Source organism: Oncorhynchus clarkii, chromosome 16, assembly GCF_045791955.1.
Source record: "Oncorhynchus clarkii lewisi isolate Uvic-CL-2024 chromosome 16, UVic_Ocla_1.0, whole genome shotgun sequence".
NCBI classification, from domain to species: Eukaryota; Metazoa; Chordata; class Actinopteri; order Salmoniformes; family Salmonidae; genus Oncorhynchus; species Oncorhynchus clarkii.
Genome location: NC_092162.1, coordinates 30542244 through 30614332, shown reverse-complemented (window position 1 = coordinate 30614332; position 72089 = coordinate 30542244). Strand labels below are relative to the sequence as shown.

The following is a 72089-nucleotide window of genomic DNA, read 5'->3' as shown; positions in this document are numbered from 1 at the left end:
AACCTGTCTCCTCCTCTTTATCTACACTGATTTAAGTGGATTTAACTAGTGACATCCATAAGGGATTATAGCTTTAACCTGGATTCACCTGGTCAGCATATGTCATGGAAAGAGCAGGTGTTCTTAATGTTTCATACACTCAGTGTAACTCATGGCACTGACATGTACCACTGCATATACATTCAGAGAGTTTGGTATTTTTCCTGGAGGGCCACAATGTGTAGTAATCTTTGGCCAAACCAGGCACACTAGAGTCTATGGAGCGATATGATGTTGAATCTGAAATTCAGTTTATGTTGGCACTAATATCACTCCATAACATTCTAGGTATATGTCTTGGTTAATGCCTGGTTGGAAAAAATGAAAAAGACTGTAGCTCCTAAAGACATGATGGGCCACCACTTGGGTAGAAGCACTATATGGTCCTATAGCCTACTTTGTCACGTAAACAAGTTTAGGATGCCAAATGTTACCAAACATCCTACGCTTCCACTAGTCCCAGTCAAACTTATCTTGACCTTTATCAACCCTTCTGCATATTCCCTTTAGCTTTCATTTCAATTTCATTTTATTGTACTTTGTTTGGGACGACACAAGACACTTTAAAAATAAAATGGTGTATATTTTTGGTCTAGTGTTCAATTTTCTTCTCTATTGCTCAATACTGTATGCTATGCGCACACAGTTGTCTGTTGTAGATCTGGAACCACTGACAGAGTAGGGGGAGTATCTGTGGCCACATGATAAAACACTAGTCTGGCATCAGTAGTCTGAAAATAGGAGGAAACCAGTTGGACATATACATCAACATATGGCAGTTGACATTAATATTGTCAAAAACTCATCCTAGATGTCTCACACTTTTTGAATGAACTTGTGCCTTTGGCCAGGATCCAATTTTCCCACGGAGCTGGTGTGTAAAGGACCATATAAAATCATCTGAATGAGGCTTATTCATATTTCAGTGGGATTATAGCATAGTTGAATTCCATTTTTTTCCAATGAGTTTAAGAAATTAATGGAAAGCCATGTACTGATTGTATTTGTATGTTATGAATCGCTACTTGAATATGTACAAAAACAGTTAGTTGATTTAGTGTGTCAGTTTGGTGGAGGTCCAAAATTAATGTAAAATCCAGACAGTTGAGGAATGACACGCAGTATGACATGAGCGATACCAAAAACATAGCTACTGCAGTCAGTTTACAACCAGAGATTTTATTTTTTAAATTAGTTTATTGCTTAAACACAAATTTTAACACAGCATAAACCAATACTGATCAAATTAGAAATCAAAGCAGTGGTAGGTTTTATGGGGAAAACATTCAATAAAATCACATACACATGGTTAGCAGATGTTAAAACTTCTTGCTCCTGCTTGAGACGCAGATGTCTCAAGTAGACACCTGGAAATGCAAATGCGCTACGCTAAATGCTAAATGTACTCGTTAAAACTCAAACCTTTATCAAAATTCACATGCAGGGTACACAATTAAATTGTGAACCTAGCCAACAAGTCAGATTTTTAAAATGCTTTTCGGCGAAAGCATGAGAAGCTATTATCTGATAGCATGCAACACCCTAAAATGCCTGAATGCTATGTAAACAAAGATATAGCTTAGCCGGCGCTACCCAAAACGCAGAAATAAAATAGAAAACATTCATTACCTTTGACGAGCTTCTTTCTTGGCACTCCTATATGCCCCATAAACATCACTATTGGGTCTTTTTTTCGTTTAAATCGGTCCATATATACCCAAAATAGCTTTCTATGGAAGCTGTGTCATTCAGAAAAAAACATTGTTTTTAAACGCTGCGTCATTTTTTAAAATTAAAAAAGTCGACGATAAACTTTCACAAAACACTTCGAAATACTTTTGTAATCCAACTTTAGGTATTAGTAAACGTTTATAATCTATCAAAATGATTACAGGGCGATGTATATTCAATAGCTCCTCGTTTTCAAATCAATGGCTGCCAATGTGCACATTCAAAACATCCTGGTGGAGACCGGAAGAAACGGAATCCAGTTAGTTGGATTTACCAAGAAAAAACTCCTTTGAAAATGACGACATTGTGTGGAATCTGTAGGAATTGCATGCAGGTCGATAATTAATTTTGTGCCCTTTTAACAACCCATGAAAGTGACGCATGGAAATAATTTTTAGCTTTCAGAGAGCAGTTTTTCTTGCTCTTTTCAATGAAACACACGATCTGTTATAGTCACAGCCGTGATTTAACCAGTTTTAGAAACTGTTTTCTATCTACACATACTAATCATATGCATATACTATATTCCTGGCATGAGTAGCAGGACGCTGAAAAGTTGCGCGATTTTTAACAGAATGTTGGAAAAAGGAAGGGGTAGACTTAAGAGGTTATTAATTAATGCGAGTGTAGCGAAATGCTTGTGCTTCTAGTTCTGACCTTGCAGTAATATCTAACAAGTAATTTAACAATTTCACAACAACTACCTTATACGCACACAAGTGTAAAGGAATTAATAAGAATATGTACATATAAATATATGGATGTGCGATGGCCAAACGTCATAGGCAAGATGCAGTAGATGGTATAGAGTACAGTATATACATATGAGATGAGTAATGTAGGGTATGTAGTGGCTTGGGTGGTTGTTGTCCTTGATGGTCTTTTTTGCCTTCCTGTGACATCGGGTGGTGTAAGTGTCCTGGAGGGCAGGTAGTTTTCCCCCGGTGATGCGTTGTGCAGTTTCTGTATCAGGCGGTGATTCAGCCTGATGCTCCCTCTGCTGTTTCCTGAAGTCCACGATCATCTCCTTTGTTTTGTTGCCGTTGAGCGTGAGGTTATTTTTCCTGACACCACACTCCCAAGGGTGTAGCATAAGAACAGCTTCATTGGCACAATGGACAATAACCTTGCACAATGTTCTAATCTAACATTCTAATCTATATCTGCTTAATTTGTAAATTATGTCAGTGTTGGAGCCCCTGGCTATCCATAAATGAAAAAAAACAAGAATATGATGCCGTCTGGTTTGCTTAATTTAATTAATTTGAAATTATTTATAGGTTAATAAGTATATTTTATTCAATTACATTTTTAATACTTAAGTATATTTAAAACCAAATACTTTTAGACTATTACTCTAGTATAAGTAAAGATACCTTAATAGAAAATGACTCAGTCATGTATGACAATAGGGTACTTTTTCCACCACTGCACTGGTTCTGTGTATAAGCGATTTAGTAATAACTTTTACCCAAAGCAACTTTGCTACAATCATGCTTGCTTCGTCCCGCAAAGTATTGTTCCTAAAGATACTGAATATGCCGCTGTTCAGTGGAAATGTTATTTTCGTTTGAGTTGTTTGATAAAGGACGCAAGACTACTTACGGAAGCTTCTGCAACGAGTCGTCTGTATAAACAATTGTTCGTTGTGGGACGAAGCAATGGCCATGCACTTACACATTTTACATATGGGTGCTCCCGGGAATCGAACCCATAATGCTTGCGTTGCAAGCGCCATGCTGTACCAACTGAGCTACAGGACCGCAGGCCACAATAGCCAACACGTTAGCTAACGTGCTAGCCAGGGCTACAGTTTGCATCCATGACATACTTGTGTCATACAGTTAATTCAGGTTTAGCTCATGTCATTTGTATTAACTGTCTCTCTGAAGTTTATTTTGCTGCCACCACCGTGAACCACGTGTATTTCTGCGTGCGCCACCACCTTTTCTCATTTCAAATATGACTCTTTGCCTCTGACTCAACAACACATGGCATGTTTCTGTCCTCATTTATTCAAAACTGGTTCGTAGTCGCCCTCAAGCGTTCTTCTCAAATTACTGCATTTTTTTTTATTTTTTATGATTTAACCTTATTTAAATAGGAAAGTCAGTTAAGAATACATTCTTATTTACAATGTTATGTATTGCTCATCATTGGTGTCGGCTGTTGTTTACTTATTTATTTGTTGTCATCACATTATTGTACAAAAAAACGGAAACGTAGCTAATACACCAGTATTTATTGTTTCGAGTGGTCTTTTTAGTGGTATGGGGATCCAGTATTGCGTCGCTGATTGCATTGATTGACAGATCATACCTGAAGTTGTTTTATTACGTCAAAGTGCATTCACATTATGACGTTGGCTGAGTTACCTATAAAATGCGATAGTTTATCTCTTTGGTAATCACTTGGTAAAGTTTTACATGATGGGAACATAGGCTCCAGCCATAGACTTTAACCATGGAGGATAATAAGGCAAGCCTATGAATTGCTAACAGAGAAGCCCCATGCAGTGGTGCAGGAACCGCTGCACCGTCTTTTTTTATGCTGCGGCAGGAAACACAGGGTTTACAGGACATGCCGATAGGGGTGCCGCGCTGGGTGGCGGTGTGGGCTAACGTTAATGTGCCGCTAATATTATCATTTTTAATATTGTAAAAAAATGTATGCATTATAATAACCTATGGGACTTGTTATACATCAAACCGTGCTGGGTTAGGCTGGGTTTCTGTACATCACTTTGAGATATCAGCTGATGTACGAAGGGATATATAAATTGATTTGATTTGAAATATGATCCTTGCAAAGATAAGAGCAGTAGGCTATTTATCATAATTCTACCTAAACTATAATAATAATAATAGGTGACTCCATAACGCATTAATTACGAATCTTGATATCAGGCAATAGGATCTGTGTGTATTTATAGCGAAAACCTGTTCTGTAATTGTTTTAAATATATTGGCCATTATAAACTGGGTGTTTTGAGCCTTGAATGCTGATTGGCTGAAAGCTATGGTATATCAGAGCGTATACCACGGGTATGACAAAACATTTATTTTTACTTTTCTAATTAAGTTGGTAACCAGTTTATAATAACTGTGCAAGGTGTCATGTGTAAGAACAGCTCTTAGCTGTGGTATATTGTCCATATCCATGAGCATTTAAAGAATGGTCTAATTTCTTCCAGAGTTTAAACGAAGATGATCCACATGATCATCAAAGTTTGGAAGGTCAAGTCCAGAAAATGAAGAATGATATCCTGGGTTTAAACTATCCAGAAGATAGTGAAGTGAAGGATCCCCTGCCTCAGATCGAGCTGAAGGCTGTGACAAGGAGAAAAGTTAAGATGAGAGACTAGACTGAGGAGAGAAATGGAAATCTGGGGTCTTACCTGTCCACACTTTAAACCTGTCCAATACGCCATATAACATGTTGTGAGGTTGGAGGATAAATTGTCCTTACAACAGACTTCCATCTCTTAATATTCAATCACCAATTGTTTCCTGTAGCTCTTCTCAACGGCCTGTATAGCAACGGCAACATACAGTATGTCATTGACTGTATTTTCTTTTTTAGACCAAGAGGAGGACCTGTGCCAACAGGTCCACAGTTGAACAGAGCACTGATACTGATGCAGCTGAGAGAGATTTTGTTGATAATCAGAATGATGAAGATGAGGAAGAGGTGAAGAAGGATCCACAACCTCAGATGGAGCAGGATGCCGTGAAGAGAAATACAGTCAAGGTAAGGGAATAGATTGAGCAGAGATGTGGATATTTGTGATATCTTTCATATCTATAACCGAGGAAGGTACATTTCCCATGCAATACCCTTTTATCTCCTAATAGTAAATCTAGGGCTGACCCCATTTGGTCTACAGTTTGGTCGATAGGCTGTTGGTTGACTGGGATTTCTTAAGTCGAGCAGTCGCAAAAGTGATTTTTCTTCATTGTCCACATGGACACTGTCTGATTCGCGCCTGTCTCAGTTGACTAATCCATTGCCGAGGCCACAGGGATGGCACAGTCCATCACGCTAAAACGTGATACTTAAATTGTATATGGTTATCTTATGTTAAAATAATGGTGCAACACTAATAAATCAAATATTATTTTATAACAAATGCGCTATCTCCTGCATTGGATACGGTCGCTGTCCGTGGTTCTGAAACATAATATTCAGTGCTCCGTAGAATTGCTGCCCTTTCCTATGTTGCTGTCATGTTCTGACCATCGTTCGTGTGTGTTTTCCTTGTTTTAGTGTTGGTCAGGACGTGAGCTGGGTGGGCATTCTATGTTGGATGTCTTGGTTGTCTATTTCTATGTCTGGCCTGATATGGTTCTCAATCAGAGGCAGGTGTTAGTCATTGTCTCTGATTGGGAACCATATTTAGGTAGCCTGGGTTTCACTGTGTGTTCGTGGGTGATTGTCCTTTGTGTCCGTATTCTGTGTTTATGTGCACGAGTATTAGGCTGTTTCGGTTTTCGTTACGTTTATTGTTTTGTAGTGTTTGTATTTAGATTAATGTTGTTTCAGTTTAATAAACATGGATCGCAATCTACACGCCGCATTTTGGTCCGACTCTCCTTCACATACAGAAAACCGTGACAGAATCACCCAACACAACAGGACCAAGCGGCGTGGTAACAGGCAACAACAGCAGCAGGAGCAGCGTGACAAGAATTTCTGGACTTGGGAGGAAATCCTCAACGGGAGAGGACCCTGGGCTAAACCAGGGGAGTGTAGCCGCCCCAAGGTGCAGCAAGAGAGGGAATGGACTAGGGAGGACGAACTGGACGGTGAAGGACCCTGGGCTCAGCCTGGAGAATATCGCCGCCCCAAAGAAGAACTGGAGGCGGCGAAAGCTGAGAGGCGCAGGTATGAGGAGGCAGCACGGCGAAGCGGATGGAAGCCCGAGAGTCAGCCCCAAACATTTCTTGGGGGGGGGGCTAACAGGGAGTATGGCTACGCCAGGTAGGAGACCTGGGCAAACTCCCTGTGCTTTTACCGGGGGGTTAGAGAGACCGGGCAGGCACCGTGTTATGCTGTGGTGCGCACAGTGTCTCCAGTGCGGGTGCATAGCCCGGTGCGGTATATTCCAGCTCCGCGTATCGGCCGGGCTAGAGTGAGCGTCGAGCCAAGTGCCATGAAGCCGGCTCTACGCATCTGGTCCCCAGTGCGTCTCCTTGGGCCGGCTTACATGGCACCAGCCTTGCGCACGGTGTCCCCGGTTCGCCTGCATAGCCCAGTGCGGGCTATTCCACCTCGCCGCACTGGCAGGGCGACCGGGACCATTCAACCGGGTAAGGTTGGGCAGGCTCGGTGCTCAAGAGCTCCAGTGCGCCTGCACGGTCCGGTCTACCCAGTACCACCTCCACACCCCAGTCCTCCGGTAGCAGCTCCCCGCACCAGGCTTCCTGTGCGTGTCCTTGGCCCAGTACCACCAGTGCCAGCACCACGCATCAGGCCTACAGTGCGCCTCGCCTGTCCAGCGCTGCCAGAGCCTTCCTCTTCAGCGCTGCCAGAGTCTCCCGCCTGTTTAGCGCTGCCAGAGCATTCCGCCTCTACAGCGCTGCCGGAGTCTCCTGCCTGTTCAGAACTGCCAGTCTGCAAGGAGCTGCCAGTCTGCAAGGAGCTGCCAGTCTGCATAGATCTGCCAGTCTGCAAGGAACTGCCAGTTTGCAAGGAGCTGCCAGTCTGCATGGAGTTGCCAGTTTGCAAGGAGCCGCCAGAGCTGCCAGTCTGCAGGATGCCGCCAAAGCTGCCAGTCTGCATGGAGCCGCCAGAGATGCCAGTCTGCATGGAGCCGCCAGAGCTGCCAGTCTGCATGGAGCCGCCAGAGCTGCCAGTCTGCATGGAGCCGCCGGAGCCGCCAGAGCCGCCAGTCTGCATGGAGCAGCCAGGGCCGCCAGTCAGCATGGAGCAGCCAGGGCCGCCAGTCAGCATGGAGCAGCCAGGGCCGCCAGTCAGCATGGAGCAGCCAGAGCAGCCAGTCAGCATGGAGCAGCCAGAACTGCCAGTCAACCAAACTCTTCCAGATCTGCCAGTCAACCAGACTCTTCCAGATCTGCCAGTCAACCAGACTCTTCCAGATCTACCATATCAGGCCAGACATAGAAATAGACAAACAAGACATCCAACATAGTATGCCCACCCAGCTCACGTCCTGACCAACACTAAAACAAGGAAAACACACACGAACGATGGTCAGAACGTGACAGTTGCTATGTGCATAATAACAATGTTAACCAGCATATTGGGATTGAGAACAATGCTGCAGAGGCAGCAGCAGCAGCAGAGACAGGGAAACAGCCCTTTCCTTAGCCTAATTGTCTAAGAAATTTGAGGAGAGAGGAAAACCCAACTAAATCAGGTCTATAATCAATAGCCTAATTGTTAAATGTGCCTGGCTTTGTAAATCATCCATATATATATTACCAGTCAAAAGGGTTCTTCAAAGTAGTCACCCTTTGCCTTGATGACAGCTTTGCACACTCTTGGCATTCTCTCAACCAGCTTCATGAGGTAGTCACCTGGAATGCATTTCATAAATTAACATGTGTGCCTTGTTAAAAATTAAGTAAAGGAATTTCTTTCCTTCTTAATGCATTTGAGCCAATCAGTTGTTTTGTGACATGGTAGGGTTGGTATACAGAAGATAGCCCTATTTGGTAAAAGACCAAGTCCATATTATGGCAAGAACAGCTCAAATAAGCAAAGATAAACAACAGTCCGTCATTACTTTAAGACATGAAGGTCAGTCAATCCGGAAAATTTCAAGAACTTTGAACTTTTCATCGTGCAAAAACCATCAAGTCCAAAAACCATGATGAAACTGGCTCTCATGAGGACAGTAAAGGAAAAGGAAAGGAAGGAAAGGAAGACAGAGTTAACTCGGCTGCAGAGGATAAGTTCATTAGAGTTAACTGCACCTCACATTGCAGCCCAAATAAATGCTTCACAGAGTTCAAGTCACAGACACATCTCAACATCAGCTGTTCAGAGGAGACTGCGTGAATCAGGCCTTCATGGCCAAATTGCTGCGATGAAAGCACTACTAAAGGACACCAATAAGAAGAAGAGACTTGCTTGGGCCAAGAAACATGAGCAGTGGACATTAGACTGGTGGAAATCTGTCCTTTGGTCTGATAAGTCCAAATTCCAACAATGTCTTTGTGAGAGTAGGCGTACAGATGATCTCCGCATGTGTGGTTCCGACCATGAAGCATGGAGGAGGTGTGATAATGTGGGGGCACTTTGTTGGTGACACTGTCTGTGATTTAGGATAGAAAACACTCTAACGTTTCCAGAACTGTAAAGAAGAAGTTTCCAGAACTGTAAGGAAGAAACTAAATGGCTGAAATGATATTGCGTCTTCAGCATGGACAGCACAATAAACACTTGCTGTTATGTGTTGCCTTTTCGCTGCAGTAGGGAGGAGAGCGAGACAACGTGCGCCTGTCACACAGGCACTCGCTGTCATTTCTTTTAATACAGTGTCACCATCGGGCTCTTTCTTGAGTCATTTGTGTGTCTTAATTATACAGTGTGCTTAAAGCATCAGACAAGCTCAGTGCCTATGTAGGTGATTGTATTCAAACACATAGGGTGTGTCTGATATGGAAAAATACATTTTAACATTAGAACAGGATGAATCTCGGTCGACAAAGATTTTTTTTTGTCGGGGACAGCCCTACAATCAGTCTTACCCTTGCTCTACTCAAAGGGCTGTATTGGAATGGCTTCATACAGTATCTACATGTATATCATTGACTGTATTGTCTTTTTAGACGAAGAGGACCAAGAGAAACAAAGTGGAGCAGATTGCTGATACAGATGCAGGTCATAAATTAAACTCTAATTTCACTGAATGTAATCCTTTTGCATGTAAATGTAATTTAGTATGGACATCTATTGAGCAGAGGACTAATAGCAGAGTGCACATGTTATACTTTCTTGGCTACTTAACTTCACAAAGTACACAAAGTTGGCTAATACATACTTGCTTCAGAAGGTTACATGTTTCCTGACTTCTTTACCTTGGTGAATGCTGCTTTGGACACAGGTCCCTCTACATCTGTGGAATTTTCTGGGATGACAGTTCAGGAGACATCTCACCAGGGACAATCTAATGAAAAGATCCTAAGTGAGTGTGTCTCCAGGGCCTGTCAGACCAGGGCTCTTGACCTCCCGCCAATCAATCAGGATTCTTTCAACTCGATTATCATCCGGTTTCTGGAAAAACTGACTGAGGAGTATGTCCAAACTTCTATTGTAGTATTTGAATGCAGTGTCATCTGGATGATTTTATAAATTGTATGTGTGTTGGTGTGGTTTTTGGTGCTAAAAACATCTAATTATCTCCTATAGGCAATGGAGGCAGTTAAGCATTGGCAGGATGGACCCTGTAAGTCCCTTAACCTTGAACATATTCATAGATATATTAATAGATGTTTCAAGAAAATTAGATACAAGCCTTTTATCTATCTACAGTATCATCCACATCATCCACATTGTCACAAACAGTTACATTCAAAGAGCTTTTTAGTAGCCTACTGCTTTTCATGCTTTCCAATGTATACCACTTTCATGATTCTCATAAACATATGTGAGATTGTTGGTATCTCTTCGAGGAGCTTTGTTTCAGAGCCCGGCTATGAGTAATCTACCTACACTGTTTCGGTCCTACAGGTGATGAGGGCATTGCTTGCAGAGATGTGCCTGGAGATTGTGCGGTTTGTATCTGAGGCCATCCTGGAGGTCATCATCCCTGCAATTTTCCGTTTTGAACGGATATACAGCCATGTGTCTCCTGTATCCGGCAAGTCTCTGACAGAATCAGAGAGATCCTCTAGCACAAACCTGAAGGTTCGCAAGAGAGGCAGCAGCAAATACTCAAGGTCTTGCAATATGGAATGCTGTATTGTTTGCTTTGTATTCTCAAAGGTCTCAGACAGTGTTGCCAAATACTCAGGGAGATGGTGAGTCTATATCATCTGAGTCACTCAGGGACTTTTTTGGGATCACTGAGGACAGTCTCCTCACTGGTGTCCAGGATTCCTTCAAAGAGTCGCTGAACAATGTCCTCTGTATCCAAAGAGAGGGCCAGGTAGACACTCAAAGTCTATCCCGGGTTATTGTCGGAGAAGTGTCAAAGAAGGTCAATTCCATAATCTCTGTGGCCATCCAAACTCCCGTCTCTGGGCGAATGTCCCCTGTCATTTTTGCCAGTGGTGGTGTCTCCAGCACCAAGGTGGTTGAGGAGATGGTGTCTGGAGTTTCCAACATACTTCAGATGTATATTAATGGGAAGAGTGTTGAGCAGAGTGTTGTTCTCAGAGAGGATGGTGTTGAGGTGGATATGACACATTTAACAGGACAGGTCATGACAGCCCTCAGTGGCACTGTTTTGAACTTCAGCAATAAGGAGGAAAATGAACCCGACAAGAGGGAACTGCTTTGTGTTGTTGCTGACCATATGAAGATGCTTGAATCTTATAAAAGTTCTGAGGAGATGCTAAAACAAGGAGAGAGCAACCTCAATATCAATGGTGCCAAATCTAGTCTTCGTCTGTCAACACAAAGTATGGACAGACTACTCACTGAGGAGTTTCAGACCAAGGCCACTGAATCGATCCGGGAGATCGTTAAAAGATTCAGGGGTTGTACATCATGTTGTTCTGGCACTACATCCTCTAGTCCAACTCCTAGGATAGGTGAGATCGGAGACCTTATGATCGACCCTGAGGCCTCTGAGTTGGTAAGTACCTTTGTTTGAGACATGGACAATCTTACCTAGTCTATCAGGGCATCCTGCTCTCCTGCACAGAGTGAGCAGATCCTTCTCAAATCAAATCAAATCAATGGTTTTTATTCTTGAAAACCATCAGAGTAAGATCTGGTCTTACACTGTTGGTTGTTACTATGACATGAAAAATACGCTGAAGAGGATTCTTACCTGTCCAGAAAAAGGGGATCTCTCAAGTACATTTGTGGAGAGCACAAAAGATTCTTTCACAATGGTTCCAACTTTGTGCCTGGACGTCGGTCATTCCAGTAATGGTGAGGCTGACACATCGGACTCCATTTCTTGTAAACCACTTTTAATAACCCCCTCATCTATGAATGAACAAAAAGGACAAAGTGAGACCCCAAAACCTCTCTTGGCTCTCAAAAAGTATTTGCAAGACCAAGTCCTCCTTGACACCACAAAAGCGATTGCCAGTCAGGTTCTAGTCTTGTATAAGACTGAGGTGATGGAGAAGTTCTCATCTTCTGTTGGAGAGTGTGATTCTGAAGAGTCTCTGGAGGCCATTCTATTTGTGGATGGCATCATGTCTGACTTGAATGATTTCACCAGTTCTTGTTCCGCCTCACCATCTGAGTTGTTAGACAGTGAACAATGTCTCTCCCATCTCACTTTTCCACTTGGTCTGCAGGACAGCACCACCAACAGTGAATATACACAGACAGAGTCTTCCAGTTATAAATATGAAGAAACTCTCCAGTGTGTCTTTCCAGACAAAGGCTAGAAAGGCAGTGAGTGAAACTCTGAGATCTGTCAACAACTTTACAAACAGCTTACTGGGAGACTCTGAAGCATCTAAATTGCTGGACACTTTTGTAACAGATGTGGAGACTATTGTTCAGTCCATGCAGGCACATGACTCTGAAAATGTCAGAATTTCAAAAGTGAGCACCCTTTCTGCTGCTCGTATTATATATCATAGATTTCGAGAAATGCTGAGGCGGTTTCTCACTCCCTGCCAAGACTCTGTAAAGGTCATCGATGGTGTTACACCAATACATGATGAGACTCTCAAACAGGCTCCTAGTGAAAGTTTAGATTCTCAGGTGACTTGTAATAGGGATTCTCTTGAAATCCAAGCGGACCTTCAAACCTGTACCAAGGAGGTCATTAGTCAGATCCTCACTGTGTATCACTCTGAGGAATCCATGGAGGAATGCCACTCTAGCCTAAAAGGAGATACAGAAGACCTGTCCAAGTTTTTGGATGCCGTTGTTTCTCAGATTGACGTCCTTGCCGCCTCCAAATCATATTTATCTGTTGATGACTATGCTGTCAATACACAGGACAATTTGCATGGTGAGATCAACAATGATGAGGAGGAAGCATCCTCTAGAAGTCTTAAATCCACAGCCTTTGTCAAACTAAAGCCTCACATATGGCTGGTGGGATCCTTCAATCAGGGTTGATTGGAATTGTAAATATCAGCCTTGATGGTAGAAGTGCAGACATTTGTGCAGAGTCCAGTAACGATGGTGATGATAGAGATGTCAAAATCCTTCAGAAGAGTGGAACTCCACCTTTGTTCACCTCTTCTCTGCACAACAATTCTGCAGCATCCAACATCGTCATAAGCATCACTAAAGACCTTAATAGCTTCACCCAGATGACTAAAATGTCTGATGCTTCAGTGTCTGGCCAGTTAGAGAGATCCCTGTCAGCTTCAACCCTTCCTGTCAGTGTTCACAATGGGGCCAATGTGAAAGGAAAGATAATTTGCCCAGCAACAACCGGTCCTCCTAGACAATGTGGTTGAGGCCCCCAAACATGCCAAATCCATATGCAGAACAGCTAATTCTACACAAATGACTTACAGTGAACATGAAGGCAGCCAGACCAGCATGGTAAATTATTCCAAAGCTTTAATTAGTCAGACTCTGATGACAATCCAGAGGAGAGTGTCTATGTCAGAGAGGATGAGCACCTCAGAGAAAGGCCTCTTGACTCGTTCCATCGTGGGCTCCATGTTGGAGGATGTTGAAATGGTGAGAACTGATGGACACGAGATACACCGGCCATCTTCCTCAAAGTGCTCCCTGTCCATCACCTCTGCTATGACGAGAGGGTCCCAGAGTGATTTTACAAATTCTCTTCCAGGCACTCCAGTCCCCAATGAGTGGCCTGTTGTAAGCTATTGTCCTATCATTAGGAGTTTGGTCATTGATATGAGTGACTCCTCAACTCATTCACAAGGGTCAACAAATTACACAAGGCAAACCATCTCTGCCATAGTTGACACTGTTATGGAGGTCATTCCAAGAGAAGATACGGAACACATAGCCACTGCAGATGATGTCACTTCTTTTACAAGAAGACTTGCGAGACTCTTCAGAACTTCTCACATGAGCTCACTGACAAAGTTTATGAGCTCATAAAAAGTCACAACACCCCCCAGGCTCTTTTTGTGCCAGCTGGCAAGAGCGTGTCTGACTCTATTCTTTTGAAGCTGAAGACAGGATTGAATGCTTCTGAAGAATCCAGGGAGTTTCCATTTGACCTTGTGTACTCCTTTACTACGGAGTCAATAAAACGTCTGCTACAGCAGATTGTCTTCTGGCTTCCTCCACCATCACAAGGATCCGATTTCTGCCAAACTATCATCTCTGATGGTTCTCTGCAGGAAACAAGTCGCCTTTCCCGAGCTCTTCTGCCATCTCCATTAGTTCCTCACAGGTTTACTGTGACACAAAGAGCCTTTTCACCAATATAATGGTCAATCAGGTCATGTATACCTGTTCTGTGGCCTCCAATTCATCAGAAGAATTATCAGAGTTGATGAACATAATCAATGGGTTGTCCCCAACTGATGCTGGAACACTTGACTCTGACAGACCGGCTCTCATGACCACTAGCCGTCAGTCTAGTGCCAAATCATTGCCTAGACCCTCTCTGTCTTGCAGCAGCACACACAACGGTGGAACTGTGGATATTCAAGTTTTAGGAGAGGTGGAATCCAAGATGGAAAACAAAGATCTGGAGATGTCAAGTGTCTCTGTGCATCCATCAACTCCATCAGCCATGGACTCTGATACACATGCATCATTTGACTCCACTAGCAATGACTACACCTCTTTGGTACTTTTACTGATTGTTAGATTGCTGTCAATGATCACCCCTATCACATTACTGGAATCCTCTAACATTGGTGAAACATCAAGAGTTCTCACAAAGTGGATCCTGTCTGAGTTCTGTGGCACCTCAGGCCTTGAAGCAACTCAAGCCTACCCCCAGAATTTGAAAATCAAAAAGATTTTCAATGCTGTCTACAAGGGGCTTCTTCAAGAATTCGGGTCAGAGAAGATGCTCCAGGTTGCAATGAAGTCAACGGATTATGCATTTGACGATGCCCTGGTCAAATCATTAACTAGGGAACTACTAACTAAATTAAATGAGGCTAGCTCTTCACCTCCCTCCATGACCCAGTTGTCATCACACAATGCACTTGGCAGTGACGAGGTAGGTAATTCTGGGCTTCCAACAACTGGTAGAAAGGAGAAGAAGAGAGGAAGATTCAGCTCTCTCTGTGGACTCAACCCAAAGGTACATATGTCATCAAAATACAAATTATAAAGATTATTTTTATTCATTACGTACAGTATGATGGTAAACGCTGATACCTTTTGTGTGCAATTTCTCCTACTGTATAAATGACTTTTTGTTACCCAGTGTACAAAAAAGGTCAACAAGAAGAAACACTGCACTCCAACACCTTCCCAGAACCAGACCCCTGCCGTCAGTAAAACAGGTAAGTCAATACACTCAAATGTGTACTGAACAAAAATATAAATGCAACATGCAACAATTTCAAAGATTTTATTGAGTTACAATTAGTTAATTGAAATACGTTCATTAGGCCCTTATCTATGGATTTCACATGACTGGGAATACAGATATGCATCTGTTCGTCACAGATACCTTAAAAAAGGTAAGGGCATGGATCAGAAAACCAGTCAGTGTCTGGTGTGAACACCATTTGCCTCATGCAGCGTGACACTTCTCCTTCGCATAGAGTAGATCAGGCTGTTGATTGTGGCCTATTGAATGTTGTCCCACTCCTCTTCAATAGCTGTGCGAAGTTGTTGAATATTGGTGGGAACTGGAACACGCTGTTGAACACGTCAATCCAGAGCATCACAAACATGCTAAATGGGTGACATGTCTGGTGAGTATGCAGGCCTTTCGACATGGGGCCATGCACATGAGGCGATGGCGGTGGATGAATGGCACGACAATGGGCCTAAGGATCTCGTGACGGTATCTCTGTGCATTCAAATTGCCATTGATAAAATGCAATTGTGTTCGTTGTCCGTAGCTTATGCCTGCCCACACCATAACCCTACAGCCAACACGACGCCATATACGTGGTCTGTGGTTGTGAGGCCGGTTGGACATACTGCCAAATTCTCTAAAACGACATTGATGGCGGCTTATGGTTAAGAAATAAACATTCAATTCTCTGGCCACAGCTCTGGTGGACATTCCTGCAGTCAGCATGCCAATTGCACGCTCCCTCAAAACAAGTCAACCAGCGTTTTTCCTTGCTCCTATTTTTCTCAGTCTCTGTCTCTGAGACATCTGTGGCATTGTGTGGTGTGACAAAACTGCACATTTTAGCGTGGCCTTTTATTGTCTCCAGCACGAGTTTGACCTTTGTAATGATCATGCTTTTTAACCCACAAGAGTCTAAGCCCTGTCTGGCCCGAGGGGTTTGTATTGGCCTTACAAACGCATTGAATAACAGATTCACTACATGGAACTGAAGTGTCTGTCTTAAATCTGAGAGATATAAGTTGCCGAATATATATGATATATATTTATATGTATATATATTTTTTGCATGTTTTTATCCACTTCTTTTTGGCACTAAACAGTCTAAGCCCTTGGGGGGCCTATGTAACACTTCTGCGTTAAATAGGCGGATTGAGACTGCTAGGCTACCTGCCGCCCTACATTTGTAAATTATGTAGAATATTACAATTTAAATAATAATAATGCAATACAAATTTTTCACACTAACTAGGGTAAGTTAAAGAAAATGTTATGTTTACATGTTTTTTCCCCAGCAATTGTCGATGATCAAGAATCCTGCCTAACAGAGAGTGTATGCTCCACCAAGAAGAAACTAAGGAAGCGTTCGCTCATTTCCAGGTTGTTTTCAGCTATAGGCAAAGCCTTGTCCAGTCCCTTTACTTCCTGCTATAAAAAGAAGAGCACCTAATCTATATTTCAAAATAAATATTTGAAATGAACATAATTGCATTAATTCTTCATGTAATTCTTCATGTTGTTCTTCACTTTATTTTAAGAATGTGAAATGTCAGAATAATAGTAGAGTGATTTATTTAAGCTTTTATTTATTTCATCACGTCAGAAGTTTACATACACTCAATTAGTAGTTGGTAGCATTGCCTTTAAATTGTTTAACTTGGGTCAAACGTTTCGGGTGGCCTTCCACAAGCTTCCCACAATACGTTGACTGAATTTTGGCCCATTCCTCCTGACAGAGCTGGTGTAACTGAGTCAGGCTTGTAGGCCTCCTTGCTCGCACACGCTTTTTCAGTTCTGCCCACAAATATTCTATAGGATTGAGGTCAGGGCTTTGTGATGGCCACTCCAATACCTTGACTTTGTTGTCCTTAAGTCATTTTGCCACAACTTTGGAAGTATGCTTGGGTTTATTGTCCATTTGGAAGACCCACTTGCGACCAAGCTTTAACTTCCTGACTGATGTGTTGAGATGTTGCTTCAATATATCCACATCATTTTTGTGGATATCAAATAAAACTATAAATAATCTTATCTAAGTCCTTTACAATTTTAGGGGGTGAGACATAAACCGACCTGGATAACCCTTCAGCTTTGGATAATAAAACCCGACCGTATAACTAAATATCTCTCATCAACCAGAGGTTCAATTTCTTCTTTGTTTTCTCAATGGGGTTAATTAAAGTTCAATTCACTCCTGTTTTCATCCTTGCATATAACAATTTCAAGATAAGTAACTGTCACTATTGTTGTAGTAAGGAGACCAAAGCGCAGCGTGATGTGAATACATACTTTTAATGTAAGACGAATGAACACGAAACAAACAAAATAACGTGACCGCTATCAACACTGAGTGCAAACATGCAACATCACATAGACAATCACCCACAAATGACCCAAGGAATATGGCTGCCTAAATATGGTTCCCAATCAGAGACAACGATAAACAGCTGCCTCTAATTGAGAACCAATCTAGGCAAACATAGACATACAAAACACCTAGACTAGTAAACAAGCCCATAAAGGTATCTTCAAGCAGAACTGGATAGGCCTTTTGGATAGGCTTGTCCAAGGTAAGGACATGCATCAAGCTATAGCCTACTTTTAATGTTTTACTTCCGAACTCAAGTTACTCCAGTCAAGTGATTAATCGTAAGAGTTAGTTGTTTTGACTGTCAAAACAAATAACTTTGATGGAATATTCCTAATTACAATTGCAATTATTCATCACAAATTCACAATATTACTTGTATTTCAATGATTCATCCAGGCCCAAGACATAAAGTCTCCTGAAAGCTGTGTAGCAATCATTCCATTGCTGACCCATAGGATGGTTATCACGTACATGATTGGCTTAATCTAGAATCATGGATACCTTTCATGTGAGTACTCACACACCAGATTTGTTTTACATACCTCAGAAGGAAGATACCTCAATATCTGGAAGCACTGTCTCATGTACAATTGTTAATGCTATCTCTGAAATGTCTAACAAAATGTTGACTTGATCGTTTCATCAAGACCTCATCACAAGTTGGAACTAGGTGTCAATATTGGGACAATGCAGCCATAAATAACATGGACCAATATTTTCATGGAGGTAAGCACTACACTTCTGATGGGTTTAAAGATGGTATTACATTATCTAATAGTGAGAAAGGAAAGGACAATCCCCATTTTGCCATGAACGTTTCATTGCTGAACAACCATAGATATTTTTCCTCTAATTTGGCTCCTGTTGCTCCAACAGTGAGCAAGACATGCCAGCAGAGCTCACTGGAGCAGGGAGACATGCCGTCATCCTTTTGGCACCTGACAAAGTACACTTTTTTTCTTCTAAATAACACTATAGTAACATCTTCTGCACAAAGTTACATTCCTAATAAGATTGGTGTTAAGTGAGAAAGAATCCTAAAGATGGTCCAATGGGCATGGTCTGAAGCCTCTCGTCATCTCAGTATGTTGAACCACCTGATTTATTGCAGGCTTGAGATTCAGATCCTGCTGAACGATGTTAAGCAGTCGATTAACCACATGCAGGGGATGCTGAACACCATGCAGGGGCAGTGTATTGAGTTGCAGACTGCCATGTCTAAGGTAGTGTCAGATGAGTCTCAGGTACAGAAGAATAAGTCTATGATGGTATGGTGATAATGATTGAGATGGTGATTATAATAATGATGACATTCCAAACACAATAAATGTGAAAATGAACAAAGATACAAAATATTGCTAAAGTGAAGAAAATCAGCTCAAAATTTTAGGAGGAAATGCCCCTGCAGCAGGGAGGCTTACGGTATTATAATATATTGTAGATAACATTAATATAATTTGTGTATTTACAGTATCAGTATGCATACAAATGAAAGTATATGCTAGGGATTGAAAAACACTGAGTAAACAAAACATTAAGAACACCTTCCTATTGAGTTCCCTCCCTTGGTGGTGGACCATTGTTGATACTCAGAGAAAAGTGTTGAGCGTGAAAATCCCAACAGCATGGCAGTTCTTGACACAAACTTCTACCATACTCTGTTTAAAGGGACTTAAATATTTGGTCTAGCCCATTCACCCTCTGAATGACACACATACACAATCCATGTCTCAATTGTCTCAAGCCTTACAATATTTTTTTAACCTGTCTCCTCCTCTTTATCTTTACTGATTTAAGTGGATTTAACTAGTGACATCCATAAGGGATTATAGCATTCACCTGGATTCACCTGGTCAGCATATGTCATGGAAAGAGCAGGTGTTCTTAATGTTTTATACACTCAGTGTAACTCATTGGCACTGAAATAAGTTATTTTCAACCATTAACTGGGGCCTTGTTGAGGCCTTATCTAGGTAAGTAATTGCTGATTGATAATAAAGTATTATTTTGATGTATGGAAAAAATATGGTATGCAATTCCTATGTAGAGAAGGTTCTCTATGGTAGTTGTTCAATATGACTTGAACTTTTACAGCTTTTACAGGGGACTCTTGTAAAATGGATGTTTAATCTCAGTGTGCCTCCCTGTTTAAATAAAATGTAAAAAACATCAACACAAACACAGGATATGGGGTACACATGGTATCACATCATTACATACTAGGCCCTACTGCACCTGCATTCTAGCACCATTCCAGCTTCTGGAATTGACTCAACATGTTTGAGGGGTGTGGGGGGTCAATACATGTGGCTGTCAAATGTATGATTCTGATACAGTTCATTGTGTGTGTGTGTGTGTGTGGGAGGGGGGGGGGGGCGTCCATGTTTGTGTCTGTACTCTGAGGTGTGTTTGAATATGAATGAGCAGCAGTGTTCTGATCTGTCCTATCCCGTCCTTGCAGAGTGATCTTCCTTGGCCTCATCACATGTCTCAGTGGCTCCTCCTTAGAAGGGAGGGGGACACCACCACGGGACAGCCCATACACTCATCGCTAGAGATCGAACTTCAGACTCCCTCCAAAACCACTGAACCCCTCAACACACCGAAAAAGTTTACGATGCACACCCTTAGAGGGAGCCGGAACAGGATAACTCCCTCCAAACTCACAAAGACATAGAGGAGGAGGAACTATCCAACACCCAGGGAGAGACCTCAGTCAAATACAGTCAGAAAGAGGAGGTGGAAGAGGCGTTAGATAGAGGAGGAGGTTAACCCAGAGGCCATTCCTCCTATTCATGTGAGCAAGAAAGAGCAGAAGGCTTCTGATTAGCCAAATGGCAGGCAGAGGGAGAGGTCATTGTGATTCACACCCACAGAGAGAAAGACAACACACACAAGCTCTTGGTTGAGATGAACCACACAGAGGTAGAGGCAGAGGGCTTTCAGGGCTAGCCAGTCAGCCTGCCTGCTCTAATCCTCAAGTCAATTGTATTTAAATTCATGTTAATTAAAGATTTTTATTCAATAATTGAAAAGTTCCATTTACTTAATGATCATTTTTCACTGTCTTCAACCCTCAAGAACCAGGGTGAGTCTGGGTCACCCTTTTACTGGGCAAACAAAACTTGCATATCATCATAGACTAGGCCGAAACGTTAATCTTTTAACCTTGCTTGAATAAAACAATGCATTTTTTTTATAGTGAGCAAGAGTTGGGCTTTTTCCTTTTCTATGATGATTCAAATTTTTGGTTGCACCTCAACACAACGTTGGTTGAGCGCCCTCCGTTTTTTTGTTGTGAAATAATACATATTTTTTTAAATGGACAAAGTAAATTATTCAAAGCATTAAATTGTGATGTTTCCCACTTATTTACACAACCTACTCCACACTTGCAAAGTGAAAGTTTATAGAAAAGTTCTGAAATTATGTAGTAAACAGAAGAAAAGCAGAATTTAATTACATTAAAATGCAAATAATTTAATGGTCTATGGTTCAATCCCTTTTCTGCAGGTGTTATGAATAATTAATATTGTTCCTCCTCTTCCTTGTGGCAAGCGCAGCAGCACACTGCCCTCCAAAGCCTGCAAAATAATCGCAGGACTGCCCCTTTCCTAGCTCTGCATGGAACATCCAGTGTTACGTCCTTGGTGACGTGTGGGGTGACATCCGGGATGAACACAGCAACATCCTCTGGAAAGGGAAAAAAGAGGAACAGAATGTAAACAAATGCAAACCGTAGCTTCTTAACACTGGCCAGTTGAAAGGTTCTACTAAGATGTCATGACAAACGGTACCTGTCAGAGTGCTCTCTAAGTGTTACTCACCTGCTTGGATGTCAGCTGGCAGAGTGGCAAAGACGGCCATCGTGAGAGTCCTTTCTTCAGGTGTGACGTCCACAACCTCCAAGAGGGAAGAGATGGGCTCTGCCTCTGTTTTAGGGGTGATGTCCACCACATTCAGGTTGGGAGTAGCGGGGTTTGCCTCTGTGTTAGTGGTGATGTCTTGAACCTCCAGGTGGGAAGAACCCGGATCTGCCTCTGTGTTAGTGGTGATGTCCTCAACCTCCAGGAGGGAAGATATCTGGGTCTGCCTCTGTGTTAGGGGTGATGTCCTCAACCTCCAGGAGGGAAGATGCCGGGTCTGCCTCTATGTTAAGGGTGATGTCCTCAACCTCCAGGTGGGAAGAACCCAGATCTGCCTCTGTGTTAGTGGTGATGTCTTGATCCTCCAGGTGGGAAAAACCCGGATCTGCCTCTGTGTTAGTGGTGATGTCCTCAACCTCCAGGAGGGAAGATATCCGGGTCTGCCTCTGTGTTAGTGGTGATGTCCTCAACCTCCAGGAGGGAAGATATCCGGGTCTGCCTCTATGTTAAGGGTGATGTCCTCAACCTCCAGGTGGGAAGAACCCAGATCTGCCTCTGTGTTAGTGGTGATGTCTTGAACCTCCAGGTGGGAAGAACCCGGATCTGCCTCTGTGTTAGTGGTGATGTCCTCAACCTCCAGGAGGGAAGATATCCGGGTCTGCCTCTGTGTTAGGGGTGATGTCCTCAACCTCCAGGTGGGAAGAAGCTGAGTCTGCCTCTGTGTTAGGGGTGATGTCCTCAACCTCCAGGTGGGAAGAAGCTGGGTCTGCCTCTGTGTTAGGGGGGATGTCCTCAACCTCCAGGTGGGAGGAGGCGTGATCTGCCTCTGTGTTAGGGGTGATGTCTACAACCTCTAGGTGGGAAGATGCCGGGTCTGCCTCTGTGTTGTGGGTGATGTCCTCAACCTCCAGGTGGGAAGAAGCCGGGTCTGTATTATGGGTGACAACAACAATCCTGATGAGTTCTACTACTACAAGGCACCAAGATGTCATCAGAACAGGCATCTGTCAGAGTGTTCTCTATCATTGCTACTCACCTGCTTGGATGTCAGCTGGTAGTGTGGTGGAAATGGCCACCGCGAGAACAGGGAGGACTGGTAGGGTGGCTGCAGGGGGCTGGATGCAGCTCTGCACCTCGTACGCCACAAAGGCACAGACAGAGCTCATATAAAAAGGGCTCTACAGGTCATCGGTGGAGAAGGACTGACTGATTCTCCCAAGGATCGACCGCACAGAGTCAAAAACAGCAGCCCGGGAGAAAGGGATGTGAGGGGAAGGGTCCTTTAACATGCAGGAGAGCTTCTCCACTACGGCCGCCACCATGCCCACGGCCATCCCACTTATAAGGATTGGGTGCTCTGAATGGCCTTCCTCTGGCTGAAGCCACAGGGCCAGGAGGAGCCTGGGCACCACCTCCACCACCACCTCAGATGGGCTGAGCAGGTTACTACGGGGCTCATTGGACTGCTCGCCCAGAATGCTCCTCACAGCTCTCTCCATGATGCTGTGGACCTTAGGATCGCTGAAATCAACAAAAAGGAGAAGACAAAGCTAAACGATGTGCAATGTATTCACAGTGAACACTGTCTTAGTCTGTTTCTGCGTAGTTCCAGAAGTGTAGAAAACTGGATCAAGTCATATGCAAGGCAGTACATGGAACTCACGTGTCAGCTGGCAAGGTGGGGTGCATGGAGCGGCGGAGCTTGCAGAAAGCCTCGTGCTCTATGTCCATAATTTTTAGGCAAGTGTTTACTTCCCAGGCCTGCAGTATGGGAGGTCCCATTCATGTAATTTCACAACAGATCTATTCTGCTGTGCTAACTCGTTGTTGAAAGGCTAGAAAAGAGCTCACTAACTTGTAGTATGTCTCTAACTCTCATTCTCTTACCAGCCAAGCGAGGTCGTTTCCTTCCTCCAGGGTTTCTTCCACACCCTTCAAATAAAACACAGAGCAATTCAACTTTCCTGGCTTCTGATTTTTCTGTTGTTTATTTTACCCACACCTCCTGGAGTGCTGCTGGTGGCAGGGAATGGCAGTGAAGGTGAGTGCTGACGTGGTACTCACCTCTCCCTAAGGGATTTTTTGCCCTGAGACACCAGCCAGATACTCATGTGCTCCGTGGTGACATGGGGCGGGACCTGGCCTTGACTCTGGAGCAGCAGATAGTGAACCATGAGCTTCTTCTGCAAGATGAGGTAAGGTGCTTTCAGAACGGCCTCTCGCAACATTTCACAACTGCTCATGCCTCACAATTTGCAAGTGATATTAAGAACCTTCTCTAAACTGTCTTGAAATACAACTCTCTTTCTGTTGTTTATGTTTTTGTGGGATGAATCTTACCTGTTTATTGTAATATGTTTCCTCCCAGCAGGCCTGCAGAGTCTGAAAATAAAGGCTGCTTCTACAGAATTCCTTTGAAGATAATGAAAATAATGATGCTTTGTTATGCACATTATGCACAGGCATTTACAGTATGCTAAAATGAATTTCTCCTAAGATTACCTTTGTGGGACCATAAGTGAACTCCGGAATGCACCAAACCATATCCATGGTAAGATGAGGAAGAAATGCAGCGCTTTAGATATACGGGATGCTCTAGAGATAACAGGAACGACTTAAAGTCGTGAATGATCAATGACTGTGGAGTCGTCCAATATGCTGCACTTAGAATTGAGTTGCAGGCGATGTTTGGCGCAAAATAGAATGTTTACATTCTATTGCCATGGAGAAATGGAATGTGTAGAACCTGTATAAATGGGTATGCTTCTATGTCTTTATTTCGTGAAAGATTAAACTCTGTATTATGTCATAATGTGTATATGAGGACGTAGGAGCCCGTCCCAATTCATGACGCGATTATCCAGGTGCATGTTGCTTAGACCAACTAACCCAACCTTGGTTTACAAGTTAAATACATTGTTTATATATGCCTATACAAATATATCGACCACATCCTTTTAAAGCAATGATTGTCAATTTAAAATGTGGTTGTTGTGTTATCCTGTTGTGCGCCTTGAGAGTCAGTCCCCTTAAGCACATTATTCCAATATTTCTGAGCTCTGAATTGACACAATGAACACTTTTGCAAAGATATTCGGTTAAAAATAAGAGTATGAATGACAATAAACGTATGACTTGGATTGTATGCATAATAGTGTAGTAAACAATATCTGTCAGCGTGGGAACTTTTGGTGTTAGGAAAGTATCCGTTTTAAGTCTCCATGGCACGTATCACTTCGTTGTCTTGTTGGTAGTAGTAAAAATGCATGACAGTTCGCATCGTAATGGTCTAACAGGTGTTTTTCATTTTGTTTCTCACATTAAACAGACATTTGAGAACGGAATTCCTTACAGTTGTACCTACGACCTCAACACCCAATCTACTCACACGCGCAAATACTCACATTCAGGCTCATGTCCTTCTCTCCCCTTACCTTCGTTGGCCTCTATTTTTTACATTTGTCAGAGAAAATGACAATTTTCGTGGTATTGCTTTGTGCACTGACTTTCCTGAACTCTGGAGAAAACGAACATTGCGCTGGGTGAGTACATCTGACAATGTGCTCTCCCGTCCATTAGACATTTTGTCTGCAGGAACTCGCTCTTTTTCACTCGGTCCACTCATCCAAGTGCTGAAGTATTTGTGGCATTATGTGAACAGTACGAATTTGTGTCACTAACAAAGTCTAATGGTTTTAAATTACTGTTTTGTATTGTCTGCAAACACACTTGTAGAATTCGCTTGTGGTAGGTCTCTTAAAAAAGAGAAGCCGAGCAAGGTTATTAAACCGAGGTGCCTCTTATTCTTCTTTTGTTGATATCAGGTAACGCGCAACCTAACCCTGGCCCTGAAAGTCTGAAGCTATATGTAAACAGTTGGAATTTCTTGCTTTGAATATTGATGTTTCAAAGGGTCTCTCTATAACTGTGATTGGCTGTCATAGACCCCCCTGTGCTCTCGGTGATGCATTTTCTTATTTGACGCACCTTATGTCTAAACTTCTTTACATTGAAATTATCTTGATTGGTGATCTCAACTGGTGTTGGTTAAAGCCAGTGTCTGATGATTTAAAAATGTTTTGTAATTCTATGAATCTTACCCAGTTGATTAACTCACGCACTCGCCCAAATCTTAAATGCCCAGATCAATCTACCTTGATTTATTTGATATTGACAAATGTTCCAAATAAATATTCTGCGGTTGGTGTTTTTTGTAATGATTTAAGTGACCATTGTGCTGTTGTTGCTGTTAGAAATACTAAGGTTCCTAAAACAAACCCACGTTTTATTCGTAAGAGAAATTTGAAGTGTTTTAATGAGCAGGCTTTCTTTCATGATTTGTTTTATTTTGACTGGAGCAGATTGAGTTTATCCCTGATGTGAAAACTGCCTGGAAATTCTTTCATTATGTTTTTTTTCCAAATACTAAACAAACATGCCCCATTCCGCAGGTTCGGGGTTAAAGGGCGGGTTAATCCATGGTTTTCTTCTGAGCTGTCTTGTATTATTCACAACCGTAATCTAGTCTGGGCTAAAGCAAGGAAATCATGTTCTGATGCTGATTGGCTTATTTTTAGGCAGTTACGAAACAAGTGTTATTTTCTTCTCAGGAAGACCAAGTCTGAATATTTTATGTCTGTTACCACTGATAACCTGAATGACCTTAGAAAGTTTTGGAAGGCTAGTAAGTCTATGTCTGGTAACAGTAATGTTTTTAAGGACTCTGTTGCTGTATATGACAAAACTGAAATGCTGAATTGTTTCAATGAGCACTTTGTATCATCTGGTAGGCTGTTTGATTCAGTGTCCTCTGTCTCTGTACAACCCTGTGTGGATGAACCAGTGAGAGCTGGTCAAACTTTTAGCTTTTTGCCATTCTCAGTGCAGGTGGTACGTAAAGCCCTGAAATCCTTAGATAAATCCAGGTCCTGATCTTTTGGATCCCTGCTTTTTAAATCTGGCAGCTGATTTCATAGCTGAACCACTGTTCAAACTAACCCCGGAATGTAATGAAATTCCAAAGATCTGGAAATCAGCATTTGTCCTACCACTTTTAAAATGGAGAGATCCAACTCTTTTAAATAATTATAGGCCAATTTTAAAGCTGTCACACCTGGTGAAAAAACTTAAAACCCTTGTGAGTGAACAGCTAGAAGCGTTTTTATTTACTATCTCAATTACAGCACAATTACAGCAGCCATTAAGGTTTTAAATGATATCACTGAAGCCCTTGACAAAAAACAGCACTGTGTCTCACTTTTTATTGATCTCTCCAAGGCTTTTGATACAGTTGATCATGCTATACTAAGGCAGAGATTGTCGAGTGCAGGTCTTTCAGAGCATGCAGTTGCATAATTTGCTAACTATCTGTCTGATAGAACTCAGTGCACTCAATTTGATGGGCTTATGTCTGTCCAAGGCTCTGTACTTGGTCCTCTCTTATTCACTATTTATATAAATGATTTAGACAAAAATGTCCAAAATGCACAAAATTATGCTGATGACACTGTTATTTACTGTTGTGCCTCGTCTCTTACAAAAGCTTTCCAGAACTTGCAAACTGCTTTTTATACTGTTCAACATACCTTGTGTCAATTGAAGCTTATCCTCAATACTGACAAAACTAAACGAATGGTGTTTTCTAATGAAAGAAATAGACCTCTGAACCTTTCGCCTATTACTACCTGTCAGGGCAAGGAGATTGAGGTTGTAACCTCATAAATATCTTGGAATTTTAATTGATGACGGCCTCTCTTTTAAATTGCATATTCAACAACTTACAAAAAAATTGAAGCTGAAATTTGGATTTTATTTTAGGAATAAGGCCTGTTTTTCTTTTGAAGCCAGGAGGCTAGTACCAGCTACATTTATGCCTTTACTAGACTATGGGGATATTTTATATATGAATGCTTCCGCTCAGTGTTTGAGATCAATTGATACCCTTTACCATGGCACTTTGAGATTTATTTTAAACTGCAAAACCCTTACGCACCACTGCACTTTGTATACCAGGGTTGGCTGGCCTTCTCTAGTCACTCGTAGGCTCAGTCACTGGTATACTTTTATTTACAAAGCCATTTTGGATTTACTACTTTTTTATTTGGGCATTTTTATTGTTCAGACATGTGGTGGGTACTCTATTCGTTCGCTGGACTTTCTCCTGCTAACTGTTCCAAATGTCCAAACTGAATTTGGTAAAAGTGTCACGAGTCCGACTGAGGGTGGCTTCCCTTCCCGGTCGGGTGGCGCTCGGCGGTCGTCGTCACCGGCCTAATAGCTGCCACTGATTGTCTTTCCTCCCCCTCCTTGTATGTTTATTGTTAGCACCTGTTCGTGAATCATTAGTTGGGCTTTATTAGACAGCTGGCCACCTGTTTCTTTGTGCGGGATTAATTATTGTGACCTTCGGTTATGTAGTAGAAGAACGTGTTTGTCCTGGTCGTGTATTCTGTTGGACTATTTTCATCCCCCGTGTTTGGGGCTGTTTGGTTGTGAGACAACAAAGTGGCATTGTTTAAAGTGACTAGTGATGCATTTATTACATCCAATTTTTTATTATTAAAGTGGCTAGAGATTGAGTCAGTATGTTGGAAGCAGCCACTCAATGTTAGTGATGGCTGGTTAACAGTCTGATGGCCTTGAGCTAGAAGCTGTTTTTCAGTCTCTCGGTCCCAGCTTTGATGCACCTGTATTGACCTCACCTTCTGGATGATAGCAGGGTGAACAGGCAGTGGCTCGGGTGGTTGCTCCCTCTGCTGTTTCCTGAAGTCCACGATCATCTCCTTTGTTTTGTTGACGTTGAGCGTGGGGTTATTTTCCTGACACCACACTCCCGAGGGTGTAGCATAGCAGCTTCATTGGCACAATGGACAATAACCTTGTACAATGTTCTAATCTAACATTCCGATCTATATCTGTGTCACGATTCTTCAAAGTCGAACCCAGAAGCAGACCAGGACAAGGAGAGTAGGAAAAAGGTGAGTATTTATTTACAAGTGAATGGGTAGATATATCCAGGTGGTGTAGCGGTGATGAGTTGATGGGAGTAAATAGGTGGATCCAATGGGGAAGCGGAATCTTCTGATGACCAGGCGGGAATGGGGTAAATGATCCGGGTGAGTAACTGAAGACAGAACAAATAGAGGTAAGTTCAAGGCAAGCAATACGTAACAAACAACAAAACAACTTCTATCCAACTTGAGGCTGATACTCTGGCACAACATACTGTTCATGGCTAACGATCCGGCAGGGAATGGATGTCAGGTCCGGGCTTATAAAGAGGAGAGATGGTGATCAGGACCATGTGTGCAGATAGCTGATGGGATACAGGTGCGGGTAATCAGAAACCCCAACTGGCTACATTGCCCGGCAACCAGACAGGGTGCGTTCCAGGACGCCGGAAAAACTCTCCAGGACAGAACATAGGCAAAAACAGACTCAGGAAACGGGATTCGTGACAATCTGCTTAATTTGTCATTTATGTTAGTGTTGGAGCCCCTGGCTATCCATAAATGAAAAAAAAACAAGAATATGGTGCCATCTGGTTTGCTTATTAATATAAGGAATTTGAAATGATTTATAGGTTTATAAGTATATTTTATCCAATTACATTTTTGATACTTAACTATATTTAAAACCAAATACTTTTAGACTATTACTCTAGTATATTACTGGGTGACTTTAACTTGAGTAAAAGTAAAGATACCTTAATAGAAAATGACATGTATGTCATGTATGACAATTGGGTACTTCTTCCACCACTGCACCGGTTCTGTATATAAGCCATTTAGTAATAACTTTTACCCAAAGCGACTGAGCTACGATCATGCTTGCTTTGTCCCGCAAAGTATTGTTACAATCTGAGTTGTAAAATGTAATAATTTTGCTGGGAGAGACATTGAGTGACTGCTTTTGTTCCCCTTACAATCATTGGTCCTTTCGGATGTGACCCTGGTATTTTCCATGGGTGTGGGCAAATATGGTTGAATTTCTACTCTATGGTAGTATTGAGAGAACTTTAAATGTACATTTATTTACCAGGGAAGTTGACTGAGAACACATTCTCATTTACAGCAACGACCTGGGGAATAGTTACAGGAGGAGGAGATAAATGAGCCAAATGTAAACTGGGTATGATTAGGTGGCTATGATGGTATGAAGGCCAGGTTGGCAATTTAGCCACGACACCAGGATTAACACCCCTACTCTTACGATAAGTGCCATGGGATCTTTAGTGACCACAGAAAGTCAGGACCCCAGTTGAACGTCCTATCTGAAAGACGGCACCATACACAGGCCAAAGTCCCCCATCACTGCCCTGGGGCATTGGGATATTTTTTAGCCCAAAGGAAAGGGTGCTTCCTATTGGCCCTCCAACACCACTTTCAGCATCATCTGGTCTCCAATCCAGGGACTGACCAGGACCATCCCTGCTTAGCTTCAGAAGCATGTCAGCAGTGAGATGCAAAGTGGTATGCTGCTGGCTTTTTGTTAGTGTACAATGAATATACATGCCAAATGACAGCTTGACTGTGCTAGATTCAAAACATTTAAAAGTGTCTAATGTTTGGTGATTTCAATGAAATCATTATTTAAATGTATGCAGTGTTGTGACACATACAGAGTTGAAGACGGAAGTTTAAATACAACTAATATATTTAAACTCAGTATTTCACAATTCCTAGTAAAATTTCCCTGTCTTAGTTAAGTTAGGATCACCACTTTATTTTAAGAATACGAAATGTCAGAATAGTAGTAGAGAGAATTATTTATTTCAGCTTTTACTTCTTTCATCACATTGCCAGTGGGTCAGAAGTTAAACTCAATTTGTATTTGGTAGCATCGCCTTTAAATTGTTTAACTTGGGTCAAACGGTTAGCCTTCCACAAGCTTCCCACAATAATTTGGGTGAATTTTGGCCCATTCCTTCTGACAGAGCTGGAGAAACTGAGTCAGGTTTGTAGGCCTCCTTGTTCGCACACGCTTTTTCAGTTCTGTCCACACATTTTCTATAGGATTGAGGTCAGGGGTTTGTGATGGCCACTCCAATACCTTGATTTTGTTGTCCTTAAGCCATTTTGCCACAACTTTGGAAGTGTGCTTGGGGTCATTGTCCATTTGGAAGACCCATTTGCGACTAAGCTTTAACTTCCTGACTGATGTCTAGAGATGTTGCTTCAATATATCCACATGATTTTCCTTTCCTCGTGATGCCATCTATTTTGTGAAGTGCACCAGTCCTTTTGCAGCAAAGCACCCCCACAACATGATGCTGCCACCCCCGTGCTTCACGGTTGGGATGGTGTTCTTCGGCTTGCAAGCCTCCCCCTTTTCCACCAAACATAACGATGGTTATTATGGCCAAACAATTCTATTTTTGTTTAATCAGACCAGAGGACATTTCTCCAAAAAGTATGATATTTTTTATCATGTACAGTTGCAAACCATAGTCTGGCTGTTTTGGGCGGTTTTGGAGCAGTGGCTTCTTCCTTGCTGAGCGGCCTTTCAGGTTATGTCGATATAGGACTCGTTTAACTGTGGATATAGAAACTGTTGTACCTGTTTCCTCCAGCATCTTCACAAGGTCCTTTGCTGTTGTTCTGGGATTGATTTGCACTTTTCGCACCAAAGTAAATTCATCTCTAGGAGACAGAGTGCGTCTCCTTCCTGAGCGGTATGATGGCTGCGTGTTCCCATGGTGTTTATATTTGCATACTATTGTTTGTGCAGATGAACGTGGTACCTTCAGGCATTTGGAAATTGCTCCCAAGGATGAACCAGACTTGTGGAGGTCTACAATTTTTTTTCTGAGGTCTAGGCTGATTTCTTTTGATTTTCCCATGATGTCAAGCAAAGATGCACCGAGTTTGAACGTAGGCCTTGAAATACATCCTCAGGTACACCTCTAATTGACTCAACTGATGTCAATGAGCCTATCATAAGCTTCTAAAGCCATGACATAATTTTCTGGAATTTTCCAAGCTGTTTAACAAAAGGCTAAGCTTGTGTTTGAATATATTTATTTAATTTAATTTGCGATTTTCATGAATAGGAAAAGTTTCCAGGGGTATTTATGTCCTCTGCGTTATGCTAATGCGTTTGAGGCTATGATTACGCTCCCGGATACGGGATTGCTCGTCCCGTTTTAAACAAGATATTTTGTCACGAAAAGATGCTCGACTATGCATATAATTGACAGCTTTGGAAAGAAAACACTCTGACGTTTCCAAAACTGCAAAGATATTGTCTGTGAGTGCCACAGAACTGATGTTACAGGTGAAACCCAGATAAAAATCCAACCAGGAAGTGCCGCATTTTTTGAAACCGCCTCAAGCCAATGACTCCTTATATAGCTGTGAATGAGCTACGAATGAGCTTACGTTTTCCACGTATTCCCCAAGGTGTCTACAGCATTGTGACGTCTTTTTAGGCATTTCCATTGAAGAATGGCAGTAAGGGACCATAAATAGCATGTGGTCACATGGTGTCTCCCGCAGAAAATCTTGCGTAAAATACTGAGGTAGCCATTTTTCCAATCGCTTCTCATGAGAAACCAATTGCCTCGACGGATATATTATCGAATATATATGTTAAAAACACCTTGAGGATGGATCCTAAACAACGTTTGCCCTGTTTCTGTCGATATTATGTAGCTAATTTTGAAAAAAGTTTGGCGTTGTAGTAGTAGCATTTTCCGGTCGATTTCTCAGCCAAGCATGATGAAGAAACGGGAGCTATTTCGCCTACAAAAATAATATTTTTGGAAAAAAGGAACATTTGCTATCTAACTGGGAGTCTCCTGAGTGAAAGCATCCGAAGTTCTTCAAAGGTAAATGATTTAATTTGGTTGCTTTTCTTATTTCCGTGAAAATGTTGCCTGCTGCCAGCAGAGCTAGCATAGCAATATGCCATGATAAACTTACACAAATGCTTGTCCAGCGTTGGCTGTAACGCATATTTTGAAAATCTGAGATGACAGTGTTGTTAATGAGAATCCTCACTGAGGGAAAACTTTGGGCTTTTAAATTAGGGCTATTTTCTGTTGTCCTGATGCCGGAGTTACAAATACAGACAATTGTAAAATGGGTCTATTTGCGGAGAATCTCAGTCAGTTCCATAGCCTTGGTGGTATAGTGGTGAGCGCAGCAGTCTTACAAACTGCAGTCCAGGATTCGGTTCCCAGCCGAGGTGTTAACTAAAAAAGTTTTGGGTTGTAATTAAACTAATTGTATTGCAGAGAAAGTTATAGTCACTAGTATTGGTATAAGATATAAACTGAACGTTTTAAATAGTTTGTTTGGTTCAAATTGAAAGACTAATTCATTCAACTTAAAATAAGGACGGAGCGAATTTTGATGCAAGACGATGTCAGTTCACTAAATTATCTGTTTGAATAATGTATTGGGAATAGAGTCATAATTATAATGCTAAATCAAAGATGAGACAGTTACTTAAATCAAATGAATTCTAAATAATAACGAAGAGACAATTACGATAGATTTGTGCCCATCAAAGTGTTCTTATAAATTTAGCGAATTGAGAGATGAGAGATGTTGATTGATGTTGTACATTCTAATTCAGGATTCAACAGATGTGATAAATTAGGTTTGGTTTATCGAACCCATACTACTGTTGCTGCAGACAGCCAACAATTATTTACAATTCATTGAAAGTCGTTGCGGCTCGGCTCTAGGTTGAGCGCTTGTTGATGACATCACTCGCAAGGCACTTTTGCCGCCACGGAAATGATGTCGTGACTGGGGGTTTCGGAGAAAATTTTTGTGTCATTTAGAAGGAAAATGCGTGCATTATTGTTTGGAGTCACTTTTCAGAAGTTGATGAAAATTTCCAAAAACATTTCTAAAAGTTGTTGTGAGTCGTCAGGGTAGTCAGGAAAGATGCTAAAAACTAGCAGCAGATTCGCTAGGTTGAATTTGGTTATTTGAGCTTTTCCCCTGATACGTAGACATCTGTAACAGGGGCAAGTTGGGTTTTTCTTGTAGAACAGGCAGATGGTGTTTTGTTTTATTGAGATGTAAACGTGAGTCTCTGAGTAATTATGTCATCTGAAGCATTATAGTAGTGAGTTTTTGTATAGTTAGTTTTTTGCTGATAAAAGTGGTTTGTTTATTTGGTTACTGTTTATTGTTTATTTTAGGAGTTGATTTAACTTAATGAAACATTGTATTCTGGTGTGTTTAAGTAGGATTCCTTCTTCCAGGACGGATGGAAGTTATCTAAAATATGTAAGTTGAAGGAGCCATGGGAGAATGCGTGTACATTTTTATTAAATATCTGGGATTAAATTACGGATTTCTTACACTGAGAAATGTACAACATTTGCGGCAGAGGGAAAAAGTAATACATTGGATAATAATGTTATCTGGTTAATTATATCTAAAGGTAGCATGTTCATTTAAGTAAACATATACATTGACGTTGTTTAAAGGCACAGTCAACTTAGTGTATGTAAACTTCTGACCCACTGGAATTGTGATACAGTGAATTATAAGTGAAATAATCTGTCTGTAAACAATTGTTGGAAAAATTACTTGTGTCATGCACAAAGTAGATGTCCTAACCAATTTGCCAAAACTATAGTTTGTTAACAAGAAATTTGTGGATTGGTTGAAAAACGAGTTTTAATAACTCCAACCTAAGTATATGTAAACTTCCGACTTCAACCGTACATGATCTTTGATCAGCTTCAATTAAATCAATATTTAAGTATGACTGTTTGAAGAAATAAGTCGCTCTCACTGGGTTAGAATTTCCACCACATTAGAGAGAAAGCTCTAGAGTCCAACTTGAAGCTATCATTACTTTCAACATCCTAATTACTATCGGGGACGGCAGGTAGCCTAGTGTTTTACGCGTTTGGCCAGTATTTCAAAAGGATGCTGGATCGAATCCCCTGGCTGATAAGGTAAAAATCTGATGTTCTGCCCCTGAACAAGGCAGTTAACCCATTGTTCCCCGGTATGGTGTCATTGTAAATAAGAATGTATTCTTAACTGACTTTCCTAGTTAAATAGAGGTTACATTTAAACCCCTCTTATTGTGTGTGAAAGTTCTCGGTCCCTTACTTTAAAACAAAACTTTAAAGATGCCAATAAAGAATGCAAATAAACTTACCGATAGAAAAGAGCAGGACTTGGTAATAGGGAGAGAGTCTGACCCCCATGTCCTACAGTAAAGGGAGAAATAAAGAGAACATTCAGGCTAATGTCAGCCAACAGATGATTCGTTGAAGTCATTATCAGTGACAGGCTGTGATATAAGCCACCTTCTCTTTTAAATTTAAAAAAAAAATGTTTATTTTAATTTTATTCGTTTTGAATGATTTATTACAAAAAACACAAGAAAAGGGTAACATTAAAGTATTAGAACATGAACGACAAACAATACAGCATCAAGACACTTAAACATATATCAGTTTTTCCGCAACAGAGCCATCCGTATGTGTGAGGGTGCGTGTGCATGATAGTGATATAAAATATATGTCATAGTTTCCTTTTTCACGATCACAATCTTGTGAAAGCCGAACCCTCCAAGATCCTCCCACAGTTCCCCAATAGCTGTCCCTCAACCATTTGAGACCCCTCCCACAGCCGCCCCAGAGCAAAAAATAAAAATACAATTAATTCCATTCCCCACCCCCAAAAATCCCCCAATGCACCAACAACCAAAAATAAGGAACTAAAGAGAAAAAAAGACAGAAGAAAACAGCAAACAACAATGCAAAAAAAGAATAAAACTAAATAAAAATACATTTAAAACAAAGGAAATCAAGGACAACTGAAATCATAACAGCAATGCCTACTTTATATGTTTGTGTGCATGTCTGGCACTATTACATGTATGTGTGTGTTCTTGTATGTGTTTATTTGAATGAGAGTGTGTGTATATGCATGTGTACAAACACCTGCACGGCATCAGCCCCAGGCAAACCAGCATTAGTTGTAAAAACACTGCCACCTAGTGTCATTCAAATGTACTTTTATGTTTTATTTTGACTTTTTTTCCCTTTATCTTTTGACCATCATTCTCTCTCTCACACAGCAACTCCACTCCCACTTGTCTCCAATTCCACATACCAACCCGCAGCTTCCCTCAGCCCATACCATCTACCTCTGCTGGCCATCCACTTCGTGTTTCTACGCAACATTTATCTTTTAACTATGCTATGATGTCTAACGTACAATTTCAATCTCTCTAATCAAATAGAATCTATAGATTGCGTGTTGAGGATAAATACTTTCACTAAGAGTATTACTATATTATTAATTGACTGACCCATCTCTCCAGATCTCCTAACAGTACTATTTCTAGGGTAAATGTTTTAGATCAATTCTATGCATTTTCAGCCATTCCTGAACCTGAGACCAGAAACGGGCTACCTGAGGGCAATACCAAAATAAATGGCCCATTGATTCTGTATCCTCACAACAAAATCTGCAGAGATTCGATGACTTCATTCACCAAATATTCAACATTTTGTTGGTGGCAAGAATTCTATATAATAATTTTAGCTGAAAAGCACAAAGTCTTGAATGTTGTGTTGTTTTATATATCAACTCATACTGTATCCTGTACCATGGAATCGGTACATCAAACATCTCTTCCCAACCATTTTTCAATCTGTATGGCACAGTTGTCAACATCCTGGTCCTCAAATGAAACTGGTATAAGTTCCTTTTTATGCTATTTTTATTCCTCTGCCAGTTTTGATCCCATATTGGGCAGACAGACCAGTTCCCTACCTCCGCCCACTGCCACCCGCCTTCTCCATTTTTGGGGCAATGCTGTAATCAATTGGTTGTACTCTTGGATTGAGCAGACCTTCCCGTACAATTCTGATAACACCATGAAAGGACATAACTCTACCATTACAATTAACAATATCATTTAAAAACAAAATACCCCTTTCAAACATCTTTCCCATAAAAACAGGTATTTTATCAACCAGCACATTTGAGTTCAGCCATAATATTTGTTGTAATACAGTGCCTTGCGAAAGTATTCGGCCCCCTTGAACTTTGCGACCTTTTGCCACATTTCAGGCTTCAAACATAAAGATATAAAACTGTATTTTTTTGTGAAGAATCAACAACAAGTGGGACACAATCATGAAGTGGAACGACATTTATTGGATACTTTTTTAACAAATCCAAAACTGAAAAATTGGGCGTGCAAAATTATTCAGCCCCCTTAAGTTAATACTTTGTAGCGCCACCTTTTGCTGCGATTACAGCTGTAAGTCGCTTGGGGTATGTCTCTATCAGTTTTCCACATCGAGAGACTGAAATTTTTTCCCATTCCTCCTTGCAAAACAGCTCGAGCTCAGTGAGGTTGGATGGAGAGAATTTGTGAACAGCAGTTTTCAGTTCTTTCAACAGATTCTCGATTGGATTCAGGTCTGGACTTTGACTTGGCCATCCTAACACCTGGATATGTTTATTTTTGAACCATTCCATTGTAGATTTTGCTTTATGTTTTGGATCATTGTCTTGTTGGAAGACAAATCTCCGTCCCAGTCTCAGGTCTTTTGCAGACTCCATCAGGTTTTCTTCCAGAATGGTCTTGTATTTGGCTCCATCCATCTTCCCATCAATTTTAACCATCTTCCCTGTCCCTGCTGAAGAAAATCAGGCCCAAACCATGATGCTGCCATCACCATATTTGACAGTGGGGATGGTGTGTTGCTGTGTTGCTTTTACGCCAAACATAACGTTTTGCATTGTTGCCAAAAAGTTCCATTTTGGTTTCATCTGACCAGAGCACCTTCTTCCACATGTTTGGTGTGTCTCCCAGGTGGCTTGTGGCAAACTTTAAACGACACTTTTTATGGATATCTTTAAGAAATGGCTTTCTTCTTGCCACTCTTCCATAAAGGCCAGATTTGTGCAATATACGACTGATTGTTGTCCTATGGACAGAGTCTCCCACCTCAGCTGTAGATCTCTGCAGTTCATCCAAAGTGATCATGGGCCTCTTGGCTGCATCTCTGATCAGTCTTCTCCTTGTATGAGCTGAAAGTTTAGAGGGAAGGCCAGGTCTTGGTAGATTTGCAGTGGTCTGATACTCCTTCCATTTCAATATTATTGCTTGCACAGTGCTCCTTGGGATGTTTAAAGCTTGGGAAATCTTTTTGTATCCAAATCCGGCTTTAAACTTCTTCACAACAGTATCTCGGACCTGCCTGGTGTGTTCCTTGTTCTTCATGATGTCTCTTTTAACGGACCTCTGAGACTATCACAGTGCAGGTGCATTTATACGGAGACTTGATTACACACAGGTGGATTGTATTTATCATCATTAGTCATTTAGGTCAACATTGGATCATTCAGAGATCCTCACTGAACTTCTGGAGAGAGTTTGCTGCACTGAAAGTAAAGGGGCTGAATAATTTTGCACGCCCAATTTTTCAGTTTTTGATTTGTTAAAAAAGTTTGAAATATCCAATAAATGTCGTTCCACTTCATGATTGTGTCCCACTTGTTGTTGATTCTTCACAAAAAAATACAGTTTTATATCTTTATGTTTGAAGCCTGAAATGTGGCAAAAGGTCGCAAAGTTCAAGGGGGGCGAATACTTTCGCAAGGCACTGTATTTATTCTATCTTTTCTGGAGGATGAAATTGAAATTGTAGCCAGCTCTGCAATGCTTGTTAGATAAAGACAGATACTTTGAAAAAAGTATAATTTTCAATTAATCGAAAATGAGACATGGCAATCTGCACAAAGGCAAAAAGGTCATTTTTAAACAATGGAAGAGCTTTTCTTATTAATCTACTTGAGAAACATTTAGGGTTCAATTAAAACTTTTGAATGAGTGAATCTTTTAGAGAGAGGTTTAGTTATTTTATATTTAATAATCTCAACCCACCCAATTCATTATATAGATAGGCTTGTTTTATTGTGCCTGGTTTAGCGTCCCAGATAAAGCTAAATATTTTTTGCTCATATGATTTGAAAAACGAATCATCAGGAGTAGGCAGCACCATAAGTAAGTGAGTAAATTGAGATATGACTAAGGAGTTAATCAGGGCAATTTTTTCAATTAATAGACAGGCATTTACCTCTCCATGGTTGCAGGATCTTGTCTATTTTTACAAGTTTTCTATTGAAATTCATTGTGGAGAGCTTATTTATATATTTTGTGATATGAATACCGAGTACGTCTACTTCACCATCAGCCCATTTTATAGGTAAGCTGCAAGGTAATGTAAAAGTTGTATTTTTTAAGGATCCAATACATAATATTGTACATTTGACTTAATTAGGTTTTAGTCCAGAGAGTCCAGAAAAGTTATCTACATCTTCAATGAGACATTGCAGGGGTCTAGCGTATGGACTTAACATAAAACTTGAGTCATAGGCATACATGGACACCTTTGTTTTTAAGCCTTGGATTTCTAATCCTCTAATGTTGTTATTGGATCTGATGTTGATAGCTAGCATTTCGATGGCCATAACGTATAGATATGTTGACAGCGGACACCCTTGTTTAACTCCTCTTGACAATTCAAAACTCTAAGAAGTAGGTGTAATTTACTATTATACACCTGGGGTTGCTATACATTATTTTTTACCCATTTTATAAGAGCATTACCAAAACTGAAAGAATCCAGGCATTTAAAAATAAAATCCAGTCTTACTTTATCAAATGCCTTTTCAAAATCTGCTATAAATACTATTCCTGGCTTCTTATATGTTTCATGATGTTCTATTATTCCTAGTAGTTGTCGTATGTCCAATGTATCGTCCAGGTAAAAAACCTGTCTGATCAGGATGAACAATATCTGGTAAAAACCCTTTAATTCTGAGTGCTATGCATTTTGAATTTTAGTATTTTTGCATCATAACATTGAAGTGTAAGGGGCCTCCATTTTTTTTTAGATAGGCCGGGTCTTTATATTTGCCATCTGGGTCTTGTTTTAATAATAGAGAAATCAGACCTTCCTGCTGAGTACCTGACAGACTACCATTTCTATAGGAGTAGTTAAAACAATCCAACAATGGAGCTTTTAGTATATCAAAAAATACTTGATATACCTCTACCGGTATGCCATCAAGCCCTGGGGCTTTTCCAGACTGAAAGGATTTAATAGCCTCAGAAAGTTCTTCCTCTGTAATTTGGCCTTCACACTGATCGTTCTGTACATTTGTTAATTTTCCATTTTTTCCATTATTTGGAAAGTATTCCTTACCGTAATCTTCATTCAGTGAGAGAGGATGAGACGGAAAAGAGAACATCTGTCTAAAATAATTAGCTCCCTCTTTAAAAATATCATTCGGAGAATCATAGGTGACTCCGTCTTCAGTAATGAGTTTCTGCAAATTATTTTGTGTTAGCGTTCCTGTATTGGAGATTCAGGAAGACTATTGTGCATTTTTCTCCATATTCCATCCAGTTTGCTTTTTTGTAATAGATTACATTAGATCGTTCTTGAATAAGTTCCTCAAGTTCTTTTTGTTTTTCCTCTAACTTGTTTTATATCTCTGTAGTATCGTTTTTATTGCTATCTACCTGTACTATTAGTTCATCGATTTCCCTTGTTAGTCTTGTTTCTTTAGCCAGAAACTGCTTTTTTATTATTGATGAATATTGAATTGAATGAAGGTACATTTAAAGATATCCCAAACAATAAGGGGATTTGCTGAACCTATATTATACTGGAAAAATTCAGTTCTAAATTAATTTGTCTTAGTTAAAAATAAGTTGTCCTCCAGTAAACTTTGATTACATTTCCAATATCCCCGTCCATGTGAAAAATCTATAAGAGTTATGTGAATGCCAATTAGATGATGATCCAATCGCATTCTGTCTCCTATTAAAACTTTTTTAACCTTTGACGACTAGCTTGATTAAGTCTCCTCCATGTATATCTCACTAGGACGGTTTTTTTTAGTCTCCAAATATCCACTATTTCTAATGTGTCCATAATATTTGTGATTTCCTTAAGGGCACTGTGATGATAGTTTGTAGAGTGATTTCCTTTAAGGTCCATTGAGGTACTTAACACTGTGTTATAGTCTCCTACCATAATGATTAGATCATTTGTTGCATGTAAGTTCAATAAATTTGTATAAATGTTTTCGAAGAAGTGTGGATCATCCTGATTTGGACCATATAGATTAATGAGCCAAATCTTATTTTCGTCCACTTTCATATTCAAAATGATCCACCTTCCTTGCGAATCATTCCTGATTATTTGCACATTCAGATCAAGATTTGTGTTAATTAATATCATCACAACATTTGAGCTCCTTTGTCCATGACAGAAAATTATTTCACCACCCCATTCCTTTTTCCACACAACTTCATCTAAGGATGTAGAGTGAGTTTCCTGTAAACAGTATATGTTATAATCCTTTATTTAAGCCATGTAAAGACAGATCTTTTTTTTATATTCTGCCAAACCGTTACAATTATAACTAGCTATACTTATTTCACCCCTTACCATAACTAGATATTCTCAGTCTAAATTGACCATACTTAGTGCTTGTAAAGTTACTGCCATTAGTGATATTATGGTCAAAACTAGAGCTTTCAAATGTCTGATATGAATTCAAGAAATAGGTTCTAGCAATATTTATTTTATTACCTTGCCTGTTTGCCTGTGAGCCAATGCCACAGATGTTAGAAAATTGAGACAAATTACGTGTGTAACAAATCTGTGTTGGTTGATGTGTATGATATTGGATATGATATAATGAGAGTGTGTATGATGTCTATAAGAGTAAGACTATAATGTGTGATGTCCAAATAAATAATAACTCTGCCAATTTCCATGTTTCAGTGTCTGTGTGTAACATGTAGTGCGTATTGCCTTAATATTCATAATTGTAATCCTTATCGTATCATCATCATAGTTGCATCATAATTACCTTTAACATAATTGAAAAACACATCCGAACATTTCCATAGCAATTGACGTTTCACGTGATGATGAAAGAGAATTTGCATTACTCTAGAGACGGCTTCACTACAGTACAAATGTATTCCGTACAATATATTTGTAAAGGTTTTCCTCCTCTTCGGAGGTGTAGCAAGGATCAGACCAAGATGCGGCGTGGTAAGTGTCTATGGTTGTTTATTTAAAATAAACATAAACTGAACACTCAATGAATACAAAACAATAAACATGAACAAAACCAAAACGTGAACAAAAACCGAAACAGTACCGTGTGGTGAACAAACACAGACACGGAAACAATCACCCACAAAACAAAAGTGAAACCCAGGCTACCTAAGTATGATTCTCAATCAGAGACAACTAATGACACCTGCCTTTGATTGAGAACCATACTAGGCCGAACACAGAAAACCAACCTAGAAACACAAAACATAGAATGCCCACCCAACTCACGTCCTGACCAACTAAAACAAACAAATAACACAGGAACTAGGGTCAGAACGTGACAATGTTATTATTCCCCAATGCCCCTATTTTGATATCTTCCCCTTGCTTGTTGTAAACATATATAAACTTGTGGACAAATACATAAAAAAGATAGACAAACAATAAACACATTAAATTATAAAACAGTTCTTGACAATAGAGAGAGGGGGAGAGAAGAGAAGAGAAAAGAGAGAAAGAGAGTGAGAGAAGAGAGCGAGATCAGGTGAGTGTGGGTATGTATAAGTCTGTATGTGTAAGCAAGCATGTAGTGGAGTACGTGTGTGTTCATATCCACTTCGTAATGTTCAGATATTTTAAATAGTTCCCATACCTTATTTTTTTTCGTAACCTGAAGTCCCTGTAGAATTTAGTACAGCCACTGTGTTATGGAGCTGTCTCGGAATAGCTGTCCATCTATAAAGAGTTTGTCCACATTGATAAAGGCATGCCTAACATCCATCCTTTGTTGTCTTTGTACCGTATACAGTCTCTTACGACGTTCGTTTATCTCCTTTGGAAATTGGTAATTGAGACTGAATTTGGTCCCTTTAAGCTCCCTTCCTCTGCTTTTGATCAGCTCCTTTTGTTGGTAGTGTTAAAATTTGCGATGATCGGTCGGGGACCCTTGGTCTTGTCACTCCAAGCTCCAAGTCTGTGTACTAGGTGGAAAGCCACCTTGTTTGCATTCTCTATAGGAAGTTTCAATGCGGATTTCATGAAATCTCTGATCGCGCCCTCTGGATTATTGGATGTGTCCTCAGGAATACCAGAAAAATATAGATTTTCACGCATGCTACGAATTTGTATGTCTAGCATCTCCTTCATCACCGTGTTTTCCCTGAGTAGACAATCCATGTTGGAATCGTGTATTTTTACCTTGGCTGTGAGTGTCTTGTTTTCTCTTTGGAGCTTGAGAATTTCACTCTGGCTGAACTCCAAACTCCCCCTCAGTATCTTCAGTATCTAAATGTTCATATTTTCAGTTGTATGGTCAGAGGGACTTGATACAGACACAAAAAAATCAAACAAAGGGTATTTGTCAAAACTTTATAAGATATTCCACAGAACAATTGTTTAAAGACGTCATTAAACAATGCCAACACACTGACCAAAAGATGAGGCAGGACTTGGTTGTCCAAGGGAGGGTGTCTGACCTCCTTGTACTAAAGGGAGAAACAAAGAGAACAGTCAAGCTAATGTCAGCCAACAGATGATTGGTTACAGCAGGGATTCCCAACCACGAGTCTGTGGACCCTCCTGCTCTTTTTATAGTTTATAGCCTGGCTGATGCACAGATCTGTGATACACACTTAGAAAAAAGGTGCTATCTAGAACCTAAAAGTGTTCTTCGGCTGTCCCCATAGCAAAACCCTTTGAAGAACCCCTTTTGGTTCCAGATATAACCCTTTTTGGTAATCCAATAGGGTTTTACCTAGAACCAAAAAGGGTTCTCCTAACCTTTTTTCTGAGTGTAGGCAAACAGTGTTTTATGCTACATTACATAAATCTTATTAATTATAATGTAGTAATAGATCATGTATATTTATACAGCATAAAACCTTATAAAGCACACAGAAAATATGTAACACTCAGTTTAACAGGTTTCAGGTCTCCCAAAATGGTAACATTTTTTTAAAGAAAATTTGTATTTGAAAAGTTTTACCTTCCTTTACTTTTGTGTCTCTCTCTCAGGTTATTTTAACAGTATACCTATCAGGTTTAATTAATTCAACAATTTCATATCAATAGCCTAAGCCAGGTTAAAGTATTTTATTTTTTCACAAAGATCAGTTGCAAGCTTTGTAAATAGCCACTAGTGACTAGTCCACATGACAAGGTAGGATAAATCTATCAATAGCATTTTTCTGCACATTTTCTACTGCGCGCATCCTTCTCTGGCATGCCCACATGAGCAAAACCACATGACTAATTTGATTTCCGTAAAGTACACAAACCTAAGAGACAGCTGACCGAGGCAAATCCCCAGTTGGTTAGGCCCACCTGTGGCCTAATTCCAAAACATCTTGTGAAGTTCCCAGTCTGTCAAAGGGCTCATAAACGCAGTGGCATTCAGATGCACGTGGCACTGCTGTTCCTGTCACTGCCCATATGCCCTCATTCCAGGTTAGCCTACTGTTAATCAACCTAGTTAGACTGATGCCCTTTGGAGTGCCATGTTGGGGTACCATACACTGTATGGATAAGCTTATTGGGTGGGTGAAGGGTGGGGTTGTCAATGGGATTTGATCATGTCAGTCTGAATCAGGCTTCGTGAAGGGAAAAGAGGCAGCTGTACATTTTGCATGTCTTTACTGGTTGCACATTCACACACCATTTGCAGCATGTGTGTACGCAATTCACGATGGCTGTCATTGTCAGCATATAGGCCTATAATTGGAACACCCTGGCATCGACATAACTCTCATACTCGGGTGGACAGGCTCACACACACACATAGTGCTGTACACCAGATGCACACACACATTTTTTCAGACCTCTTACACTGGACGTATTGCTGAGTGTGAGTCGAGAAGGATATGCTCCCCGTGAAATACAGACATAGTGTGAAATGTTGTAGTTATTTTTCTCACTGCCATTTGCTCATGTAAAATGTCACCCAAAGTCTCATTTTACTCTAAGTGTCCTAAATATTGATTTCATAACACATTAGAATAACCATTGTGCATTCTCAGAATTCCTGGTCCAGCTCTAAATGACGTTCAGCTTATAAAGGCTTAAAAATGTCATAATGCCTTCATAAAGCACGACACAAATGTGTTACAAAGCATCTATAACCATATGTCATGCTATATTAAGGGTTCATAAATGTGGCATAACTGTGTGACATAATCATCAATGTCAAATCTGATATAAATATGTGCTTTATAAAGGTTTGTGCTGAAGGATGGCATACGTTCTGAAGTGATGTCATGTTAGTCACATTACACCCAATCTCGTTCCCAGACAATTCCTCCCAAATGTGAGGATGGTCTGATGGACCAACGCATAAAAGTTGGCCTTCATTAGTTAGGGTTATGTTTAAAATAAAATTTTAAGAAGATAAATAGTGGAAATTGGCAGGATTTAGCAATAATTATGACTTTTTGACTGTGTTAAGTAGTGACGATGTCAAATCCTATAGAATTCTATAGTCCCTCCCACTAAGGCCAATTTTGAATAGCCTGGGGACAACAATACAACAAGAAACACTTACCTTACACTTACCTACCACTTACCACTTACCTAAAGAAATTGAAAGTTGCTTTCTTCCCGGAACCAAGTTACATTTTTTTCACTACACAAACACACAAATAACAAAAACAAGCCATATTGCGTGGTGCTGGGCCCAGTCAGGTCTTTGACACATTCACCCACTCCCCCACTGAAAGATCAGCCTCAAAATGTTGGCACCATTGTAACAGGTTGTAATCAAGCCCTGGTCTCCAGCATGGGAACAGAAGAGGAATACCTGGTGCGGTAGTCTGAGGGAGGAATACTCCAAATCATCTTGGTTCTGACACACACACACACACACACACAAGTTTTGCAGGTCCATCAACCCATTGAAATACCTATCACAACCTACAGTAACCTGTGGAACGTGATAAAACCTTGACAAATCAGCAGAATGTTAATAACCTATTTATTGACACTTTATGTAGTGACCTATAATAGTTACAGTACCAGTCAAAAGTTTGGACACACCTACTCATTCAATGGTTTTTATTTATTTATACTGTTTTCTACATTGTAGAATAATAGTGAAGACATCAAAACTATGAAATAACACATATGGAATCATGTAGTAACCAAAAGTGTAAACAAATCAAGATACATTTTATATCTAAGATTCTTAAAAGTAGCCACCCTTTGCCTTGATGATAGCTTTGCACACTCTTGGCATTCTCTCAACCAGTTTCACCTGGAATGCTTTTGCAACAGTCTTGAAGCAGTTCCCACATATGCTGAGCACTTGTTGGCTGCTTTTTCTTCACTCTGCAGTCCAATTCATCCCAAACCATCTCAATTGGGTTGAGGTTGTGTAATAGTGGAGGCCTGGTCATCTGATGCAGCAATCAATCACTCTACTTCTTGTTCAAATAACCCCTACACAGCCTGGAGGTGTGTTGGGTCATTGTCCTGTTGCAAAACAAACAATAGTCCCACTAAGAGCAAACCATATGGTATTGATGCAGAATTCTGTGGTTGCTATGCTGGTTAAGTGTGCCATGAATTCTAAATAAATCACAGACAGTGTCACCAGCAAAGCACCCCCACACCATCACAACTCCTCCACCATGCTTCACAGTGGGAACCACACATGCAGAGGTCATCCGTTCACGTACTCTGCGTCTCACAAAGACATAGCGGTTGGGACCAAAAATCGCAAATTTGGACTCCACCGGTCTAATACCCATTGCACGTGTTTCTTGGCCCAAGCAAGTCTTCCTCGTTTGTTTTCCTTTAGTAGTTGTTTCTTTGCAGCAATTCGACCACGAAGGCCTGATTCACGGTCTATTCTGAACAGTTGATGTTGAGATGTGTCTGTTAAACTCTGTGAAGGATTTATTTGGGCTGCAATTTCTGAGGCTGGTAACTCTAATGAACTTATCCTCTGCAGAAGAGGTAACTCTGGGTCTTCCTTTCCCGTTGCGGTCCTCATGAGAGACAGTTTAATCATAGCTCTTGATGATTTTTGCAACTGCACTTGAATAAACTTTCAAAGTTATTGACATTTTCTGGAATGTCTGACCTTCAGCCTTATTTGAGCTTTTCTTGCCATAATATGGACTTGGTATTTTACCAAATAGGGCTATCTTCTGCATACCACCCCTACCATGTCACAACACAACTGACTGACTCAAACACATTAAGAAGGAAAGAAATTTCACGAATTCACATCTGTTAATTCAAATGCATTCCAGATGACTACCTCATGAAGCTGGTTGAGAGAATGCTAAGAGTGTGCAAAGCTGTCATCAAGGCAAAGGGTGGCTACTTTGAAGAATCTCAAATATAAAATATATTTTCATTTCTTTTCAATGTTTTGGTTACTACTGTAACCAAAATCATGTACTACGGTACATGTACATTTACAATGTAGAAACAAATAAAAACCCTTGAATTAGTAGGTTTGTCCAAACTTTGGACTGCCTTATATGATGCTGTCAGTTCAGAACAAATAATTATTTACAGTGGGTTATCTTCCCTGTTCAGGGGCAGAACGGCAGATTTGTACCTTGTCAGCTCGGGGATTTGAACTTCTGGTTACTAGTCCAATGCTCTAACCACTAGGCTACCCTGCCGCCCCATACATAAAGACTTAATGATTTCAACACAAATTACACAAACAGGAATTAACACAGTGCATTATCACTAACAGATAAATTAAATAAACATTAAAGACATGTTTAAACCATACATTTCCATTTATACTTCCGGATCACAGAATTTCTGAGATTTTAAAAATAAAAGTGCCCCACTTAATAGTAGAGAAGTGTCAATAACCAAAATAATTGTCTAAACATTAATAATGATTCACATCTGATCATATTTAAGTGACGTTTGTATTAAATGTGGGTTTTATAACATGTTCCAATGTCAAATAAATGCCCCCAATGCTAATCACTGTACAGTTTTTGGAATACATTTTGATTTAGAGCAAGAACTACTGTGGGAGCCGCAGTAAAAGTATTAAAGGGAATATTCAATAGGGTCGGTAGAATGCATATATGGTGTCATTTCATGGGGTACGGAGTGATGCTGGCCTTTTACTCCACCCATTACATTGGTAGCCTAATCACATCACGTGCACTAACTGCAGTACAGAAAATCCACTAACCAAACAATAGTCCAGGGCATGCTCACTGATTAAAAGGGGAAATACACCAAATAAATTAACTTCTCACATTTTTCCGAGACCTCAAAATTCATCCCCTTGTTCGTTTTAAGCATTATTGTGAACACAGAACATCTAAATGCTGTTGTTCAATAAAAAAAGTTTGACTTTTGACTACACTTAAGAGTGGGGGAAGTTGAGGTCAGGTCCAATACTGACTATGCACCCAATAGGGAAAGAGATTGGGCCATCCTGGAAGTGGTTTAGTGAAATATAATATAATATATAACATCCAAAGGGACTGTGTGAATACATTTTTACGTATGGGTGGTCCCGGGAATCAAACCCAATATCCCGGTGATGCATTGCTCTACCAAGATGCATGACAGGGTTATACATGCTTTGTGAAGCCTCAATTTAATATGATTTATAAGTTCTAGAATTAAGCTGTGCTTACACCACCCTTTTTTAAAGAACAGGTTTATGTCATATTTGATATAGTGAATTTTGTCACATTTGACACTGGTGGTTAAGTCACACAGTTATGCCACATTTATGAACCCTTTATAAAGCATGACGTAGAGTTATAGATTATTTGTAACACATGCGTGTTGTGTTTATGAAGGCTGTATGAAGCCTTTATAAGCTGCACATTATTTCAAGCGAGACTGAATTCATCAATATTAAAGAGTCTCTTACACTGGTGTTAAAGATGCTGACATATGCCTATACAAACTGACACTCAATTACTCAAACCACACACACTGGCCTGACAAGTGACACCCACACACAAACAAAAGCCTCAAAGGGTTCAGGGGCAGGTAGATATAAATAGTGCTCCTCTTGACGGCTCAGTCACTGGAGGACAGAGCAATCCACGCTCTCTTGTGACCCAGCCCCCTGATCCTTCCAGAGGGCTCGGGAAGTCACCCTTGTGTCTGTCCCCAGAGCTGAGATTTACGCTCCCTAACCCATACACGGAACAAGGCACATGCTTCCCAGGGTATGAGGACAGTTGGGTGGGGGAGGGATAGATACCATGCTCCCTCCAACCAACTCCCCCAACTACCATGCCTTGGCATCAGATACAAGGGTATATAAGCGTGGGTAATAATACTTCTGCTGGTAAGTTGCAGTTATCCTTTTTCTGGGGAAGAGGGATAGGAGATACAGAAGGACAGACAGTCATACATACAGGAGTTTGTCATGAAGGGCCATACGCAAGTAAATCCTTTGTAAATCAGTTGTTCCTCAAAATAAAAATACACCATTGGTTTGATTAAAGCAACAATTATTTGTCTTCTCACTTTATATGTCTTATCTCTTTGCTGCTTTTCACTCTTTCACAGGAAACACTTGTGAAACATCAACAGCACCTACAGAGGCAAAGGGATGTTGTCGCATACAGGATGAAGAAGCTAGCAGCTAAGCAGGTTGACTTTACAGTAAGTCAATGATTGTCTGGTGAATGTCTCTCGTCAGAAGCCTGAAGAACACTTGTTGGCATCCTATTCTATTTCGTTTAGATTCAGAGCTGGGGTGAGTTCCATTGCAATTCATTTCAATAAGTTTTATGGAACATTATGTCTGAGGGATAGGGAGTTTTGGGAGATGCTGAAATAGACCTACAAATGCTTTGAATTGCAGCAATGGTTTTATAGGCTTTCCAAAGATGTCATAGTCACTTGCCACTGTGAATCTGTATCTTTAAAAATGGTATTTCCATTGCACTGCTGTCAAATGTTCTAATTATGACCATTTCACATGACCACTCCCCCACTTCAGAAGAAGACCAATGCACTGAAGGAGAAGATTAAGAAGAAGTATGAGGACATGAAGAGGGTTCTGGATGAGGACCTGCGGATCACGCTGACCCAGCTGGACATGGAGTATCAAGCCACAGAGTGTACCATTGAGGACAGAATAGAGCGCTGCTACCACCTCAGTCAGGAACTTGACCAGGAGATAGCCCAGCTCAGCACCCAAATGGAGAAAGAGCAGACAGATGACAAGGTGAAGGCCATCTGAACATAACATAGGGACATTCTAATTTGACTCACATGCCTGTAACTATCACATAAAGAGTGTGCCAGCAAGTTATGCACACTTACTTCAAGTTTGGATTTGGCCCGTAGAAGCAGGGTTGGAGTCATTTCTGAATTCAATTGCTGATCAAATTAAATTATTGATTTAAATTCTAATTAAATAGTTCCCAGGTTGCAGAATAGGAATTTCAGTATAGGAAACAGAATATAATTACATGAAGTAGGTTTCACCCTACATGAATGCCATGTTTGTACGAAGTCCTGATATTCATATTCGACTTACCTTGCAAAATCTAAAAGTTATGCTAGGACGCTACAATCTACATGGGTGTCAATGGAGAGGCTAATTTAGTCCAATTTATTGAAACAAATATTTGGTAGCACTTTATAATATCTCCACATAATAAAACATTTAAAATGGATAAGTAAGTAGTTCATTCATATTTTATGAATCATTTATGAATCATTACTCCCACATTTGTAAATGTTAGTAATCTGGATATTCAAACATTTATAAACAACTTTTAAAGTATTTAAGATGTAAAACATAGGTCCTTAAAAACAATTTACTAATCATTAGTTACATATTTTTGTGTGGCCCTATCTAAAGTGTGGGATATTTATACTTTATAAATACTTATTGTGTGAAGATTGTAATTTCTCACAAAATGCTGGACATGCCATTGGTAGATCCGAGCAGTACTGGATTCTCCTTAAGGTCTCAAAATGCCCCGTAGAACATACCAATGGTTGACCTTTTTCTGCCTGTCCGTTCGAAAATCAGAAACATGTTTCCAGTGGTTGTCACATCAATATATCTGGGCTGCAATCATCACATTTTTCATAAAACCCCTCTTTTGATAGGTTAAATTATGCATTAATAATATATGATTGGTTTATGGGTTAAGGGGCGGGAATTAGCCTCAACACGAATATTGCTAATTTGAGGCAGCTGCCACAGGGAGGCGCTTCTCCCCCCCTTCGATTTGACTTTGGCAGCTCCATCATTCAAATTTGGACAAAAATATCAAGGTAAGAAACTGTATGTAATTCGTTTTTATATTAGTAACGATAATATTTACATTTTAGTCTGTTTTTTCAGATTGAGTAGATGAGTCTGTGAAATGAACTTTTGATGCCTGGTGAGCTAACTATCTACCAAGCCAAGCAGTAGAATCAGCTTGAATATGAGTTGACAATTTCTGAGGTAAAAGTTATTATATGATCAATGACATCGATATTTTTTAAGTACATGAAAAGCTTTAAGAAGCTTTATGAAATATTCTCAGATAATGGTAGCTATCTAGCTAGATTGCTAGCTAGCCACCTAACTAGCTATGATGTGCTAGCCTGTGTTGTTCAAGTAAGTCACCCAAAACAAAGCAAGGTAGCCTACTTGATGTTAATGTTTGATAACTACAAAATACAATGCATTTGTCAATGGGTGTTAGAGCTAGAAACAAACTGGCTAGTGAGTATACAGTACCTTCAGAAGTATTCAGATCCCTTGAGTTTTTCCACATTTAAGTTAGGTTACAGCCTACATTTTTAAACATTTCTAAAAATCTGTTTTCACTTTGTCATTATGAGGTGTAGATTGCTGAGGAATTAAAAATACATATATTTTAGAATAAGTCTGTAATGTAACAAAATGTGGAAAAAGTCAAGGTGCCTGAATACTTTCTGAAGGCACTGTATTGTGTCCCTAGCTAGCCTGCTAAAAGGGAAAGGGTTGCTGTGAAGAAAAATTGGATGAGTACATTTGAATAGCAAGAGTCATATCCCCATAGCTAGTCATCCCCTGCTGGCTGTATATTATTAGGTGTCTGTTTATCTGTGATATGAATCCTATAAAATATTAAGCCTTCTGGCTGTTGATTCCAAGAATTAATGTAATGTTATAGCCTAAACCTAATTATAATAGCTTAGAAATAATGGCTTTGGTGGTCAGCTTGGTAACTAAATGTTCCTGGTCTAGCTGGTTTGTGACTGCTACTTACAGGTATACATTATCATATTATTTCAGTTATGGACTATCAGATATACAATTATATGGCATGTTTTCCCAAATGTTATAGTGAAAACCTTTGTATAATAACATGAAACATTGTCACCATGCGATTGTTAACTTGTGGATACAATATTCAATTTCATTGATGATTCCTTTTTTTATGTACTGAAGTGTATTTTGAATATAACTTTAAGTCAATCTCACTCTTTTCTTTGGAGGGGTTGTCACTGATTTATATTTAAAATTGTAATGTTCATTGTTTGTCTTTATGTTTGAGTTTTGGAAATGGACAGCGGAGACCATTACCAGCGGATATTACAGTCCCTGTCCATGAGGAGGAGGACACTGACGTCAGATGTCATTGCTTCGGAATGCCTGCAGGATGAGGAGGACCATGAAGGCACGGCCTTCTTAGAGAAAGATGCCCATGATGCTGAGCTACTCAGTGAAGAGGAGAATGAAGAAAATTAGATCAAGAATTCAGAGGAAGTTGAGAAGCCACCACCTGAGGCCTCTCAGCCAAGCTCTTCAACTGAAAGGTAACTATAAATTATGTGTTACTGATATGTCTTATCAGGCCTTCATACAGTGTCGTCAGAAAGTATTCACACTCCTTGACCTTTTCCACATTTTGTTGTGTTAAAGCCTGAATTGAAAAATAGCAATTAAATATATAAAAAAATTGGTCACTGACCTACACACAATACCCCATAATGTCAAAGTGGAATTCTGTTTTTCAAAATTGTTACAAATGTAAACAAAATGTAATGCTTAAATATCTTGAGACAATAAGTACTCAACACCTTTGTTCTGGCAAGCCTCAATCAGTTCAGGAGTAAAAATGTGCTTTAACAAGTGACATAATAAATTGAACTCACTCTGTGTGCAATATTATTGATTAAAATTATTTTTGAATGACTACCTCATCTCTGTACCCCACACATACAATTATTGTTTAAGGTCCCTCAGTCGAGCAGTGAATTTCAACCACAAAGACAAGGGAGGTTTTCCAATACCTCGCAAAAGAAGGGCATCTATTGGTAGATGGGTAAAAATAAAAAAGCAGACATTGAATATCCCTTTGTGCATGCTGGAGTTATTAATTATACTTTGAATGGTTTATCAATATACCCAGTCACTACAAAGATACAGGCATCTTTCCTAACTCAGTTGTCAGAGAGGAAGGAAACCGCTCAGGGATTTCACCATGAGGCAATGGTGACTTTAAAACAGTTACAGAGTTTAATGGCTGTGATGGGAAAAAACTCAAGATGGATCAACAACATTGTAGTTACTCCACAATTCTAACCTAATTGACAGAGTGAAAAGAAGGAAGTCTGTACAGAATACAACTATTTCAAAACATGCATCCTGTTTACAACAATGCACTAAAGTAGTACTGCTAAAAAAATGGCAATACAAATAACTTTTTGTTCTGAATACAAATTGTTATGTTTGGGGCAAATCCAATACAACACATTACTGAGTGCCATATTTCCAAGCTTAGTGGTGGCTACACCATATTATAGGTATGCTTGTAATTATTAAGGAATGGGGAGTTTTTCAGGATAAAACAAGAAACGGAATGGGTAAAGCACAGGTAAAATTCTATAGGAAAACTTGGTTCAGTCTGTGTTTCACCACACTGGTAAATGAAGGCACCTTTCAGCAGGACAATAACTTAAAAAACAAGGCCAAATCTACACTGCAGTTGCTTTCCAAGAAGGCAGTGAATGTTCCTGAGTGGCTGAGTTACAGTTTGGAATTAAATCTAGTTGAAAATCTATGGCAAGACTTGCAAATGATTGCCTAGCAATGAGGAACAACCAATTTTAAGAATTATTAAAAGAATAAATGGGCAAATGTTGCACAATCAAGGTGTGGAAAGCTCTTAGAGACTTACCCAGAAGGACTCGCAGCTGTAATCGCTGCCAAAGATCAACTCAAACTGGACCCTAAACTCATCGAGATGGAGAGGGCGCATAGGAATGGCGCGTTCTTCCCGATGGACTGCCCAGTTCTATAGTGGTGAAACTGCACGGGTTCCAAGACAAGGAGATTTTCAGGAGAGTCAAGTGTCTGAAGGGAACCAAAATCTTCATCAATGAAGACTTTCCCAAAAATGTGTGCCTCAAAAGAAAGGAACTGCTGCCACAATGAAAAAAAGCAACATTGCATACCTGAAGTATGATTTTCTGTGGATAAAATATTTACAGCCTTTAGTGGTGCAGTGGTCTAAGGCACTGCAGCTCAGTGCTAGTGGTGTCACTGATTCCAGGAGGTATTACAACCGGCTGTGATTGGGAGTCCCATTGGGCGGCGCACAATTGGCCCAGCGTTGTCCGGGTTCGGGTTTGCCATCTTTTTAGATTAATCCAAAGTGTTTGGCACGGTTAATTTAAATTGCATTATTAAGTTTTTCATGATTATACATATAATTGCTTATATAGTTATGTTTTTGATAGAGAACAACTTGTTCATGCAAATGTCTGTGCATCTACCAGGTCCAAGATATCCTGTGGTGTGCCACAAGGTTTGATAATTGGACCTTTGTTATTCCTAATCTATATCAATGACCTTGCTTGTCTTCTACCGTATTTCACATTCTCTTTGCTGATGATACTAATTTGATTTTATCACACAATAATTATGATTCACTAATTAATGAAACCACCTCAGGTTTGGCCAAATTTTTTAATGGTTCAAGATAAACAAATCCTCTTTAAATATAAAAAATGCAGGTTTATTGTATTCACTAGTAAGAATAAGGAATATTGTGAAGAAAGAGACTGAATCTCAGTTGGTGGGAATGAAATGTATCAAGTCACGTCCACTAGATTCCTCTGAGTTCTAATTGATGAAAAGTTGTCCTGGAAAGATCATATTCAATTTGTCTGTAGCAAAGTGATGAAATCTGTTGGTATTATCAGAAAGATTAGTGGTTTGGTTAATCAGACTTGCTACCTAACTCTAAACTATAGCTTAATTTACCCATATCTCATTTACTGTAATATTGTCTGGGCCAGTACCTACTGTATGCATCCTACCTACACAAATTACTCATCATGCAAAGTATGCACTACAAATACTAATACCTCCCAGACAGTTAACCTAAACCCTTCAATGGATTCTTCCAGGTAATTCTGAAATCCATCTATATAACACAAGACACTGCGATAACCTTCACCCTCCCAACTGCCGCACCTCACATTGTATCTGATAGAGAATTGACTAAGGTACTATACTCTGGAATTCTTATCTTCACATTGCAAAAACCTCATCATCCCTCAATAACTTCAAGCAAAGACTGGGGGTTAGCCTGATGAACCTGATGAACCAAACTACCCAATAATCTCCTCCACGTAGCCTAACTCTCACACTCACACACACACATGCACACACACATGATCAAACATGTTTTTTCTTGAATAATGAGTATATCATGTACAATTATAATGAATATGCTTTGTTTAACTGATCGAACAAACTTTAATAATTTCTTTTAACTTACATTTGTTGTGTGGTTTTCATATAAGCCCTTTTTGGGCTTCCAACCTCACCTACACACACCATTTTTTACAATTTGCCCCAAAGTGTTGAATCAAGTGTTGTTTTTTGTACCAGTTCATAAACCATGTGCCATGGAATTGGTGCATCGAAAATCTCCTCCCATTTATTTTGCAACCTGTATGACTCAGATGTCAACATTTTGTCCTTAGATGAAACTGGTATATTTTTCTATTTATGCCAGTTCCTTTCAGCCAATTTGTATCTTTAACATGTGGCAGGCAGACTTCCCTACCCTCTCCCTTTTCCACTTGCCTCCTCCATTTGTGGTAGTGCTGCAATCAGTTGGTTGTAAGTTTGGATTGAGCAGATATTCCCATATATTTTCGCTAACTGCATATGTGATATATTTGTATTTGTATATATTTATAATATCATTAATAAATCTAATACAATTGTACTTTTTTTAACATGAAGTATGTTTTTTTATTAATCAGTATATTTGTGTTTAACCATAACATTTGTTGAAATCTTTTCTGGAGGATAAAACTGAAATTCTAACCAGCTTTGCATGGCTTGTTTAAGATACTTTCAACAAAATTTCATTCTCAATTAGTCGGAAATGAGAAGTTGTAATCTGTATGAAGGCAAAAGGCCATTTTTGAATGAAGAATGGGCCTTAATAATCTACTGGAGAACCATTTGGGGTTTGCACTTTGTAATCTATTCCCTTATAGAATCATAGCCGGGCGAATGGTTCTGGAGGAGCTGCATCACCCCTAATAAATTTGCTAAAGTTATAGAATTAGTGCTATCTGTTCAGAAAGAAATGAAATACTTTAGAATAGCCTACTACACCTTTAGAATGCTTATAATTTACCCACAAAGGATCAATCTCTTATTTAAAAAAAAAAAAAATCTGTCTCATAACCCCTTACACCCAAGTGTTTCAAAACTCCTTAAAGTTGGTGGCAGCTCAGTTGCTGTCACGACTTCCGTCGAAGTTGGCTCCCCTGCCTGTTCGGGCGGCGCTCGGCGGTCGTTTTCACCAGCCTACTAGCCGCCACGATCCCTTTTTCGTTGTCTGTTTGTTTTGTCTTATTAGTTTCACCTGTGTCCTGTTGTATGTGCTTCCTTATTTAAAGTACGTGTACCCTTCCTTGTTTTGTGCGGGATTGTATTTATGTTACGTGTGTGTTAGGTAGAGGTAACATATTTCTGGACCTGGCGCCCTGTGTTTTGGGCTTGTTATTTTTTGTGCCACATTAAAGTGCACCTTTTCCAGTGGAACTCTCTGCGCCTGATTCCTTCCTCACCCACCTAGTCCCGCGTAACAGTTGCCACCAACGTGGTGTTTACAAAACACTTCATTAACAATGAATTAGCACACAATACAGAGGATGTTTAAGAATATACAGTATATTGAACATAAGTGACCTTTCTACCAAAACCAAAGTGTGCAGTCACTTAGAGCAGTCTAATCTCGGGTAACCCAGAATTAAAATATTGCGTAATTTGGTCAGCTGTGTGATTACATTTTGGGTCGAAAGGTGTTCCGGTTTGCGAAGTCTTCACCCTCAGCTCTTCCTCATGTCCTTGAAACAGTTATTTCACAACAGTTTTTGTGAATAAAATGTACTATATGTTCCCTTTAACATCCAGTTTTGTGTGCTTATTCTTTTACCATTGATACATTTTAGGCTATTTTGAGATCTTAAGGTACAGCTGGAAAGTCTACCAATGGCATATGCATCTTTTTGTGAGAAATAACACTGGTCACTGAAAATATTTGTAAAGTATTTATAAAGGATAAATAGCCCACACTTTTGATGAGGCCACGCAAAAAGATTTAAATAATGATGAATGGAGTAATGATTAAGTTATTATAAAGTGCTACCAAATATTGTTTCTAAAAAGTACTTACAAAAATCTGTAGTTAATAAATGATTCCAGTGGTTGATGTTCATGCTGAAGTTAAATGTGGGCCCTTATGCTTTGTCATCATTGTTAGTGAATGAGTGTAAATGTCTGGAAAATCACAAGCTATATAATGGGAAATCACATATATATTAGCGAATGTTACCAAAATGGGGACCTAAAGCTAGCTGACAACCTAGCTAAAGGATGGCAGTAGTGGCGGATGTTGCTGTGTGCTCATTGAATGGCAAGGCAAGGGAAGCACATATCATGTTTTAAATGTCCTTCTTACAGGTGGGAGCTAGCATTGCGGTAGAATTGGGAACCAGCATGGATCCTATTTGGTAGATTTGATTGAATCTGGATGCAATAAACCAATATAACTTTCCGATTGATTACGATTTGATCTCTGGCCTCTAACTGCTTTGTAATCTCCATACAGGATGCGGAAACGGAGAGAAGGTATGTATCAGGAAACACATTTTTTGGTTACAATTTGGAACTTTCATGAACACCTCTTTCCATGACATAGACTGACCAGGTGAATTCAGGTGAAAGCTATGATCCCTTATTGATGTCACTTATTAAATCCACTTCAATAAGTGGAGATGAAGGGGAGGAGACAGGTTAAAGAAGGATTTTTAAGCCTTGAGAAAATTGAAACATGGATTGCGTATGGATGCCATTCAAAGGGTGAATGGGCAAGACAAAATATTTAAGTGCCTTTGAACTGGGTATGGTAGTAGGTGCCATGCGCACCAGTTTGTGTCAACGCTTTCAACCCCTTGTAGAGTCCATGCCCTGACAAATTGAGACTGTTCTGATGGTCAAAGGGGTGGTTAAATATAATTTATTTACGGAGTGGAGTGGCTGCGTGACCAGACTCTCAGGACGCCTGCTAAAATATCGTACCTTCTGCACATGTGCTACTCTGGTGCTGCTCCCCCCTCCCTTCCTGTTCTACTCACCCTGGGGTGATGATCAGATGTCTTTGTCCGTTGTAAGACATATTGTACATACAACGACATGATCAACCATACAATCGAATTTACCTCCTACACACATTGTAACCTGAGTGCAGCAGACTGATCACATGTTGATAAAAACTCTGGTTACCGCTAGGTGCCAAACGTTTGGCTGCTCAGAAGTGGAAAAGGCTACTCTTGCAAATGTCAATGATGTGCTGTCGAATAAATCGTGTGTTCCATGATCATTGAGAAGCAAAATAACAGTTTTATGTTATTTATGGTTAAAACACAGATTATTTGGCCCCAGTGCAATGTAAATACAGGACTAGGCTACAAGTTACATGTAGGCTAGGTTATGTTGTCTTGTAGGCTAAATGCATTTGGTCATGTCATCCTGAAGTAGCCGGCAAAACATATATTTCAGTGGAGGCTGCTGAGGGGAGGACGGCTCATAATTATGGCTTGAATGGAGCGAATGGAATGGCATCAAACACAAGAAAGACACGTTTTTTATGTATTTGATAACATTCCACCTATTCCGCTCCTGCCATTACCACAAGCCCTTCCTCTCCAATTAAAGGTGCCACCAACCTCCTGTGATATATTTTTTGCAATGTTTATTTCAAATCGCCTCTGTGTTTTTATTTTATCTGAGCAGCAGCTACTGTAAAAGTAATGCACATGCAGAACATTATATGGTTGTTTAGCTATGGAGAAGAGGCGTCCTGGGGAACGGGGTAGGACAATCTAGTCAATTTATTGATAGTGTGTACACTATTTATAATGTATTGTATATTTTATATTGTATTGAATATCTTAATGATCCTGACTAAGTATCGGCCATCTTGAGTGGAAATTGATACATAAAAGGAAACATCCTATAATAAACCTTCTCATAAGACATTGTAAAGGCTCTAATCTTGGCAACCCAGAACCAAATCTTGCATGAGTACTGGTTCTGGGATGTTGAGATTGGTGCAGGCGGCAGAACCAGGGCAGATCTTCTTAATGCTTACTTACTTATATTGCTTGTTAACTGTGCTTATTTATGAAAATTATCATAACGTGTTACCCATTTTTCTGTTAATGGTGTTTGCTGTGTGAGTATGACATCACATTTTATGTATGTTTTTGCATATGTACCACAATGGTCAAATAAACCTACATCTAATGGTATCTGTGTGTGTATGTACCAATTTCTCTGCTTCCTTGTCTCCAGAATAGCAGAGACGATGAAGGCTACAGATCCAGAATTGCTTCAGGTGGATGAATTTAAGAATGAACAGCTCTTGAGTTTAACCATCAACCTCCTGCTTTTCATCCGGTCCCAGGTCCCTGTCACCAAGAAACTCTTTCAGAGCTGTGAGTTCAATATCAATTTATTTAAAGATCCTGTGCAATCACTTTTATTACATTAAGTGTTCATTAAGCCACAATATTAAGATTTATAAACACTTTTCAAAATATATTTTCCTCCAAAATAGATTTACAATCTGAAAACATTTTTTAAACTGAAATGAATTGATTGCTTTTAAGTGGGAGGATATTTATTGTCCAGGACCACAGCTGTGGTTCATTCACTTTTTCAGCCATGCTGTTGGCACTTAAACATCGTAAATGGGTGTACTAACCATCAAACATTATTGTGCAATGTTGTAATTCACGTTGGCGTCAGCAAAGTTTTTTGGACATGATTTTTCACCAAAATAATTTAACTAGCTTTATTGGGAAGCTTTGAGTTCTCACGTGTATTAAGGTGTTTGTAGTCGGACAAAACAAGTATCGTAATGGATATGGGCAATTGTCCTGATACTATAAGAATCCTAGTATTTTTTTGTTATTATCGGGAAAAAAAGTAATTTCCATGTGCCAGTGCAAATCTTTCAATCAAGTGCGAGGTGCTACGTGGTCTAAATAACTCAAACTGTCTAGTTTGCCTGTCTGTAAAAAGATCCTGCTGCACTGAATGGATCACTTCTCCTCTCATATTTCAGTCTGTCATTTAGATTGCTGCTGCCTCCTGTAAGCCTGCTACTATGATAAAACAGGACGTTTGCTAGCATAGTATCTAACAAGCGGGGCGAGGGTAGGGAAAAAAATAAAAAATGCTGATGCGCATTCTGACTGAGTGACAGCCAACTTGTCTGCCCGCTGCAAGTTGAGGACACGCAGACACAGCTTTTTAGGTCTATAAATGCGCAGGAAGATTTAGATGTTTTGCCAACATCTACTTTGGCATATTAAAACACTTTCATGTTTATCGATCACGAGTATCTTCCGACTATCAACTGTCATTTTACGAATACAATTACAAATACAAGTTTGGCCAGGTCGACATACCCCTATAAAGCAGATCAATCAGATGGCCTTCCTACCGGTTCTAAACTATGGCGACATCAGCTATACGAATGCAGCTGCCGCTCGTTTTAATCACGGGCGGTTTTGCACTCACCATTGCATTCTCTACACTCTATTTTCTGTAACCCAGAGCAGAGTCACTATATTACATAACTGGGTTATTTTGACCCAGCACTGTTGGGTTACGTGAATGACCTAACATGTTGGGTTACTTTATTTACCCAAAAATGTGGTTATTTTGACCCAGCACTGTTGGGTTACGTGAATGACCTAACACGTTGGGTTACTTTATTTACCCCAAAATGTGGTTATTTTGACCCAGCAGTGGATTGCTCTTTACTCTTTTGCTGGGTTATTGTTATTAATGTATTTTTGACCCAGCAGTGTGTTATTTCTTACTTTATTGCTGGTGAATTTTTTTTAGAGTCTGTACATTTTCTAAAGGTAGCAATCCGTCTAACAACAACAATCAATTTTACAACGTTACTACACAGTCTATGAAATTCTTAAATTGACATGTGGCCAATCATGACAAATTGTAGATAAAATGTTTATTGGCAGATATTAATATCAGCTTCAAAATTAACTCATGCTAATGATAAAAGACAAATAAGGAACACACAAATAAACAAAAACTTGAGGCACAATCCATAATTTGAAAAACACAGCAGCCCTAGCAATTAAAATTAAAGCTGAGGAAAGGGGCTGAAGAAAAGTAAACACTTTACCCTCTACTCACCCAACCCCTACCAGGTATACATTTTCAATTGGAATTGTTGTAAAACAACAACGAATGATGGTGAATGCCAGGGAGTAGAGGTGATTGTCCCTGAGAATGAAGGGTTCGGGTCTCTTGTTCTTTTGGTCAGCCATATTGGTGGTGTTAGGCCCGAGACGAAGCGGCACGGCAAACTGTGCCAATATATCCTCCAAACACCGGCTTCGAGGGCATTATCACATTTATACAACGAGTTACCAACATATTAAAATAATGATTGACATATCTTCATAGTTTTCTTTTATTTTGATGAATTTATTCATACTATTTCATCCTTCCACAAGATATAGTCCCGACACAAATCTAGGGTTGCTACCCAAGCTGGCTGGTTGTTCATTCTATCGGTTTGGTTGCTAGAGACGTGACCCAGTCGTTCAGTCTTTTTGTTCTGTATCTATGGACGCGATCCAGTCGTTCGCTCCAAATGTTTCATTGCCATACTGGCTGGCAACATTCTTAACCCTTGCCTGCTAGCTAGCCAACTATGTGCTCACTCATCAAGACACTGTTGTTCAGAGGAGCTAACAAACAACACAGCTAACACATTCACTTAAAATTGAAGCTGGAAAGACTGAAAACTAGCTGCACTTCGTTTCTTTTGACCTTTTTTCAATTGACATTTGTTTGTATACTGATCATACATAAAATGTATGCCAGCTGACTCATGATTTTGACAGGCTAAGAAACGCTGCCTGCCTGTCTGTCTCGTCCCGACACATTCCTTACTATGGGACAGCTGGAGATCGGATTTGAATATTGAAACAAAGTTGCAAATGTCGGAGAGACAGAAAGCAAGGTTTAAAAAAATCTCACCGCTGTTGAAAATGAAATGTTGGTCTAAAAGAAATGTGATATAATGTCTAGATACTTCTTATAGTGGAGATCAAGTTTATAACATGCCTTGCTGGGCTGATGAGACAGTCAGATGGAACAGAGTAAATAGGCATTTTAATGTCAGATTTAGCCGGTGGTAACTTGTGGAATAGACACCGGATGGAATGTAGTTTTAACCTATCAGCATTCAGGATTAGACTCACCCATTGTATAATATTTAGTATTCCACGTATTCCATGTATACTTACAGGACATTATGACTTTTGGGCCTCATCAATGCATGGGTGGGCAGTCTTCTTTTCAACTCGTTACACTGTTGGTGGGAAAAACACTCTCAGGACCATGTTGTCCCTATCTGGGTGACAAAGACGTAACAAGCTTTTATGGGACAGACAAAATGGATAAAAGTGGATTAACATTTGAGACACTACTTTAATTTCTATATGTAGCTTCCTGAACTCGGTACACTGGGGGTGGGAGAAACACTCTAATGACCATGTCCTCTTTGTAGACAAACAAATTAACGGTTTAATTGCTCACGCAATAAAAATATAATGCATTCTGATGAACGCTATTGACAGCAAAAACCTATTCTCTTTATAGTGTTATTAGAAATATGTATTTAATTGCTCAATTTATGTGTGTTTTACTTAGATGCCTCTGACGTCGTCCTTGACCCTACCACTGCCCACCCGAAACTTATAATTTCCCCTAAGGGTGACTTGGTAGAGTACACGGACACCTGGCAAGAAGTCCCAGAGAACCCCTCACGCTTCGACACCACCCTCAATGCCATCAGCCGGCAGGGCTTCCGAGAGGGACGTCACTACTGGGAGGTACAGGTAAGTGGGAAGACCTACTGGGAGATAGGTCTCACCTACCCAAGCATCCCACGCAAGGGCCGTGAGGAGGACTGCTGGCTGGGCCGTGGAGACGAGTCTTGGGCAATGGAGTTCTTTAATGGGGACTACACAGCATGGCATGACAGGGTGGCCCATGCGCTCCCTGTGGTGGCCGGACAGCACTTCACTCGCATCGGTATTTACTCCAGCTTTCCCGGGGGCCTGGTGTGCTTCCTGGGGGCCGACACAATGACCCCTCTCCACTGTTTCTATGTCGCCACCTTCACCAATGTCCTCCACCAGGCTGTGTGCCCCGGGCACGACAATCAGGGGTCCAACTGGAAGCCCCTTAAGATTTGCGATGCCTCACGCTCTGCCCCTACCCTCTGATGGAGGACAAATGCAATGGGTGGAGGGAATGGGGGTGGTATATCACTTTTGTCATGTGTTTTTTTTTGTGTTATGAACCATGTACACCAAGTCAGATTTTTTTTCTGCACACCTGTCTGGTGCTGCAATCTTATGTCCACTTCCAATCTAAACAAGTTTGTGTATGTGTATTTTTTTTTAAATAAAAAATTAACTGACCTATAACAGATCAGGCTGACTAGCCTATATACATTTCCAGGAGCTTGAAACACCCACCTAATGTTGAAACATTTGTTTCTATACCCTTTGGACTTTGTGTACAGGACTTTAGGCAAAGTTTTCATTTAGCTAAATGTATTTATTGTAAATTCAGGATTAGCATGTGTATGCAACGTTTGTACGACAAAAATAACACACTATTCTTTTTAAAATACAATTCTTCATGTTTAATGCAATAAAGTAGTGTTTACATAGTCATTCCTTTGATGTTAAGTAATTTAAACATTGTATTGCCCCAGATTCAAAAGGAGCCATAGTAAATTCACAATATTTCCTTTTTTTAGGAAATTTGTCTTCCTTTTCTATATACAAATATTTTAATTTTTGTTTTGAAATATATTCCTGAGTACAATAGCATTAAACCTGGAAAGCATTTAAAATATTCCCCCTTCAATTCCACTCGAAAACAAGTGGAGCAAACATTCCTTTTAGTACAGGTTGGGCACTACATCACTGATTCATGTGTCGAGAGGATTCAAGAGTGCCATCTGTGTGATTGAAAGGTATGTGTGGAATGGGTAACATGTCTACTCGGTTGCCACAGTTCACTACTGTGGCTTATAGAATTATTTTGTAATCATGAAAAAAAATAAAATAAGAAAATGACTGATGAAATTAAACAAAGACTGGAAAAAGATAATGGCAAAAAATTCAAGATGGCACCGAATGTTTTCCCAAAGTTACTAGTAATCGTTAGTTGCAATCCTGTAAATTGTGCTGGAACGTTGCAGAAACATTGGAACAATGTAGTGTGCGAATTAGTTCAGGTGAATTGTGAATGATAAGAATTGAACCACCAGTAATAGCTGCCTCTGCAGATGACAGAGTATTTCTGGCTTTGGGACAACATGAATATGCAATAACAAACTTAAATCTGTGTATGTGTGCTTTTGAAGGGCAACAAAGCTCTGGCAATTGAAGGTATTCATGATCAAATGTATGTGACTACCTCTTCATGTCAAGAAATGTTCCCTTCCCTCCAAACCTAAAGAAATACAATTTGGCACAAATACTGTTAGCTGTGATCTTTGCCAATAAATCATATGCTTGTACAAAAGCTGGAAAAAATGAGCAATTTTCAGATATAACAGATTTCCAGATATAACTGAATCCGTCCCCTAAACCTTTAACAACCCCACAAAAATGGCAGCAAATTTTCTGGGTCGGTAAAATACATACAGTGCCTTGCGAAAGTATTCGGCCCCCTTGAACTTTGCGACCTTTTGCCACATTTCAGGCTTCAAACATAAAGATATAAAACTGTATTTTTTTGTGAAGAATCAACAACAAGTGGGGCACAATCATGAAGTGGAACAAAATTTATTGGATATTTCAAACTTTTTTAACAAATCAAAAACTGAAAAATTGGGCGTGCAAAATTATTCAGCCCCTTTACTTTCAGTGCAGCAAACTCTCTCCAGAAGTTCAGTGATCTCTGAATGATCCAATGTTGACCTAAATGACTAATGAGGATAAATACAATCCACCTGTGTGTAATCAAGTCTCCGTATAAATGCACCTGCACTGTGATAGTCTCAGAGGTCCGTTAAAAGCGCAGAGAGCATCATGAAGAACAAGGAACACACCAGGCAGGTCCGAGATACTGTTGTGAAGAAGTTTAAAGCCGGATTTGGATACAAAAAGATTTCCCAAGCTTTAAACATCCCAAGGAGCACTGTGCAAGCGATAATATTGAAATGGAAGGAGTATCAGACCACTGCAAATCTACCAAGACCTGGCCATCCCTCTAAACTTTCAGCTCATACAAGGAGAAGAATGATCAGAGATGCAGCCAAGAGGCCCATGATCACTCTGGATGAACTGCAGAGATCTACAGCTGAGGTGGGAGACTCTGTCCATAGGACAACAATCAGTTGTATATTGCACAAATTTGGCCTTTATGGAAGAGTGGCAAGAAAGCCATTTCTTAAAGATATCCATAAAAAGTGTTGTTTAAAGTTTGCCACAAGCCACCTGGGAGACACACCAAACATGTGGAAGAAGGTGCTCTGGTCAGATGAAACCAAAATGTAACTTTTTGGCAACAATGAAAAACGTTATGTTTGGCGTAAAAGCAACACAGCTGAACACACCATCCCCACTGTCAAACACGGTGGTGGCAGCATCATGGTTTGGGCCTGCTTTTCTTCAGCAGGGACAGGGAAGATGGTTAAAATTGATGGGAAGATGGATGGAGCCAAATACAGGACCATTCTGGAAGAAAACCTGATGAAAACTGCTGTTCACAAATGCTCTCCATCCAACCTCACTGAGCTCGAGCTGTTTTGCAAGGAGGAATGGGAAAAAAATGTCAGTCTCTCGATGTGAAAAACTGATAGAGACATACCCCAAGTGACTTACAGCTGTAATCGCAGCAAAAGGTGGCGCTACAAAGTATTAACTTAAGAGGGCTGAATAATTTTGCACGCCCAATTTTTCAGTTTTTGATTTGTTAAAAAAGTTTGAAATATCCAATAAATGTCGTTCCACTTCATGATTGTGTCCCACTTGTTGTTGATTCTTCACAAAAAAATACAGTTTTATATCTTTATGTTTGAAGCCTGAAATGTGGCAAAAGGTCGCAAAGTTCAAGGGGGCCGAATACTTTCGCAAGGCACTGTATATTTCACACAGCCTGTCGACAAAGATTCGATCAAATGTGATATCATTATTCTTAGGAATAACCTGAAGAAGAGGCAAGTATCACCACCAACACATGAACGCAGAGTGCCACACATGAACGCAGAGTGCTACGCTAAGTGCAAAAAGGCATTCTCGCCCAAACGGCACAGTGTCACACTGTGCCTGGATCATCCCTGAATTTTTAGGCCGCTTGGTCAGTGTGTGGATTAGTCAGTCTCGTCAGTTAGTCGGTTTGTCAGTCTGTGGTGGTCATTGGCGGTCAGTTGAAATGCAGTTATTTTGTCAGCATGGAGACTACGCAGAGGATCTGCTTTTTCTCGCTGAATCATGGGTCCTCGGAGCAGGACTCGAAGCTGGTGGCCACCATGTAGTTGACACGTGTGAGGATTTGCATGATCTCCAGCTGCTTGCCAAACTCATTGAGGACATTGCAGAGTGCCTGAACAAACCAGGAGCCGCGCCCAGGGTTCCTCCACGACTAGTACCCTACTCTCTCCAATTGACACTGATGTCAGCACATACACACACACACACAACTATGTTTCCAGCCAGAGTTTTAATGCGAGTAAAGTCATAACGTTTAAGAAGAATCACGACAGCTGTGATGGAAACAGGATTTTTTGGTACAATTTTATAAATACAGACAGATAATTTGATTGTTCGTCATGGTGGGATCCTTTTGTGTCAGTAAAATGAATTACGCCCTTTATGCACAAATATGGCTATATTAGCCATCATATCAAAGTAAATGTGGAGTCACGCGATGATATGGTGTGTGGTTCTACGACTCGGGAAACCATGCAGTTTATTAGGCTACAGAAGAAATAAAATATTATGAACTTCACAGGGTGGTGAATGTGCACGTAAATATTGTGGGTCTTATTCTGGTGACATGATGAGTGATGCTTGACTGCCATTTGACAAATAATAATATTCTCGCTTATTCATAATGATCTCATCATGTAGACTAGCCTACCTGCATTGTATCTATGAGCTGTTGGCTAGACCGCAGGAGCCAAGACCAGAGTAGGCACATTTGCTATTTAACACAGCTGTTTTTTTGACAAAACTATTGGTAGAGTTGAAAATGCGTTCGAAACACATTGAACTTATTCAGTACATGAAAACTTAAGAAAATGTATTGATTTTATATCTGAAAAAAGTAAGTTTGGTGAAAACACACCACTGGTGGGAAAATTAGAATATTTTGTTTATGCAGATTTGAGAACATTTTCATAAAAATCTATCGCCAATTGGACGAAAACCTAGCTATAGAGAGTCTCACAATCAGATTCTCTCACACAGCAACAAAACTGGGTAGTGGATGTGTATTACCAGCTACCATGGTCCCAGGCATAACCTGTGAGGGTCTGAGGCAGAGATAGTAACTGTGGGATTTCTGTCAGACTATCTGTGCAGGGATCATTTAGTGGACGACTAGATTAGCTGGAAAATGTATGGTGATGCTGTGGGTTACCTGGCATGGTGGAGTAGTCAAAAAGGATGTCTGCCTCGACAGGAATCTTGTGCCTGGGATTTGCATCCATTTCCAGGGTATCATTGGGGAGCACGGAATCCATCTGTATGCCATCATCAAACTCAGAACAAGACCTGCACAAACGTTTTCACACTTTCTGGCTGGTGTCCACATTGCCTTCGTTGTTGTTTTCCTTACTACATGATAATAACTTTGGACATGGGTGCATTTCTATCAAAGTAAGTACCTTATTACGTTATAATAGATTCTGTATGTTGTGTTATGTTCCTACTGTAGCTCACTGTATGTATGGAGCATAATATATTTGTGTGTTTTCCTTATAACAGTGGACATGCAAGGTACTAATTTCATAACTTTTATGGTGTTATACTCAATTGTGCTTATGTAGCTAGCTACATTCTATTATATCTGTAAAACAATGCTAATTGCATCAGAGAAGTATTGGCTTGTGTTGTCTTTTGAAGATATCCTGGCCTTATGACCATGGCTTGTTTTCATTTGGCCTGTTTAGCATAGCTCAGTTCTTCCCTGCCCTGCCCCCTTGTGGAGTTTAACAGCTACTGTTTCTAACTCATATTTGTGATTTTGTCAATGCAATTTATTATTTTTATAGCAGTGTCATGTTACTTCTTTGTTATATTGTTTTATTGCTATAGCCTGATATTGTATTCTAATTACTAATAATTCCTCTTTATTCTGTACATTCAGAAACCATAATATGCCAATATCTTAACTGGAACTGGACATCTTTAGAACTGAAGATTGAGGCCAGCTTTAGTATGCTTGCAACATACTGTTTGAACGTACACTCCTTAACAGTTTTACTGGATGAAAACACAGCAAGAAAACATATACGCCTACATGTAATAATCGTCTATTTTATTGAAGTATTGGTGGTGGTTGAACAACAACAACAAAAACTAGTTTTACTAGAAGGAAAAAGCTGCAAAAAAAGACTGACAACTTATGAATATGCATAACCCATATTCATGCAGTGATTGAACAACAACTGCATTTCCAACCCCCACCTATAAAGGCATAATATCATGGCAGGTCACCTGTCAAGTCAGTGAGTCAGTAATTGCTGCAGATGTGCTCAATAGTGCTTGCGCATATGATATTCCCAAAGCATGGTGAAATACATAGAGGTGTGTCACAAGCTAAACACATGTACTTTGTCAACCTCCTCTGCTTCTTTCTCCTGGTGCCAGACAGGCAGACTTTGCAAGGAAAATCTCGTGCAGTGAGGCGTAGGGGATTGTCTGCAGCAGGATGGCACCTAGTGGCTGAACACCGAGGGGTGTGGTGCTCCTCCAGCAGCTCTCGCATGAGGTTTTCTCTGTACTTTTGGTATGTAATTACTTTACCTATGGGAGAGAGGGAGTGGGGAGGATGAATGAGGGGAGATGATGATGAGGCAGTGGGTAGGTGGGTGAGATCAATATATTGTCAATATAATTGCATAATGGAATGGTATGTGATTTATATGTGAAATGTACGTCCAATTACAAAAAAGACATTGTTCGTTAATCATCTCACCTGTTAGTTGGCAGTGAACTATGTGGCCATTTAGGGCAGCAGTGTCGATAACATGGAAAAAAATATTCTTATAGTACTTGGTAGTTTTCTGAGCGCATTCCACAAAGCTGTTTATCATGTCCACCTTATCCACTGCCCCCATTTTGAGGTTATAGTCAAGCACACAGTCTGGTTTGATCTTTCTTTCTTCCATCAGCTGGTCCACCTTCCCTGTGGCCAACATGATTGCTGTATGGACAGTGGAGAGGACATGACGTCTCTTTTGTCATGCCACTTTACTGCCAGCTGTTGACAGTTTTCCTTGAACTCCACCTCCTCTCTCTGCATCTTCCTGCATCCGAATGCCGGCATCCCCTTCCTGTTCGACCTGACTGTACCACAGGCCCCTCTGCAGGTAGTTAACCAACCAGGTTCAATGTTAGCTAGCTAACATTAGGCTATAACTAGCAATGCAAATGGCTCTGAGATATGAATAATATTATTACACAGATCATATGCTTTAACTTGAAATGAAAATTACTTTCTGACTAAATTAGAATCTTCCTCGTATACATGGATGGACGCTTCTCCCTCTCTGTCATGGATGTGATGATTGCCCTTAGTTTGAAGATTTAATTTGGAGACAGGTGTTTTATACAACAGCCTTCTGTGTGTTCTCTTTCTGATTCTGTCTGCATATTTGCAATGAAACACCAGATTTTTCTCCATCTCCTTAGCTATCATACTGTAATTCCACTGAATCATCCAGAAAGTGGAGAGCAGCACTTATTCAATTCTACTATGTGATATATATATATATATATATATATCATTTTAAAGCAGCGTTGGAAAGGATTACTTACACATACTGACCAGCTCATGCTATGGACAAAAGCGTGCTACATGGCAGACCAATCCGAACTCATCTCTCAGCATGTCCAGCACACTCATTATTTCAGTCAATCATGGCTAGCGGGAAGGTTGCTGACTTTTTCCGTGGCTCGTAATTTAACAATTTAATTTGTATTTACAGATGGCATACAAGTTTGTTATCCTCTATGGGACATATATATATATATATATATATATATATATAGGGTTGAAGTCGGAGGTTTACATACAGTTAGGTTGGAGTCATTAAAACTTGTTTCTCAACCACTCCCCAAATTTCTTGTTAAAACAAACTATTGTTTTTGCAAGTCGGTTAGGACATCTACTTTGTGCATGGCACAAGCAATTGTTTCCAGAGAGATTATTTCACTTTTAATTCCTTGTATCACGATTCCAGTGGGTCAGAAGTTTACAAACACTAAGATGACTGTGCCTTTAAACAGCTTGGAAAATTCCAGAAAATGATATCATGGCTTTAGAAGCTTCTGATAGGCTAACTGAATAATTTGAGTCAATTGGAGGTGTAACTGTGAATGTATTTCAAGGCCTACCTTCAAACTCAGTGCCTCTTCGCTTGATATCTTGGGAAAATCAAAAGAAATCAGCCAAGACCTCAGAAAAAGAATTGTAGACCTCCACAAGTTTGGTTCATCCTTGGGAGCAATTTCCAAATGCCTGAAGGTGCCACGTTCAACTGTACAAACAATCATACGCAAGTATTAACTCCATGGACCACGCAGCCGTCATACCGCTCAGGAAGGATACTCGTTCTGTCTCCTAGAAATGAACGTACTTTGGTGCGAAAAGTGCAAATCAAACCCAGAACAACAGCAAAGGACCTTGTGAAGACGCTGGAGGAAACAGGTACAAAAGTATATGTCCACAGTAAAACGAATCCTATATCGACATTACCTGAAAGACCGCTCAGCAAGGAAGAAGCCACTGCTTCAAAACTGCCTTAAAAATATCCAGACTACGGTTTGCAACTGCATATGGGGACAAAGATTGTACTTTTTTGTATAGATGTCCTCTGGTCTGATTAAACACATAGAACTGTTTGGCTATAATGACCATCGTTATGTTTGGAGGAAAAAGGAGGAGGCTTGCAAGCCAAAGATCACCATCCCAACCTTGAAGCACGGGGGTGTTAGCATCATGTTCTGGGGGTGCTTTGCTGCAGGTGTGACTGGTGCACTTAACAACACAGATGGCATCATGAGGATGGAAAATTACGTGGATATATTGAAGCAACATCTCAAGAATGTCAAGAAGTTGAAGCTTGGTCGCATATTGGTCTTCCAAATGGACAATTACCCCAAGCATACTTCCAAAGTTGTGGCAAAATTGCTTAAAGACAACAAAATCAATGTATTGGAGTGGCCATCACCAGCCCTGACCTTAATCCTATATAAAATTTGTGGGCAGAACTGAAAAAGCGTGTGCGAGCAAGGAGGCCTACAAACCTGACTCAGTTACACCAGCTCTGTCAGGAGGAATGGGCCAAAATTCACCCAACTTATTGTGGGAAGCTTGGGGACCTAATTTAAAATAAAGTGGTGATCCTAACTGACCTAAAACAGGGAAATTTTACTGGGATTAAATGTCAGGAATTGTGAAAAACTGAGTTTAATACCCCCTCCTTTTTCGAACATTCTGTTAAAAATCGCGCAACTTTTCAGCATCCTGCTACTCATGCCAGGAATATAGTATATGCATATGATTAGTATGTGTGGATAGAAAACACTCTGAAGTTTCTAAAACTGGTTAAATCACGGCTGTGACTATAACAGATCGTG

The 72089-nt window shown here is 40.2% G+C and overlaps 1 protein-coding gene across 1 annotated transcript; it reads left to right on the top strand.

Annotated features, from left to right (window-relative positions):
- The first annotated feature begins 23715 nt into the window (after positions 1-23715).
- On the top strand, positions 23716-63485 carry LOC139367294 (zinc-binding protein A33). The gene is made up of 6 exons (XM_071105518.1): positions 23716-23784; positions 49185-49280; positions 49621-49848; positions 57758-57777; positions 59503-59645; positions 62908-63485. Exons 1-6 carry the CDS (start codon positions 23716-23718, stop codon positions 63483-63485), a joined length of 1134 nt encoding a protein of 377 aa, XP_070961619.1.
- The last annotated feature ends 8604 nt before the right edge of the window (positions 63486-72089 follow it).

What these genes read in the sequence shown, in the direction of transcription:
- LOC139367294 (XM_071105518.1), top strand. Translation starts at nt 23,716, where the DNA reads ATGGGGCGGGACCTGGCCTTGACTCTGGAGCAGCAGATAGTGAACCAT. An exon ending in AAGAGCAGACAGATGACAAG is followed by an intron (nt 49,849 to 57,757) that starts GTGAAGGCCATC and finishes ATCTCCATACAG; the next exon opens with GATGCGGAAACGGAGAGAAG. An exon ending in GATGCGGAAACGGAGAGAAG is followed by an intron (nt 57,778 to 59,502) that starts GTATGTATCAGG and finishes CCTTGTCTCCAG; the next exon opens with AATAGCAGAGACGATGAAGG.